This window comes from Mus caroli, unplaced genomic scaffold, assembly GCF_978045245.1.
Source record: "Mus caroli unplaced genomic scaffold, Mus_caroli_1 scaffold_20, whole genome shotgun sequence".
NCBI lineage: Eukaryota > Metazoa > Chordata > Mammalia > Rodentia > Muridae > Mus > Mus caroli.
This window is the reverse complement of record NW_028227275.1, coordinates 23,034,620-23,106,708: the sequence shown is the minus strand read 5'-3', so window position 1 is coordinate 23,106,708 and position 72,089 is coordinate 23,034,620. Positions and strand designations below refer to the sequence as shown.

The following is a 72,089-nucleotide window of genomic DNA, read 5'->3' as shown; positions in this document are numbered from 1 at the left end:
ACACGAACGGTTCAACTGAGAATGGCAGTTCGAGCTGAAAAGAGAGGAATCTAGACGGGGCGGAAGAAAGAATGGGGCCAAGACGATTCTATGTTCAAGGCCCACCTTTTTAATTCCAACATTCAGTTATAAAGGAAGGGGGAGGGAACCCAATTTCCCGCCAAGTAACTCAGGATCCAGTAGCAGGATGAACACGTGTGTGCCTCCAGGTAGCAAAGCTGACAGGGTCCAGCAGTGGGCGTGGCAGAACGAATGAGCAGGAAACTCCACCCTTGAGCAAGCAGGTTCAAGCAGGTGGGGGAAGGGAGACCACACACATACATATACACACCTGTAGCATCTAGAAGTCCATCTCATTTTTTGAGACAGGGTCTCTCAATGAACCTAGAGCAAGACTTTCTGGCCAGCAAGCTCTGGGAACCTGCCTGCTTCTGGCCTGTTTTTCCTTACTCAGCACTAGGGTGGCTGATGTATACCTTCATGCCTAGCTTCTGCATGGATGCTAAGGGTCTGAACCTACATCAACATACTTGTACAGCAAGCACTTTATCCAGTGAGTCGTGTCCCCAGCCCCCCAGTTTGTGTTTAGACAAATCTTTTAGGTGATTCCTGTATGTGTTAAGTCTAAGCCAGGAGCCATGGCCTCAGCCATGGCCTTGTGGTTATTTTCTAGCTTACATAAACAATCCTGAGAGAACATTCGTGGTCATAACAGTAAGAATATTTATGGGAAAGGAGGACACTGTGACCGTTGGTTCTAGGAGCTGAAGATTGCCACCTGACCTTCAGAGAGCCCCCAGGCTCTTCCCCCGTCCCTTGGAGCCTCCTCTTGCTTATGCTTATATTGCCACTCCTGAATAAAGTTTTCAGAGCTTGATCAGTATGGTTGACTTGCTCTCATTCTTCGTGTCTCTTATCCCTCCCATTCTCTCTCTCTCTCTCCTGCCCTGGGTGCCCGCTGATTGTCCCTGCAGGATTGGGGAAATTTAGACAAATCTTTCAGGTGATTCCTGTATGTGTTAAGTCTAAGCCACTGAGCTGGGGATAGCACTTGTAAAAGCAGAAATCCTTGACTTTGAAGTCTCATGATCTTATAGTATCATGGCTAATTATATTGTATTCATATTGAAAATTGGGTAAGTGCATATTTTAGGTGCTTTCTACTTACGTATACATGTGGACTCACACGCATAAAAATATAGCTGCAGGTAGGGAACGTGTGACTTTTCTTAATTTTGGTAATTAAAACAGAACATCATGCTGTAATCTTATGTATAAACACAATAAAAATAGAGTTGTGATGAACGGCAGCAGGTGGTAAAGATACATGGTAAATGACTCCCTGGGGACCCAACAAGGTGACCGTAGGATTCGTGGGAGAGGCAAGACTGTCACCTGGAGAGGAAGAGTCAAAAGGAAGGGGATTACTGGGAGACCAGCTGCAACATACGGGCTTGTGTGTGATCAGGGCTTGGATCACTGCTGCCTATGATATAGAACAAGAAAAAGCCATGGAGAGAAAGAAACAAGCCTTCCTCCCTCCATACCCTGTGCCACTTCTTTCTATAGGAATAAAAGTGTTATAACTCACTTACCTTCATCTTCAAGGTTTACGGTTCAGCACAAACTTGAACCAGCGTGTTGATCTTTTCAGCACATGTGGGATTTGGGTGGGATTGTTTTGTTTTGTTTTGTTTTTCGAGACAGGGTTTCTCTGTGCAGCCCTGGCTGTCCTGGAACTCACTCTGTAGACCAGGCTGACCTCGAACTCAGAAATCTACCTGCCTCTGCCTCTCAAGTTCTGGGATCAAAGGCGTGCGCCACCACGCTCGGCTTGGGTGGGTTTTGTTTGTTTGTTTGTTTGTTTGTCCAAGTCATGCTTTAATATCCTTAAAAGCCAATGCAATACCCACTGGGAATTAGAAGGAATCAGACTTTTTCAAACCTGAGTGGCTTTGACCTCTAGGCTTTCTACAAAGAGTTTAGGATTTAAAGCTGAGAACTCAGAAGCCTAAAGACTCTTTCTTCCCTCTCTCTTCATGGTACCTGGTACAGTTCGTCAGACCTTGGGTTTTCTTTGCTCTTTGTGGTGGACACTAGTCCCACTCAGGACAAAGTTTAAGACATCACACTCAAAACATTCATACTGATGGGAACCTAATCCAGGCTAAGGCACAAGGCCTGAAGTGGCTAATATGAAAACAAACCCAGAACCCAGGTTGTTGGGAGCTATTAAGGCAACACTATTGTCCTGATCTCTGAATTAGGCCTCCCCCCCCCCCAGAAGAAAAGAGGGTCAAGGTCAAAAGCGGGCCACCAGACGCAACGCTCTGAGAACAACCACAGATCGTTCCAGCCCTAAGTCAGCGCCCGATGTCCTGACCTCAAGATGTACCCTGATACCTCCAAGTTCCTGCCTCCCCGTGTAGTCGCCAAAAGAAATTTTCAGCTGCCCCATCCCGCCTGCTGAGAAGTACTTCCTCTTTTTCAGCTGCCCCATCCCTCCTGCTGAAAGGCACTTCCCCTTTTGCTTGTGCATTTAAACCTCAGGCCTGGCTAATACATTTGGGGCTTTGATGCAATTCAGAACGTTCCGTGTAGTTATTCGCACAAGGTCTCTCTCTAACCCCCCCATTTGGTTATTAGGAGAAGGTCCCCTCAAGACCCTCAAATAACTGGACCTGCTGGACGGGTCACCAGGTCTCCTAATGCCCTCATGATATCAGCTCCCTCCCTCCCTCTCCTTGGAATATAACAAACAAAAGTCCAAAACTAAAATATTCTAAATCAGAAGTACCCTGGACTCTGGTCTGATTAAAAATGCTGACAGTGCATCGCAATTCAATAATGGAACAGCATTAGCTAAGCAGGATTCATTTAGAAAGGAGAGAAAAATGAAGAATTTTCATAGTCTTTATGTTGTATTTCCCATCAGCAGGACTTGATAATCGTGGGTGCTTCTCTAACACACCACAGTGGTTCTTCTCTCTGAACTGTATCTGTGTTTTCCCAGTGCTCACTGTACATTCCGTTAGGGATCAAACCTGCTGAAAGAGAACAACCACACCTTATGCATTTCTGAATTCCTCCTGGTTGCCTGGCCTGGTTGTAGCACATTGTTCCTACTGAGGTTTCGACATGGCTTTCAGTTTTCACAAATATTTGCTGTATGGTAACTCACAAAGGAAACCCAAAGCCAGTGTTTTTACAATGGTTACCTTCCAGATTTAAAGGGAGTCAAACAGCAAAAAACAAAGTGTGCCACATCGGTGGGAGAATTACATGAACTAAAGAGAGAACAGCTGAGGGGGTTACAGACTCAGATACACAATTCAGGAATCAAAATCACAAGGATGAGTTGGAAGCGTTGGATCAAGACTTCTGAGGCAAATTAAAATTTCAGACCGTAGCAACCTTGGTGAGATCAAATCAAACATAGAATTACATTTAAGCTAATTTCATGTTTGGAGGCAAATAATAATAACACATCTAAGGGAATGGATTTATTGGCAAGTTTTGAAAGAATAACTGCCTGCTTGCTTTCCTGTCGAAATGGGAGGAGGAGAGGAAATGGTTCCTACACGTTCGTTACAGCTGAAAAATGAAACCAGCTCCTGGGCCAATAACTGACTGAAAAATGAAGGCAAAATTGTGCTAAACACTTGGCAGCAGCTGGAGCAATTAAATAAGCACCTGCTGCCAGCTTCATCTGCTGCCCCCTCCAGCCACTCCCCCCTCCGCCGCCTCCCTGCTTCATTTGGGCTGTTTTCTGGGTTTGGTTTTGTTTTTTTAAATATCTGCAACTCACTGTGCAAACATATAGATCTGATTTTTCTCTGTGTTCCTTCTGTCCCCTTGGCTGTTGTTGACTTAAGACAACCACTGAGCAGGAGGCACGGTGGTAACAGCACCAACATCTTATACTCTTAGCTTTCAGATTTCCACAGGAGAGTGCTAGTGCCCCCTTCTCTGACCAAGTGGTGTCACCCCAGAGAGACCCTGCAAGTAAAGAAAAAGCTTAGACTTCCTGAGGCTGGATTGGTATTGATTTAGTCTAGAACGAAAGCAAGTTGGGCTGCAGACATTCAGGCTTACAAATTGTTACGGAGGAGGCTCTTACAGGCACGTGGTTAGCATGGTAGCCATAGAAGACACATGACCAGGCTGTGTGCGAAGCGCTGAGTTGTGCAAATGTAATGCAGGTGTTCATATTAAAATGTTTATACAAATTCAACCAAAGGGAATAAAATAATAAGTTATTCATCTACCAGAAGTGAACTGACACAGTCCAGAGCCCCAGGCACCATTTCCTCTTGTTGTCCATAAAAGCTAGCTAATGATGCTCTCTTAAGAGGTGTTTGTGAGGTCAATTGAGATGTATATGTGAGCCACTTTGCTCCGTGTTTCCCTTATAAAAAAGATAAGGCTTGAATGTGAATTGCATTTCAAGTGGAAAATCAAGTTCATTATCCTGAGAATTCTGCCTGCTCACCATCCACTAATAGACGCTTCACATTAAATTGCATGTTTTCAATAGGGAAAAATGGAACAGTTCCCATTAACACTTGACAATCAGTGATGCTGGCTGCTTCTCCCACGGAGAAAACAAACCCGAGGAAATGAGACAAATACTCACTTGTCCCTCAATCTTTAAAGTCAAATTAACAATTCTCCGTCCATCCAATTTCTACTCTGTTCCCTTGGGAGGAAATTATTTTAAATCTGCTCTTGAGTTCCTCCCAACATAGCCAGGAACCTGCGAAGAGAACATCTTAGAACACAATCAAAGCTTCTGGCTACAGCCTCAAAGCTCCCTGAGGGCAGGAACGGCTCTGCCTGCCTCCCACGCCCCCGTACTACCTCCCCACCCCCACGCCCCCCACCCTACCCCTGCTGTCTCCTGGCATCTTCCAGAAAGGAAAGCTACCCACACGGTGGAACTCAGTGTGCAACTGCAACAGGGCTCCAGTGGACCACCCCAAGGAGGAAGGAGCCAAGGAAGAAGTTGTTTGAATTTGTGGACTTCATTGGCATGCCCCACACTTGTCTTGCTGTTCAAATCAGGACTCTGACATCTTAATAAGTTGGTGGGGACACTTTATCTTGCTCTTCATAGCTGCATGTCTTGTGAATAAGACCGAGTTCTAGAAGCAGAGTCTAGATTGGTTAACTTAATAATTGTCAGTTAACAGTTCACAGAAGAAACCAAAAAGATGGGTCAGTCCCCAAATCCTGATAGTCTTAAGGGTTTAAAGGCCTCTCTCTCTCCCTTCCTTCCTCTCTCCCTCTTTTCTTCCCTCACCCTCCATCTCACTCTTCTTTCTTCCCATTTCTCTCCCCACTCTCTTCTCCTTCTCCCTTTCCCTTCTCTTAGCCACCCTTGGAAAGCCTGGGCCAAACAGGTGTGAGCTTCAGGTTGCATCATTCAAACACACACACACACCTCCCTCACAAACTAACATAGAGTGGAGCCTCTTTGTCCTCAGAGCATGTCTATGGTGCCTAGGCAGCTAGATTAGCAGATGCAGCATCCAGCCTACCCTATCCTCAGAATCCTGCTTTAATATTCTCCCTCCTATAAAATCAGGGACTCCTGTGCTCAAGTTCAAGGGATTACATTTAAGCAGAACCTTGGAAGTGGAAAGGGAAAGGGAAATGAACGTGGAGGAAAGGGAAACTGACCTAAGACAAGAACAGGAAACCCCAGAGCACAAGCAACCTCCATTTGTCTGGACACGGTCAGGTAGTGTGAACACCCAAGATACAGGAAGGCAGTGCCATTGAAGGTTCTAACATCACCATGGACTGAATGGAGAAAAGAGGGATCAAAATCAAAAGCAGTCTCCATTGTCCAGGGTATGACAAAAAGCCCTAGAGTGTGCTACTATTTATGTCTATTTTTAGCTCAGGGAAAGAAATAGAAGCCACTGTCATGGTTTCAGTGTCCATCAGATCAGTGATGGCCCCAAAGCGGGCCTGGTGGCTTAGAATGGGACACGGAATGGGCAGTGTTTCAAATCCATAAGGCAGAACCTCTGAGGCAAATCTGTACAACGTGGACTGATTCTATGACAGGAACCCACTAAAGACGCATTAGGAGCCCCGGAAAGCATACTGGAGTGGATCTAGGACAATCAGGAGAGTGACAGATCAGGAGAGTGGACCTTCTTAAAGCTCATCTATCTTGGTTAGTAAAGAATATATTCATTTGTCCATCTGACCAAGGAGCATGTGAGTGGCTGATTGGCTTAAGCGGATCCTGTCCCTGGTCTTCAACTGTGTCTAAAAAATGGAACTACCCAGAGGCTAAAAATAAGTTCCTAATGGTCATATCCACAGCAGTGGTTCCCATGTAGAAGGAACAAGGAGTATGAAGGCTGGGGGGTGGGGGTGGGGGTGGGGTAAGAGAGAGTGATGGGCTTAGGAGGCTATTCACAATTCTACATAGCTGGAAATGAAGGATGAGGAAACAAACTCTTCACCTTAGATCTCAAATTACCCTTTGGGGGCTGGGGGGGGGGCTGCTGCTGCTCCTCTGTGGACATTTGTGTGACAAGGAAGGTGCCCCCAGATCTAGAATGTGGTAGGGATTCCTGTGGTTCCAGAACAGCAGATGGCGTTAAACAAGGGAATCAAAGATGTTTGGGAAGAAAGATGTAACAATTAAGGGTACAGCCATGGTGAAGGCAAGCTCAGTAGTATTTTATAATACTTAAGGAACGAACAAGCCAGGAGGCCAGGCTGATGCCTGTGGGGAGATGGGATAGCTAGAGATGTGCATGCTTGGATCATCTGGTCCTCACACTATTGCCATTTTGATCTTTCTGTTGTGATCTGGAAAACTGTGACATCATGTGTTACTTTGCAAATGTCAGACAATGCCCATGATGGGAGAGTGTTCTCATTGGGAATGACAGTTTCTTCTTTAGTTTCAATGCACCTACCTGTAGTCAGGTTCTTAGGTCCATCTCCCCCCAGAATGCATTGCACCAAGACCTTGTCCTATTTCTGCCGCTTGTTTGCGGTGTACTACTGGGTAAGTTACTTTACCTATCTAAAGCTCAGTTTTCCCTTCAGTGTCGGGGCAAGAGTGAGTACTAATGACATAAGTGATATGTTCTCCAAACTCTCTTTCTTTCCCCCCTGGCTATTTCCAATGGACATTTCTTTGGGGGACATTCCAAGCTTCTCTTGCAGCTAAGTTTTGCCCTTAGAATGTGAGTGGAAATGAAAGGTGCCACATTGAAGCCTGGACCTTAAGAAATCTTCTGTGGGGTCCTTGTCATCTACTTTCCTTTCTTTGCAAATTATGACTCCAGGGTCCTAGAGCGGCTGGAATTTCTCAAGCAGCAACTTGAGTTTCTCTTCTTCCTCTCGCTCATACTATAGCATACGAAATCAACTGCTACGATAGAAAGTCACTGAAATTTGGGGACTTGGTTTTTTCAAAGCGCAATTAACCTACCCTGACTAGTAAAACAATTATTACACACACTTTAAATGATAATGTGCATATTAAATGTTTGATAAGCCATGGGTACTATTTATTATGTATTTACCTCACTTGAGGCGCATGGATTTTTGCCATGGCAATTTCTTCCCTTTGATCCCAGGACTACGGTGCCTGAGTGTGCAGTGCTACCTTGTCTTTTAGCACACAGCCTCTCTCCAGACCGTGATGTCCTTGCAAAATTCTGGATAGGGTGCAGAGGGGATGTTTCTATTGACATGATAACAGCTCTGAGGTGAGTCAGAAGCACGAGGTGGTCCAACTGGCAGGGTTCATCACCGCTCCGTCTTTTGCTTTCTACATTTCTGTACGAAGGCTAGGGCTGCGAGTTAAATTAGTTTGGGAGCTGCCTCCATGAGCAGCACAATCTGCTCCTCTGGGGAAAACATTTCATAGAAACCGTTCCTGCCGAATTTTCGTGCAACTTCCAATTTTTAATTAGAAACGGGGGGTGGGGTGGGGTGAGGGACCAGATGGGTGGTGAGAGGAACTTAAGGTAACTAGAGAGCAAGTGCTCATAGTCTGAGGTTAAAATCAATGACTGTGATTGCTGGTGGCATTTAATCAATATGATTAGAGTAGTTTCAGGGTGTGCTTTCTGGAGGACCTCTGTCATCTCCTGCACTGCAAGTTGGCAATGCCTGGAGTTTATCACAGCAACCCTAATGATATGCCACTTTAAATTTTTGTTTTTTGAGATATGGTCTTGCAGTGTAGTCCAGAATGATCTTGAACTCGTGATCCTCCATGTGCCCATCCTCCCAAGTGCTAGGATTATAGACATGATATTTCTTAGCCCTACCAATTCTCCTGCGAGTCATAATATATAGTCAGAGACGAGGAGAATCCATGAAACCAAGTAATCTGTACAAGCTAGTAAACGGCAAAGCAAGACGCATCCACATGGCCAGGCATCACTGTCGTTCTACTGCTCTTGAGTCTGTTACGGTGAAGGTTTCATTCTTTTGGATTAAACGTTTTCGAAGTAACTGATCACTGAAACAAAAATCTTATCCAAATCTTAATATACAACCAGAAATTTTCTGGTATTAGTAATTTAGGAACGCAAGAGGCCAGTCCAAGAAATCAAGTACAGAGGCTAATGAGGTTAAAGTACCAGTCCTCTGTTCAAGGGCAAACAGCCTGGGATGAGCCACTATAGGTGCTTCTAGTGTCCTATGGGTTGCCCCATCATCTGAGAGGAAACCATTTAATAACAGGCCCAGAATAATCATCTCAAGATATAATGAAATGGGGAAAAGGAAGGAAGGAAGAGGAATAACATACAACTTCGTGGGTTGGTGTGATTGTGGAAGGATCTAAGATCTCTAGCTAACAGAGTTCATGGTTCTGACCAGTGATGTTTTAAAACTGTTAATGCAGAAACGGGGAAAATCTGAAGTTCACCAAAAAAATAAATAAATCCCAACCCAAGAGGCCTTGTCTTCCCTTAAAGTGTGTTTAACCTCTAGAAATTTAAGACCTTTGCGTGCTCTTTAAAAGGTCAATGGTCTGGCCTTTATGCAAACACGAATGGGTATGTGCTAGGGATTTATTTTGGTTTATTAGTGTAAGACCGCAAAGGTGGCTCAGAGGAGAGTTAAAGGCGCCTGCCTCATGCAGGAGCTGGAGAACAAACATCATCACAGCAGCTCTCTAAGACCAGTTAACACATAGGCGAGCAGAACCAAAGCCTCAGGCAAGCATCTTTGAACCTTTCAAGTCCACTTCCATCTGTGCTGAACTCAGAGCTGTACGCTGAGGTATGGCCTCTAGCCCTGAGCCTTTGATTACTTGTAAACAACGTAAAGGAAGAGAGATTTACTTTGGTTCCTGGTTTCAGAGTTCTCAGTCCATAGCTCCTGGTTGTGTCATGTCTGGGCCTGTGGGAAGGCAGTGTTCACTCTGAACAGCATGACAGAGCAGGACCATGGGGCTGATTCACAGCTTCACCGAAGGAAAAAGAGCAATCGGAAGGGACAAAAGAGAAGGCCTTCCTTCCTTCCTTCCCTCCTCTTCCTTCTTTCTTTTGTTCTTTCTTTCCACATATATAAAAATATATACACATATTTAAAATTTCATATGCAAGCATATGTATGCTTGTGTCCATTGTGGCTTTCTGGAGAACTAAGAATATTGATTGGAAGAAGCAGAGAGGGGACAAAAATGAGCCACTGAACAGGCTGGAGATGCAGGCTGGAAGACATAGGGGTGTGGGCACTGGCTTATGACTTGACAAAGGCCAGGGCAGGGTCTGGCAAGTTGAAAGAAAACACTCCACTTGTTTTCTCATGTGCTTCTTGCCATTGATAACTCCTGCAAAGGATATCTGTCTTTATTCTACCCAAAGACCCTTGCTAGGAATAGTGTCACTCTCTTCCTTAGGGGGATTTTTAAAAAAGGAGGGGGAGGGATTGCCTTAATGAGAATGACCAGGCCTGGCAAGATTGCTTAGCTGATAACACTTCTCACCACCAAACCTGGTGACCTTAGTTCAATTCCTGGGACCCAGAAGGTAGAAAGAACTGACTCCTCTCACACACACTGTGACATGTGTGCACACATCCACAGACAAGTGAATGAATATATGATATTAAAAAGAAAAGAAATGATCAATTATATCTCCTTGGGTTCAAATCTTATTTCTGCCATTGCTCTATTTGTGGGTGGTTGATTCCACACCTTTCTTTACTGAGAAGATGTGCACATGCTCAGTGCAGACCTCAGAGAGCTGGTATGAGACGTGAGTGATGGAGTGTGGTGCATTCTATGACTCTCAGTGCAGTGCTCAGCGGGAAAGACAGTGAGCAGGGTGCCTTTTTCTTGTCTGCTGTCCTTATTGGTCATTCTTCCCCTTCTTCTCTTGTGTCCTGAAACCCTTCACAACTTCTTTGTGAAGTGAGGAGGAGTGCCCCTGCTCTTTCTGAAGCAAACTGTCTAAGAGGGGAGCTGTCCACTGCTACATCAGCTGATGGATGCTGCAGTGAATAGGCCCAGGAAAGCTACAGTCCCTGGGATGGGACAGCCCCTGGGACGGCCCCTGGGACAGCCCTTGGGATGGCCCCTGGGACACACTAAGACAGTCACAGAGACTTAAGTATAAACTTGCCCAACAAGTTAATCAGACATTTGTGGGGCCATGCTGCCCCCCCCCCAAACTGGCCTAGCCCTTCCCTGTACTTTGTGTCCTCTTACTTAGTAGCTTGTTTCTACATCAGGATCCTGTGAGGCTTAAAGGCAGGAACTCTGCAGGTCTCTTTATATATGAATGTCTAGTGACATGCTGTGTTTCAGAGGGAGGGTGTATAGTTGTTGAAAGAAGTGATGGAGGAATAGTGTGTTCACAGTCTAAAAAAATTAAACAGATTCACTGTTGTATAGGTATAAATTAGATAATGTGATATACCAGTGAACCTTAGATAATGTGCAAGCCAACCACTCACTCAAGGCCTGTGCTATCACTAATGTTAACTAAGAAGAGTAACAAAAGAGCTACTTTCTTTGTGATATTTTAAGTACTTAAGAGTTTTGGCTCTTTCATTAAGATAATCTGTAAATCTGACTCAACTTCAGGAAAGAGGCCTGAGCTATACCTCTCAATTGTTCTGAGACTTACCCTTGTACTGCAAGAATAGTCCCTGGAACTCAGGCCTGGGGATCAGTGGGTACTGTCTTCACTTGATCTTACCCAAAAAGCTGAGAATCAATGGGGGACTGGTCTTGATCTGGGTTATAGACATTCACATTTGTTCTCCAGCTCCCAAGACTTATTTTTTTCTCTTACCCTCTCCTTCCAAGGTCCTTCTGACAGATTTGGGAGGAGGCTATTATATTGGGTGAGGAGACACTGGATAACAGGAGGCAGGCTAGAATAGTCACTGCTCACCATGAGTGTCTGGTATAGATCATTTCTTTATCGCAGCAATCCTGAGGAAGCTCGTATTGTATCCATGCCATCAGTGAAGAAACTGAGGGTGCAAATATCATAAAAACTTAGGGTGCAAAAATCATAAAAATTTGACTGAGTGCCCAACTGTTAAATGGAAAAGCCGAGACCCGAGTCATAACCCTCACACTAGCTCACATTGACTTAAGACCTAAGAAGTCCCTCAGGTGTCCCCAGAGCCTTGAGAGCCAGTAGGTGTCACCCAAGAGCCTCCAGAGCCAGGAGGAGTTCACATAGATAAGAACTGTCCAAGATTTAGTTCATGGGTCCCAGAAAGTAGGAGTCACACAACAAACAATTTCGAAAGAGACAGAAGGCAGAATACAAAATATCTGTTCTTCGGATTATCACTGCGGTTCTCCAGGGTTCTAGTTCCTCATCTGTGCTATCAAGACATTAATTAGTGCCTAGTGTCCAAGGCTGGTGAAATAGCAATCAAGATAACACAAAAGAAGCACTAGGCCTGCAGGAGACCCAGAAATCTGACTTTCTCCATTTTCCTGTCTCCATTGCTCAGAGCAGTGGGGCCCTTGGAGGGCCAGTGAAAGTGTGGCTCAGAAACTGTTAGAGCCCACCCTTTTGCCCTGGACCCAAAGGGCATTAATCCTATGGTCATAGCTGGTTCTCTCATCCCCTTGCTATTTTCTGGGGTCAAATTCTTTGCTTCTTGGGTCACCATTCCTACTGAAACTAGGGGGTTGTGATAGAGGCTGAGAGTCACAGAAGCAATAGAACACACTTAGTTCTTCCAGAATGAAAGCATAAAGCGAAACAAAGGGAAACAGAAGCCTTCCAAAGGGGAAGACAAAAGACAAAAGCCTGACATGCAGCAACACACAGGCCAAGTTTCTGAAGTTTTCACAGTTCAGCTGTGTGGTTTTCCACTTAACTCTACCGTCTTAAACCAAAGCATAAACATGACATTTTAATAAAAGGAAAATTTAAAAGAACAGTTAACGCTCTCCCTTGACCGCTGGGAACTGTCTGTGGACTGACTCTGGTGGGCAACAAACAGAAGGAAGAAGAGTCCATGTGCTTTCTGTCTCACAGTTCAGTGACCCAGCCTTGTTCTGCAGCACCAGCTCTGAGAGCCACGGCTATTCCATAGCACCACCCCAAAATATAGTTTACCTAAATTATTTTTACTCTGCCCATGGTTTAGAATTATCCTGACTTTATTCCTAAGCAACCTTGCTTTGTAGGATAGACTTCTGTCTCGGGGTAGGTAGTTCATGGACAAAGCGTGCAGATCTGATAAAAAAAAATATTCATACATTAACTTAAGGTCATACTTTGTTATCTGAGATCACTTAGCCCTGTTTATTTCCTGCTGCTGTTTACTGTTGTCATTGTTGTTTTGGACAGACTTTTCATGTAGCCTAAGCTGGACTAACTAGGAATTGCTGCGTAGCTCATGCTGGCTACACACCTATAATCTTCCTAATTCCCCCGGGCCAGATTACAGGTGTGGGTCACCTTGTATAGGTTATTATAATTATTGATGCATACAACTTGTATATGTTAAGGGTTTCACTGTGGCATTTCCATACATGCATAGGGCCTCTTCTGTTAAGTTTTGATTTAAACGAATACATTTTTGTTAAAGGAAGTACACGTGTTGACCATTCACAAAGTGAAAACATTTCTAGACCTTGTTTTTTTTTTTTTTTTTTTTTTTTTTTGGTTTTTCGAGACAGGGTTTCTCTGTATAGCCCTGGCTGTCCTGGAGCTCACTTTGTAGACCAGGCTGGCCTCAAACTCAGAAATCCGCCTGCCTCTGCCTCCCAAGTGCTGGGATTAAAAGCGTGCGCCACCATGCCCGGCTCCTTGTTGTTTTTTTTAACACAGTTTCTTTTTTTCCTAGAGAGAGAACTTAGGGAGTCCAAGGATATTAGCTCTGTAAAGATGGGGACAGGGAAGCCTAAGAAAAGGATGTGTTGGCTAAGGGCACAGGGCCATTCCTCCACTCTTATCAGAACTGTCCATTTGATTTGAATGATGTATGGGCAGTGTGCAGGTTCCCCAAGTTAACGGATACATTATTGATCAATGTTCAGAAAACTGCACCAAAAGGTTCGCTATGTTTTCAACCATGCAATCCTCTTCAGTTCCTTCTTGGCCAGAGATCTAAGCACATTTGGGATGGGACAATTCTTTATTGTGTATGAAGGACCCAAGATTTGTATCCTTAGCATTCTCCATCCAACACATACAAATGAAATTTTCTAGCTAGGTTGATGGCAGGACTCCCCACACACATTTCCAAGGACTTCCTAGAAAGGCACGAGTGTTCTGCATTAATATTCACACACAGTTTGGGAATCCTAGAGCCAAAACAAGGAGAATGTCCTTATGTGTCTCCATATCCTCTGCTTCCACAGCCTTCTGTAACACTCCCATTGCTAAATAATGACTCATTCTGTCCTGAGTGTTCCTTGAGCATCCAGGAATATCCATAAATAATGTTCATCTATTCACTAGCTTCAGGTCCACAGCACTAAGCAAAACAAAGCAAAACATTGAAAAAAAAGGTAACTAGAGGTAATGTTTTCAGATCTCTAGAACACTCAAGCAACTCTCCGCTCATTATTTTTCAATGTACAAAAACCTGTTCCACACTGCCCTTGCCTTTTCAATAATTACTTCCTAATTGGGTTGCTGGCAGGGCCAGTTTATAAGGATAGCATCATTAGAGATGACTCAGCCCAAGAATTTCCTTGGAAAACCAGAGCAAATGCATTAAGAGTCAGACCCAAGGTTGCACAGGTCACATGTTTGCATCTGTCACTTCCCGCCCGCACCCCCACCCCGTCGCCTTTCTGCTATGTCTCGGCGACAATCCTCACATATGCCAGAACATCCAAGACCCAGTCCTGTCTCTGCAGCTAAAGCAGTGGACGAGCCCTATATTCACCATCTCATAGAAGGCCTACACTCACCCAGCTTTCGCTGTGTGGACCAGGTGAGGTCACCTTCACTTACCTTTATTCCAGGAAACCACTGTGATGCACAGAGATCTGTGGAGACGAAGAGATTATTACATTCATAGACTCTAAGTTCTTGATGTTTTATTTTAAAGCCAGCTAGAGATCTTATCTTGAGCAAGCTATACCTAACCTTGGTGAACCTCAGCTTTCTAACTTAGAAACTGGAGGCCAATAACCAATGTTATAATGACTAAGTGGGATATTTTATTCTAAAGCATATAAAACAGTTCTTGGAACAATATAAAGCAATGATATAGGTCAATCATCATCACCACCACCATTGCCATCATCATCACATTCTTTATCATCACCATGATCCATCAACAACATTGTTTTACCTTCTCTAGGAAGTAATTGAATCAGGTGTAAAAGCAAGGGTGGTTTGATTTCTGCTGCCAGTGTGAGCTAGGAGTGGCTCTGCCCTTGAAGACCTAAGCAAGAGCCACCATTCATTTTCAACTCAGCTCAAAAAGAAACATGAAATTGTATAGAGTCAGCAATAAAGACCAGTGGCACAATTAAGCAGAATGTGATTTAATTTTTTAAGAGTAAATAAAAGTTCAAGCTCATACCTCTAAGCCAACATTTCTTTTCTACAAAACACTTTTACCTACTTTCCCTGGTTGGTGACCACGCTCTTAAAGGAGCAGAGAAGCAAGTTGTGTGTCCTCCTTCCAGAAGCATTTTCAAGTCATCAGATTTGCTCCCTTTTTTCTCACTTGCCTGAGATGGCCTTGGGATCTCGGTGAACAAAACATACCAGCCTGCAGTTCCCACTTTGCTTTCTTCCTGTCCTTTTGATGGAGACCATGGATGGAGACCATCGCTCTGACCGGAGTGGTCTTCAAGCCCCTGTATTGTTTATAGTTCATTTATGGCTTGATCAGCTTCCTACTGAAGAATAGGTAGAAGATAGGAGTTAAGTATGTCTTCTTTCCTGGACCCCAACGTTTTAGCATCTAGGGCCAGGCTAAGCTGGAGGGACTGACATTCTCTAGCTAATTTCCAGAGATAGCAACTGATTTATCAAGGTGGGTATGCCTTTCTCACACACCAAGCACTGCCCTATCAGGCTCCCAGACTCCAGATCACGCCAGCCAAGAACCATAAACCCAGGAAATAGCTTTAGTTTGCCTCACCTATTCTTCAGAAGAAGCTAGGCTGTTTCTCCTTGTTCTGTTTGCCTCTTGGCCAACCCTCACACTTCCCTAGGTATCAAGCAGGGCCTCCATTTTTGTCCTTCTGTATGGTCCCTTAGAGTCCCTTGGGGGATTCCGTCAAAAGTTCCCATGGGTGGACTTAAAAAAACAAAAAACAAAAAACAACGAAATTATAGTTGGGCATGCTGGTGCACACCTATAAGCCCAGCACTTGGGAGGCAGAGACAAGTTAGATCTCTGTGAGTTCCAGGACAGCCAGGGCTAAACAATGGGACCTGTCTCAAAACAACAACTAAATTACAACCTCTCTGTGACATAGGCATCACGAGCTTTCAGATTTTCTTGTGTGATTCCAAAGTTTAGCCAAGTTCGAGACCCACGTTGAGTTTCCACCGTGCATATTTCTAAGCTTACTGATCTTCGTTGCGCTAAATCTCCCATGTCTTCTTTTGGACACTGGAAACGAAAAAGCTATTTTAACCCCGAAACTCACCCAACCCACACCCATATTCATGCGATTGCACCGTCATGCCATAGAGATGTTGCATTTTGTCACTGAAAAATGATTTTATACAAAGCAGTGAGGAACTTTTGGTGAAGAAGGAGTTAAGAGGATAGCTAGCTCAGATGCATGCTGGGAATTGTAGTTCAACAGCAATGCCTTGAGGTCCTGGTACTGTTGGCCTCCAAAGCAACACACAGTATATCCCATTCCCTATGGGAATGGCAGCAGGGAGGCAGCTAATGCTGTGGATGCCAGTCAGAAGTCCCAGGTTAGAGCCCAGAACCAATCTCACTAGCTAGGTGGCCCTGAGCCAAGCTTCTTCCGCTTGTACTTTTCTGTGACTATAGGGTAAATAGGAATAGCCCTTTCTAGAAGCAGTAGGGGTGGGGATAATAACAGCACCTAGTACATGGGACTGCTGTGAGTTAGTACATGGAATGTGCATTAGGACGTCAGCTGGCATGGAACAGGTATTATATAAGCGTCTGATTTTGTTTTTATTCTTTTCAACCTCCGCTCTGAGCCAAAGCTTTATTCTCTTGGGTCAGAAGAGGTAAAACCCCACCGAGTCTCTCATTGGAGGAGCAAGATCTAGCTGCCCTTTGGGAAAATGATCCATAGCCATTTGTGCAAACCGTCTTCTCACCATTTCTCTATAAAGCAGTGCAGCTGGGTGTGGTGTGATAGTCCAGACCAAAGGAAAGAGTTAGCTAGCAGATCCAGGTGCCATGGTCCACGCCCCTCGGTTTCGCCTGCCCAGTGCCCATTTCTTGGCCTCTAGAAGCATCGTCAAGCTTTCCTTCAGGAACTACCCCTCTCCCATCACACACCTCCGTGGGAATGACAGCTAAAACGCTTGTGATTTCACAGCTAAAGGATGACCGGCACCTGACACCAGCAGCTCAGCCCTCGGTCTCTCTCCTCTGAGGAGATGCATAAGGATCTGCATAAGAATGCCAAGTCCCTAAGCTCTCCCAAGTTCCTTGCTCTTAAAACTCGCATGGCCAGCCCTTTCTTGGATTCTTGAGGCTATCGCCATGGAAACAGGTTCCTGTATGCTTAGGTTGACAGAGGTGGCAACAGAGTCTCTCACTTGCTACCAAAGAGTCCTAAATGATGCTATACTATACTCTTAAATCCCAATAGAGGGCTGGCCCTCGCCTGGAGGCCTTTACCACTTCCTGTGTAATTCTGGTAGAACCAACAGTCACTGGGTATCTCCATCACACACACACACACACATACACACGAGTCCATGCACACCATAATTTATCCTAATATTAATAATGCAAACACGGTATTATTTTGACCTTATCAATGAGACACGGAGAAGCTTAGGCCACAGAGCAAGTAAATTGCAGAAACAATATTCCAGCAAGCCCAACTTCTGCCTTCCACCAGCAAGTGAAGCTTACTGGGTCGTTTCTCTGCTGCTTCACAGATCCTGGGGTGGTCAAAGATCCTTAGCCTGTTCTGATACAGTGTGTTGGGATCTTTGTCTCCTTCCCCCCCACCCCCCTTATTCTTCACCTCATTCTTTCTTTGTTTCAGCTGTAAGTCACTTATAAGAGACACAATTTCTGTCAGCACAATGGACTCATACCCGCACACATATCGAATGGAGTAAAAAGGCTGACAATGGCCACAGTTACCCTGAGGAGAACAATTCATTGCAATTCAGAATCATGTACCCACCAGACTGATTTCCCAGTTACCTGCTTCACCTGACTCTCAGCTTCAAAACCCCTGATCAAAACTCAGAAAGCTGTTTTAAATGACACTGGTTTGCTTGCCGGGGTGTTTGCAAAAGGAGGTGGGGTCAGGCCTGATTCTTTAGGGTTCCTAATGATTTGTTTACCACAGTTAATGTGGGGTTTCCTAGGCCACGCCAGGCTGAAGGGAAAATTGGGCTCGTACCCACAGCACAGGCTGTTCCTCTCTCCTCTGCTTTCAGCCACCCTTCTAGATCGCCAGCACACTCCTGGGACCCACTTCAGCAGCTCTGAGCATGGCCAGTTCCTCCAATGGCTGCCCAGCTGGGGCCACCAAGGTTGAGCTGCTGTTGAAGCAAAGCATCAGTGACTCTGGTGACTCTGAGCCTTGGCCCTGGATAAAGATGTTATTTGCTTCACATCTCTGCATCAGCCCGGCACCTCCTCTGTGTTCATAGTGTCCACATACACCACCGTGGTGTCTCTAACTAGAGAAAACCCTCATCTTGGTACAGGGATCTCAAAACATCTTCAGCTCACATAAACTCAAGAGCAGTGGGTTAAGAAGATCTCTCTCTCTCTCTCTCTCTCTCTCTCTCTCTCTCTCTCTCTCTCTCTCTCTCTCTCAGAAACCTTCTCTTTTTCAAACTCCGGACCATGTCTAGGTCAACCCTAGGTGTGGAAGTTCTCACCAGACTGGTAGGGTTGTTTTGTTTTTTGATTCATTTGGTTCCTTCATGTGATTAAACTCATAATACCATCAGCACTTGACATCTTAAGACAAGTGGCAGCTTCCTAGAGTGACCAGAGACATCAACTGACCTCGTGTTTATGTGAAAACATTGCTTCCCAAGTATTGGGAGCCACACAATCTGAAGTTGTCTTGTTTCAATGATGATGATGATGATGATGATGAATATGAATCTTTCTTAAATATCAGATTCACACCAAGCCTTTAGATTTGTCATCTTCTTTAGTATTCTCAGCAACTCTGTGTGCAATATCCCCTCAACAAGGGAAGAAATAAAACTGTGACTTAAGAAGTTAAGTAGGTCCATGGTCACACTGCTGGCAAGGAACAGAGCCAGCTTTGGATTCTTCTCCATTGTTCCTCTGCGGCTCAGACTAGGCGCGGAGCCTGTTTCAACGGGGCCTTCCAGCTCCCCTGGGTCTCCTGCCAACTCTGCTTTCATCTGCTCTAGGCCCTTCTCCCAAAGGTCACCAGAGTCCACAGGTAGGTTGCCAACTTTATCTAGGGACCTCCGAGTTGTGGAAACTTCTAGCACCGCACCCCCACGTCTTATATCTGTTCTACACTCCCCGGGGGCTTCCCAGGAGAGCAGGGTGGGAAGCTGGGCCAGCAGGATGTCCTCTTGTCTGACCTCAACCCTCTCAAGACTTCCCAAGCCCCTCCTCAGATCCATTTCTAGAGCTTCTTCCCAGAAAGACTGTCAGCATCCTTCACCGCATGGTTTAAACTGTGCCTGATCTTGGTGGGCGTTTTAATTGAGTAAGGAATTCAAGAATGGGGTTTAAATGCCATAGAGAAAGAAAAAGTTACTGTCTCTTCAAAATGCCCATTGTAGTTTGTCCTTAGTGTCCTCCTCCCCACCCCCCACCGCCCCAAGAGGTCCTTTCTCCATTTGAACTGACAAGACAAACTGAGCTGAGCTGCAAGTGGATGGTAGGGATTTAGTTTCTTACTGTCATGCATCCTCTTCCTGGCTTTTCCACACCAAAAAAGAAAAAGAAAAAGAAAGAAAGAGAGAGGGAAGGAGGGAAGAAGGGAGGGAGGGAGGAAGGGAGGGAGGGAGGGAGGGAGGGAGGAAGGCTGCTTGGCTGTCAGGGAGCCCAAAGCCAAGGGCTTGTCAATCTTGATAACTGGTTGTATCTGAGAGGCAGTCCTAGGGAGGGAATATCCTGTTTGACCCCGTCAGTTGTTTGAACCACCTATTTACCATTGTTTTGTGTCATACAGGGTAATGGCTCTGTCAACAGGTGTCTGTGTGGGGGCTCAGTGCCTCAGTTTCCCCATCAAAATGTAATATGCAGGGATTGGATCCAAGATCTAAGGTCCATGAAGACGTTCAAGGCCACTGTATCGTGGTTGACAAAACTTATTAGAAATCAGGGAATTAAGGGAGCGGCAATTTGAATAAATTGACGGTATAAAATCCTCACCGTGTAATCACGTTATTTGCAGAGAGATCCCATCCTGTACTTGCAGAAGGATTCAATTTTTAAAATATTCAACCTGTGGCCACCTTTGAAGTGATACACTACTGGTTAGCTGAGGCTTGCCCACGGGTCTGGGTTTCCGAGAACAGTCTCTTTCATCCACAGTGGTAACACAGTCCATCTTACAGGCAGGACTTCTGTTTGAAACATGCACCAGGAAAGAATTTCTGCTTAAAGCAGCAGCAGCATCCTATGGCTCGGCAGAGCACCCCAGGCTTTGCACGCCCTGTTCCCTCCTCCCTCCTTCACTGTTTCTTCACAGAAGTATGCCCTGACCTCTCCGACCAAGGCAAGTCCCTTTATTATAACACTGGGGGGGGAGGCAATTTGAAGTTTATTAGGTGAATATATGATTACTGCAATGTGAATAGACCATGCATTGTCCAACGAGCTCCTACAGGCACGTTGGATACCCCCACCTTGTACACAGTGAATGCTGGACCTGGTTTGCAGCAGTTTCCACTTCCATGAAGCTTTCAATCCTCTCCAATCAACATTATCACCACCACCATCATCCTCATCCCAGCAGCAATCCAATAAGAGAGTGAACATGACGAACACCGCCCTCCTCTCACAAAGCCAATAGAGTTAAAGGAGCCATTGAGCCCAGAGTCCGTTGTAACACCTTCCTGTAATCCCACAGCTTTGGAGGCTGAGGCAGAAAGAACAAAACCCAAGAGCATCACAGGCTACATAGACAGACAGCAAGGGAGTTCATTGAAGTTGGCGTAGGGTCAGCTACGGGGGGGGGGGGGGGGGCGGCGTTGGGGGGGAGGGGACGGGACGGGAAGGGGGGGGAGAACGGCAAGGCACAGACCTCTGATAAGGGTGGCTTTATTCCATAAAGGCACGGGTACTTGAACAATCCATTTTATACGTTCAATTTTAAAAATCGAGAAAAGGGCCGGGCGGTGGTGGCGCACGCCTTTAATCCCAGCACTTGGGAGGCAGAGGCAGGCAGATTTCTGAGTTAGAGGCCAGCCTGGTCTACAAAGTGAGTTCTAGGACAGCCAGGGCTATACAGAGAAACCCTGTCTCGAAAAACCAAAAAAAAAAAAATCGAGAAAAGGAAGGGTCGTGCCTGACTTACCAGAGTGGCTATGCCACCATGAGGGATGGCCGCCAACAGCTTGGTCAAAGGACATTCTTTTCTACTGTCCTAAGGATATTTTCACTCACTGGGGCTGGACAACCTCACAGCCAAGGCCACGCTATCTTGATTTTGTCCTTAAACAAACTTCCCTTTCCAAGGGAGTGTTTTCTTCTTCCCTATGATATATGCCAATAAGAGCCTGTGATTTTTATTTGGTTCCCACAGTCAAGACGAGACCATCTGTCCTATCGTCTCTATCATCCCTAATGTCCCCACTCTACAGGCAGGATAGCTCCCTTGTCTGTAAAAATCCGCTCTTTGCAGATGACCTGGGATCTCCAAGTGGGGTCTCTAGCTTACTCTAGCACTTCTCCACTTTATGGCAGCCTGCTGGGTGAGCCAGACCCAGTTTCAAAGCCCCAGGAAGCTGGAGTTGGCTGCCTCCTGCTGGCAGGGAGTACGTTCCAGCCTTTTAGAAGGAACTCAGCCAAAGAAGGGAGAGCAAGAAGGGAGGAGACTGGATTATACACAGGGACGGCTTACCATTCTGTCGCCTCCCTCATCGTGGAGGGAGGAGTGGGCTGTGCAAGGTGGTGGGGGAATTATGAAAATCAATAATTTGTAATAGTTGATAAGTGTCAGAGACGTATTCAGTCACACTGTATTCCCCTGAAATTGACAGTCTCCGTGTGTTCATGGGTTTTTCATTCAACGGTGGCATCAACTAGGTGGGCTCTGCCAGGGAAGGCACGGATTTAACAGCAGACAGCTTCATTTAACTTCCTCTTCCCAGCCAAGACTGTCCCCCAAGCTAGTTTTTCTTACTAGGCTGTTTGCTACATGAAGAGAAAATTCCCAGAGGTTCCCGAGATTGCCCACATCCTATGCTAAGATGCTATGCTCCACCGCCCGCCCACCCACCCACTAATAAGACATAATGCCGTCCTATTTTTGGTAACAATTAAAGGGCCTCCCGGTGAAAGCAGAAAGCTGTTTATTTTCTGTTACATCACTTCTCTTGCCTTCGAAGACTGGTCTGGGCTCAGTGTTTTCTGTGAAGTGAGTCGGCTCTCTTCCTCCAGCAGTTGGCTCGCTCCCACCTCGCAGCACCTCACAGGTCTCTTCCCCCAGCAGTGCGCTGCCTGAGCGAGGAACAGCTCACGACTCAGCTGGAGGTCCCTGTTTTGAAAAAAAAAAAAAAATAGCAGATACAGAAGCAGAGAAGGGTGGACTCCTATGTGACCTGTTCTTAGAGCAAGACAATCAGCAGCTGAATTCCAGAAACCCTGTTCATGTGTGGGGATATTCTCTCGACTGCATGGAATCAGAAAGCAGCAGAAGGATGGGAAATGCCTGCATTCCCCTGAAAAGAATTGCCTATTTCCTATGCCTCTTTTCTGTGGTTTTGCTGACTGAGGGGAAGAAACCAGCGAAGCCAAAATGCCCTGCCGTGTGTACTTGTAGCAAAGATAACGCTTTATGCGAGAATGCGAGATCCATTCCACGCACCGTTCCTCCTGATGTTATCTCACTGTAAGGCCCGTAAGCATTTTGATATCTAATTTACAATTTAAAAAAAAATCCAGCTGGTGGATTTGGGGGTTTGTATGTATTCTGAGAGGGGCATGGAGCTCGCGAGACAGATTCCTCTTGCATGCCTGACCATTTGACAGCACTAACATTTTGCTGCATTTAAAATTTGTGATTTTGATAAGCTGCTAGTGACCATGCTTAGCTAGCCCCCACCCTGGACATTATCCCGAGGCACCTGGAGCAGGCTCGTGTGTGTGTGTCTCTCTCTCTTGCTTCCTCTAGGAAGGGACAGAATCGTACTTTATAAAATAGTGGGGGAATATAGCAACTGTTATGGTAAATTGGATTAACATAAGATCTGTTCTCTGTGTGTGTCTCTTTGTGTGTGTGTCTGTTTGTTTTGTGTGTGTGTGTGTTTTGTTTTCTTTCAGATCCTTTGTGAGATCTGGTTTTACTGAAATCTCAGAAGGGAGTTTCTTATTCACACCATCGCTGCAGCTCTTGTGAGAAACATTTATATAATGACTATTTTTAATATGGCATGTATTTGGATAAGCCTTCTAGTAAAACGAGCTTAATATTGTTTCTGTTGAATGTGATGATGCTTCGGAAAGGGGTGAGAACATGGGTAAAGCGGGAGATAGATGGGTTATTTGTAACTTCACATCCACCCTAAAGGTTGATTCTTTAAATTCAATTACCTGTGATGCTGTCTAGTTTAATGGCTGTTTGTGAAGTTGTTGGGACGATGCAACAAGAATACTAATTTTGATGAGCTTACTTTCATTTTTAACTTGGGGAACTTCGGTTATTTTGCGCTGGAGTTCTTGGGTTTGTCAATTCAGAGCCCAGCATCACATATGCACTCAAGATGTTGTCTCGTGGGGATCTGGGGCAGACTATGCCTCTGTCTGATTTACCATGTGGGGAGAAAGAGAAAAACAAAAAAAAACAAAAAACCACCCTTGGTTCTTTCTAGGTAATTTCTTAAAATACGAATTCTCAAGAGGCTGCTTTCTAATCTCCTCTAATTTATAACTAGTCCCCTCACAGTGAGGAAAAGATGATATTAACATAGCAAATACTCCTTGCTCTATGTTTTGAGATGGCCACAAGGGAGCCACATATTCAGTCCATGCCTGAAAAATATTAAAAAATAGCACTGGACTAGGAAATCAGACCTCTTTACAGGGATAATGAAATATGTATAATTTGTTCTGATGAATAATGTTTGGCAACTGGAGCCTAGTTCTTCATGGCTATCACATGAGAGTCAAGGGGTCTCCGGTGCTCCAGCATCAATCATAGGTTAGCAGATAGACACTTCCAAAACAGACACAGTCCACTGTCAATATACTGAATTTGAGATATCTTACTTAACTGTGTGAGTAAGATCCAAGCGTTTAATTTATTTGCTTTCTACATTTATATTTGTTTCCTTGCCATGCTTAGCCATTGTGTTTAGACATGGGCAAGCACTCTGCGTTTGAAGTTGGAGAGTCCTGTGTTCGAATCTCACCCATCTCACTAATCACTGGAATGTTGCCACGTGGTCTGTCTTGTTCAGACCGGCTCTCCCTCTTCTCCCCTCAGCTTCCTTATCTACAAAATGGAAATGATAAGACATCTTTTTGAAGTGTTGTGATCAGAGAGAAATAAAAATTTAAGTATTAAATTTTTTTTTTTTAAAAAAGGGTCTCACATAGTTCACGCTGACTGACCTTGCTAAGAGCTCTGCTGGTCTTCAGCTTCTGATGTTCTCCCCTTTTCCTCCCCACTGCCGAGATCAAAGGTGTGAATCACTACAAGCAGCTTTAGATCAAGTCCAAGATGTGGGCGTATTGGACGTGGCAAAGTCTTACATGTTTTTATAAAGGCTGCAGCTTTAATTTTTCTACATCAAGATAAAAATGCTAAAAGTTACTTAATATATTCTGTGGTCGGTCAGAAATCCTAAAACTGGCTTGACTGTTTGATTGCCGTTACAAACTTGATCAGGTGTTTTGACATTATGTAACAAGGTTCCTTATTGTCCTTTCCTGCCTAAGGCCTTTGGTTGATTGCAATTAAGTACAGAGTTCCTAAGGGTTTATTTATCGGTTTGATTATAGGAAGTGTTAACATGTCAAAAAATGTTTAAACAAGTTTTATAAGTCAGAAAGGGGCAACGTCTATAAGTCTGGGCTCCTTCTACAGACTGTGCTGATCCTGAGAAAACGATCAGTTTTGCTTACACTATTTATTGGTCATATAAATGGCTTGTTTAAAATGCGCTTTTTTAAAAAGAAATGTGCTAAGGCAACTGGGATAGTCCAGTGAATCCTTAACTTTCAAGACCTCTCAGTCCCCCCAGTGCTCTCTCGATCTGACACGAGGTGGACATTGGCTAGACGCTGGAAACCTGGCCTGTACTCTACTTTCTTTCTGTTGGGTAGACTCAGCCATTCTGAGCACAGGTGCCGGGCAATGTCATAGAAATAGTCCCCGGCTGCTGTAGGGCAGTGGGATTTCACGTATTTAGAATCACAGAGGGAAGCCAAGAGCCCGGTTTTAAATAGCCCACACTGAGTGTGTGCCATGCCCCGCTGTCCCATGCTCTGAGTTCCTATGGAACATTCCAGCCCTTATTTCTAAAAGCAGTTCAGGTTTCAGAAGTAACAATGGAGCCAGTAGTTCTGTCCTGTATGTCCTTCATTACCTCATATTGCTGACCTCAGCAGAGTAGATTTGGCCATTCCGATTTTATGCAAAACCATCAAAGTTTGTGCATAAGCTCCAAGACCATGTTTTTAAGGACTTTGTTTCCCATGCAACCTGCCCCCTGTTCTCTGCTTCCTCATATGCTCAGGAAAAAGCCAAATGAAAGCATTTTTCACTAAGTAAGAAAATCAGTGGCTCTGGCATGCTATGACTGCAGACAGAATGTTCTGCAGACAGAAAGAAACCCTACCTGCTACCAACCTGCCATTGGAACAGGAAGTCCCAGGTGTCACTAGCATTTCGTGGTGTTGGCAACAAATTCTAGAGCATGGATCTGTGGATCCACTGTGGATCTGTGAAGAGAACAACTTTTGGATCAATTCTGCTGCGTCTTTGTTGAAGGCAGCTGGCTTCTTTGTTTGGCTAGGACATGAAACGGCTGGTTCCAGTTAGGTGTGGTGGTGCAGCCCTGTAATTGTAGTGTTGCTTGAGAGGGTCTGAGACAGGGGGATCTAGAGTTTGAAGCCAGCCTGGATTCAAAGAAAGAGAAAGAAGGAGGAGTCTAGGATGAGGCATGCCATCCCTGTCACCCACTGTTACAATCTGGTCCTATGGTTCTGGTCCCAGGTGCTTCCTCAAACCTTCTCTAAGCTAAGAGGGATGCTGAGGACTGTGGCTGGCTGTGCAGCAGACTAGACTGGAGAACAAGAGAAACAAAACCCATGCTCTATTAGAGAAGAGAGAAAAATTAAACCGAGCCAATAAAAATCAATCATATCAGCTGTACAAAACATTCCCTTTGTGTAGGAAAAAAAAAAAGAGAGAGAGAAGTTCCCAAGCAAATGTCACTTTTTTCTTCATGTTTTTCACAGGGCCAATCTGAAACATAACGAATGAGCATGGCTATGTATTCCTGCTTGCCCTCTGTGCTGGAGTGGTTCTTTCATTGAACGCAGTTTGGAGAAATGTGTTTTCACACGTTACAGCCCTGTTCCTTCCCAACTACAGACTGGAATCCCCAGTGATACAGACTCAGATTTAAGAGAAAAAAAAAAAACTTGTGGCCACATTGCCACTTGTTTATGACATTTTAATGAATTAAGGCCCTTCGACTCCTAAGACACTCCTATTTGCTGGCAGTGAATCTCAGAAGTAGTTCTAAGTACAACTCTCAAATGGATAACAACAAAAAAATAAATAAATAAATAAAAAAACTGTACAAATTCAATAAGGCCAGAAAAAAAAAATCCACTTTTTTTTTCAATGAGATTTGGCCTTGAGCAAAACATAGAATTTACCTTTGATATAGGGAAAATAGCATTTAGCAAAATGAATGCACAGTTGACACATAAATAGGTAATCAACAAGGAATCAAAACTCAAAACAAATAGAAAAGGAAATAGTTTGCATAAGAAATAAGGCTTATTCTTACCACGGTACTCCATTAGGACCTTCGCCGTCTTATTTGTTCAGAGAAATACCACGGCAGATCTTGTCCTTTAAAACCACACTGGGTTCTCTATTGTAAGCAATAAGAATGAAATGTGACAGTGTTGAACAGCTACTCAAGCTAGACCAGTCAGCTTCAAGGGTGTGAGGACACTTTCTTAACTGGTGATATGTTGATGAATATGTCTTGCTTTATGTCCAGCAGATGCTCTGTGAAGCTACCTGCCCCTCCCCACAAATTCCCTTTTCTCCTAAAATCTATAGGTCTGAATTTTTATTTATTTATTTATTTATTTATTTATTTATTTATGAGACAGTGTCTTACATACTCCAGACTCTTTAATCTAGCAAGGAGAGTCTTGAACTTCTAATACTCCTGTCTTCCAGGCCCAAGTGCTAGGATTAACGGCGTGCACCCCCACACCTGGCCACCAAACCCTGTTATGTGCTTCTGGGGATTAAACCTAAGGGCTTCACGCATACTTTGAAATCGTTCTGCCAACTAAACTACACCGCCAACCCAATTACACAGATTCGTATATCTGTGTGAATTACCTTTGGCTGTGGAGTGCTTTCACTGAAAGTGTGTTTTATTCTTCCACTTATTCGGGCCAGAAACCTGATGGTGTCCTGCCCTTCCTCCCTGACTCATGTTCAGCTGGGAAGTCCTCCTCCTGGATTCTCCAACTTGAGAATTTGACTCTTCCTCTTCACCCAGACCTGCCCCTGCCTGAGGGACTTTCAGGCTTCTGCAGCATGCCTCTGGTCACCCCCCACCTCGCCCCACCCTCCAGCTTTCAGTTAGAACTCTCTGCATTAGTGGTACCTTCTTTGAAATAGTAACTGTCACGGTGCCACCCAAGTGCTTGGAAGCTCTTAATGGTTCCTAGGAAGGGAAAGTCATAGGACCAGAGCTGGTGCTAATAGCACTTGGCTCTTTCCTGTTTATCCTGGCCTGTCAACCACAACACTGACCCTAGCCACTCCCACCATGGACTAGGTGTATCCATGTACACGACGGACATCATGTGAGAAGGAGATGCCTCTGTCTTAGTCTTATATCTCATATTCTAGATGCTGCTAAGACTGTCTGACGTTTGTTCATTACTTGTGCTTTTATCTGGTCCATGTCTGATATGCAGGGTCAGAAGTGAGCCACGGTCTGGGGAAGAGCCTTGGGACTGTAAAGGGCCAAACTTTGCTTATATATTTGTTGATGCTGACCACCATAGCCGCAGACTCCTAGTAAAGCGTTTTGCTATAGCACCTTGGGCAAATTTTCAGCCTTTCACCCCAATTTCACATAAATGAATGGGGTAGTACTGGAAAGTGGTAAGTCACCAGAAAATGACCTACCCACCCCCACCCCCACCCACACACCCATACCACAAATGAAAAGAGATATTCAAAGTTCTCCGAAAAAGATTGCCAGCACTTAAAAGGGACACGGCTAACCCTATCTGACACCCACTTTATCTTTAGCTCCCCTTTCCCACCCTTGCTTCACATTTGGCTTCCTGGGTTCTTAGTTTGACTCTCTTCTGTGAAGGGTAAACAAATCATTTCCTTGCTTTAAAACCAGTGTTTGTTAGGCACCAAGGGAGAAAAAAAGACCAAAAAAACAGATAAGTTTTTGTGTACTACTTATTGTGTAGTTGCAAGCAGTAAGAAAAAAAAAAAGAAAGAAAAGAAAAGAAAGCTAGATATTTTCAGTGCAGTAAATGAGTTTGAAGACCCTACTGTGTAGCAGGTACAATCACTAGCTTCAAGGGGGGACACAAAAGTGACTGGCCTGCTGTCACTTCACCCCAGTAGGGCAGCTCCAGGCAGGTGGTGATTGATGGCAGGTGCATTGAATTTCAATTGTTCCTGAATGCATTGTACTGTATCAGGTGACTCTAATGACCTGTGATCAGAAGGATTAGTGTTCCGGCTGATAGGTGGTGATGGCGATGCCTGCTGGTGGTGAGGTTGTGGGTAACATGGGCAGCAGAATGGTTGCAGGGGCTTTTCTGTATGAGCAGGAAGGTCACCTCTGCCTCCTGGAGAGCTGGCAATGTGGCAAGTGTTAATAGCTTTGTGGTCAGATTCTCTTGAGTCCCCGTTTCCTCTCTGATGCTTATTACTTGTGTGATTTGGGGTAAATTGAGCCAAGCTTTGGCATTTATGCATATGAAGTGGGAAATAAGCAATAGAGCCTAGTGCATTGAGTAGCAGGTGAAAATTCACAGCTGACACTGTTCCTTTAAATGAGTGAACGCTGGACTTATGACAGTGGTTGTTGTTTTTATTATTGAACTTGTCATAGCATTACACTAGTGTCTGCTTGTATGATCTGAGCTTGTCTACAACCCTAGCTTTAAGGTTCTGTGGCCCTTCACACAGGTCTGTATTGGGACCTGCTGAGAAATCTTGCTTTCAGGTATTTTTAAATAGGAAATATGCATTATTTATCCTTAAGAAAATGTTTAACCCTCTCACTTCTTTCTCATGAATAAGTAACCACAACCACAGTTTATAAAACGTCATATTTTACTTAAAATAATTAACCTGGGCCAGTCTTCAGACTAGTGGTCCTATGGTAGTATGCAACTAGGATTTAGACATAAGAGTCTAAAATCTGGTATGAACATAAATGGACTGTGTATGTAACATTGGGCAGAGTGCAAAATGGTGCTGGGCCTCAGATCCTATAAGCATAAAACACCAAAGGAAGAATAGGTTCTGGCTTTGAAACGCAAGTACGTACTAGTTGGGGTGGTGAGATAAATAAAGAAGGCAGTTGGGACAACAGTGATGGGCATCCAGAGAAGATATGACTTACTAAGAGTGACAACTTTGTCTCCTGTTGATTATTGCTGATGGACGAGCATGCGGTCATTGCCCTCTTTGGGGAAGCAGAACTCTGGGAACTTATTTTAAACAGGATAAAAACAAACCAAAGCATTGAGTTGGCATTTGGGGACCTTCACACTAATACTTAAGGTTTCCTCCAATCTTAGAATTCTACTATATTCTGTGGAGTTGGAGAGATGGCTCAGTGGTTAAGGGGACTTGTTCTTGCAGAGGGCCTAGGTTCAGGTCCCAGCTCCCACATGGCTGTTCACCTCTGTCTGTACCTCCAGTTCCAGGGGACCCAACACCTTCACCTGGCCTCTGTGGAAAATGCACACACATGGGGGACCCACATACTCATACACATAAAATAAATACATCTAATAAAAATAAAATTACAAAAATATATTTTAAAAAAATCTATTCCATTCTAATCTATGACAACTTTACTATAAGACAGAAAATCACTTTGTTAAAGAAGCAGATAGAAATTATTATATCAATTCTCATAAGCCAGCAAACTAGATTGGTAATCAAAACAACACACAATATAGATTGGCTCTATAGTTATTGTTAAGAGTACTAATGAATTGCTTTTATGACACCCTGGGTTTGGTCCCCGGCATCTCTATCAACAATAAACCAAAACAAGTAATACAGTTTCTAATCTCCCAAAGAGTGAAATGGTGCCTAACTAGGTCTTCTGTGTGGTGGCTAAAAAGAGACAGTATTTAATAACAATCTCATAGGTCTATGATCCAAAAGGAAATGTTGGATCCACTTACATAGCAAGATGGTGGGTGTTTGCTTATGTAAAGTGCAATTAAAAAGCAATAAACTGGGGCTGGGGAGGTGGCTCAGTCTATAAACTATTGGCCACTCAAGCAGGAGGCCCTTAGTTCAAGGCCCCAATAGAATTTCCAGGCATGGTGGCTCATACCTATGCTAGGAAGGAAGGGACAGGAGGATCTTTGGAACTTGCTGACCAGCTAATCTGTGAGCCCCAGATTCAGTGAGAGACCCAGACTCAAAAATTAAAGGGGAGGGAGCAATGGAGGAAGACACCCAGTATCAACTTCTGTCCTCTATATGCATATACCATACACACACACACACATACACACACACACTTTCATATACACACACACTTTAAAACCATTAAAGGAATCTTAGAGATTTCCTCAAGAAGAGCCATGGATTCATCCCATGCTTCTGCAGCTAACTATCTCTACTCTCCTTTGAGAACCCTTACCGAAGGTTTACAGGACACAGGAGAAAACCAGCCAAGCTTTGGCTAGAGGCGTTGGTTACTATAATAGTGCCTGGTGATGCACACTATAAATATTACAATATTTATATCATTATTGTAACCTTTTGAGGTACACACAATTTTCTCCAGAGGAAGTACTAAACTAAGTACAGAGAGGAAGTACTAAGAACTAAGTACAGAGGAAGTGCTAAGTCCTCAGAGGGCCAGGTAGCGCCCTCAGTGACTGTTGAATAGGCATTAAACTGCTGGAGTGGTGTTGAAGCCTTCACCCCTACTGTTAACCACTCCTGTTTACTTCCTTCTGACGTGAATAATCTTGGTGAGTTTGACTTTGCAGTAGTTTTGTTTCTCAAATCAAATCCCCATCTCCTGGGGTCAACCTCTGCCATTAACAAGGTTATTCAGGGAAAATGTGCCCTGAATCCTGGGTACAATGACTGAAAGGGAGTTTCAAAGGCTCTCTGAAAAAAAGTGAAAACATCGCTGGCAAGGGCTTCCTCGTTACCCTAGGTTTCCGCCCTCATTGGTATGTGTAAGCCCCAGCCTCCTTGCTTGAAAAGAGAGACAGACAAGCTGACAGGGGGGAAAAATAAATAAATAAAACAAAATAGTAAAATAAAAGGGCCTTCTTTTCTTCAGAGTCACGTCATAGCGCGGTATTCTCCAAACCTGTGTCCAGGGAAACGGTCATCCTGCAAGGATAGAGTTGGGTGCTCCAGTGAGGGCAATGATGTGCTCCATCCCTGCATGGCTGCTCACAGGCACCTTGGCATAGAAAAAGACTCTGAAATTAAAGTGGCTTCCTTCTTCCCAACCTCCCCTAGAGTATGGGTTCTATGGAACATCGTTTGGAAACGCCCACACACAAAACTCAGTTATGAGCTTACTTTAATTATACCTCACTTTGTTCTAAAGCAGCGGGCCCCAATCTTCCTAATGCTGCAGCCCTTTAATACAGTTCCTCATAGTGTGGCGACCCCACCCCCACCCCCACCCCCACCCCCAGCCGTAAAATTACTCTCATTGCTACCTCATGGCTGAAACTTTGCTGCCGTTATGAATTATGATGTAAACATGTGTTTTCTGGTGGTCTTAGGTGACCCCTGCGAAAGGGTCATTCGACCTCTCCAGGGGTCATGACCCACAGGCTGAGAACCACTGTTCTAAAGAGACTTGATGACAAGGCATGGTGGACAGGTCATCTCTACTATTCTAAAGGCGAAATGATACCATCTGCTCCATAAAGGCATGACTCAGAATGGTTTTGTCGTGCCTCACCACCAGGCTACCCATCTGGTCAAGCAGCTTGGTATAAGTCTGTCTTTTCCTTAGGGACCTCCATATAGATGCTTCTCTCCCAGGAAGTAGATAACGCCTTGAAGCTCGGTCATCAGGCGAAGGGCTCCAGAGCTTGAATGAACTCTCAGGTTTTTAAGTGAAGTGAGTTCTCTCGTCGTTGTTTACTCTGTGGCTGAGCCAGCATTGCCCTGGAACCTTTCCATGAGACACTCAGTTTGTGTAGATCTCAGTGATTGACAGGTCCGGCGACCAATTAGATTGTGAAACCTGCATGTTTAATTCCCCTTCGAAATTTAAAGGGAGAAAGGACACATAGACCTAAAATGCCTGATTAGTTTCTTCAACCCATTCCTCCTAAACTTAGCTGCCTTTTCCTCTGCATATACCTCTCTCGGACCCTGAAAGGTCTTGGGTCTGAACACAAGGGAATGCTTCCCAGGAAATACTGGTCAGCTGTTCTGGTTTGTGGCAGAGCTGGCAGGACCAAGGGGAGGAAGCTGACTGTGATCATGAGCATTAACCAGTGCCTGTGGGACAATCATGCCAGAGCCCAGAATGCCAGCTCTACCACGTACAAGTTTCAAATGATCTTACCTCCTCTCACCTCAGTTTTCTTCCTGTGTTAAGTGGAAACTATAAGACCCACATTGCAGCCTTTAAGGATGAAAGGGGATGTCAAGCCTTGGAAGATGAGGCAGGGTACAGACCAAGCTTAAGATGCAGTTTAAATCACTCCTTGGTGTTCCGGGGAGTTACCGGATAACTTCAGATGAACACAGAGTGGGAGCTGTTGGCTAGCTGTGTCAGTTTCTAGAAAGAAAGGATTTTGATAATCCCGAGATGACACTGTATTATTAATAAAGGGACAGCCTCACTCCCAGGGAATGCTTACAGATATGAAATCTCTATTCTAATTCTGATCCACCTGTGACAAATAAAGGAAGGAAGGAAGGAAGGAAGGAAGGAAGGAAGGAAGGAAGGAAGGAAGGAAGGAAGGAAGAAGAGAAAAGGGAAGGAAAGGAGAGGAGAGGAGAGGAGAGGAGAGGAGAGGAGAGGAGAGGAGAGGAGAGGAGAGGAGAGGAGAGGAGAGGAAAGGAAAGGAAAGGAAAGGAAAGGAAAGGAAAGGAAAGGAAAGGAAAGGAAAGGAAAGGAAAGGAAAGGAAAGGAAAGGGAAGGAGAGACACCCTAGTCACATTGTTTAACCTCTGCCAGCCTCAGTTTCTTCATCTGTTAAAAGCAGAATTAGATTTCACCTCCCCAGAGCACCTCCCCCTCCGTTATGTAGAACTAAATTAAGGCTCTTTGTACCAAATCCTTACTGAAAAGGTGGCAGACTCCTTAAGGATTAGCTGAATTACATTGACAATAATTCCCAAGGATGAGAGTCAAAAATAACCGTCAAATAATTCGCTCTTCAGCAATGCTTCCTATTTTAGTGCTTCTTCTGTCTTGAGAGCATATTTAAAAATATTCAAATGTAAATTATTCACATGGCACATGCACTCAGAACCTGCGCACTTGGCAGATGTGAATCACCAGCTTATTGTTAATTATTCTTCAGCCAGCCCCTCTTCTCTTGGATAACGAACGTTACTAACAGCCAGAGGGTCTGGAATGGTTAAGCAGGGTTCTATCTAAACATGTTGACAAGTCCCTCCAACTATGCTGCCATATCTTGCAACAGTTGTAACATGTCCAGTTTATTCTCCTTAATGTAGATATAGTACACATATACCCAGACCCATAGGAACCTGGATATAGGCTGTGCATTTTCACACACTGCTGTTGGATGCTGAATGGCCTGGACCAGACTCATCAGTCTTATCTGGCATAAATGACGTCCCCCGACCTCAGGTTCCCACTGCTAGCGTTCTCTTTTGTGTAGATAATTCCTGACAGGAACACTGGAGACTTGCCTACGTTCTTAGGATTCTGGAGGCTCATCCAGGGAGTCCTTTTTGTTATTATAATTCCTGTTTGAACAGAGAGTGAACATCTTCACCTACTTAATAGATTAACATACAATCCTAAGTGGCAGGGATAAGCTTTGAAGCCAGATTCCATATTCCATAGCTCATTGATGCAGTCTCCAGGTGACAGCCGGATGCCACTGCTGGTCCCTTTTCCTCAACCATCCCTGCTCTGTTGCCAGGAGAACCTGCTCTGCTCTAGGTGAAAGAATGGAGGCGTGCCTTTCATGGGCCAGTGACATTCCTGACTGCAGTAAAGATGTCCAGGTGGTACAGAGGGCCTGAGTGAATGTTATTAGGGCCAGGGGTCTTAACACAGAGCCAAGTGAGCAGGGTGACTGAGGGACAGTAAGATTTTCTCAGCAAACATTGCACGCCCCCATATTTTGCCATCTGCAGGCAGGCCTCCATCCCAGCTTGCATCCCTACAATGCCATAAGCCTAGACTCATGTCTTTGGAGTTAAAAGTGGCCCCTTCCTTTAATAAGATAGAAGTGACATGCATTAGTGCACACAGAGGACTTATGGCTAAGACACAATCAAGACCTAAGCTTTGTGATCCTCCTGGGATGTTCCTTTCTTGGCCTTTGGAGGAAGAAACCATTTCTGGGCTCATGTGCCTGACCTGTCATCTCTCTAAATGGACCTTGTCTCTGGCTTGTCCACCTCAGACAGCCTTAGCCTTGAATTCATATAGCCAGACCTTTCTTCTTAGGCCCTCTACCCCCTCATTCACTTCTGTGATGCCAAGCGAGTCCAGGTTCTATTTTAACCCAAGTTCCCTGGTAACCGTGTTGCCTACAGTTTTCCTTTTGAAAGCTGATCATAGCTTTCATCCAACCAAGACCACCCCTCCCCACCTACACACCCCCACACACACACACACACACACACACACACACATCTAATAACCTTATGGCCATGGCACTAAGTGCTTTGTTGATGACGAGCTGTGCCTTGCACCTATAGGCAGCCATACAAAGGCAAGTAGAAGAAAGAATTACAGCATGGGTTGAGTCAGTATATAATATGTCAAGTCATATCGTCTGGCCAAGGTGTATACTGTCAATGACTTATGAAAAATTATTTTAAAAAATGTAGTTTCAAAAATATTCTCTATTGGATGTGGTGCCATATGCCACACATTATATTATAATTATGTGTAATTATAATCACAATATTAAGGAGTCGGGGGCACATGGATCTTTGTGAGTTCTAGGCTACCCAGGGTTATATATAGTAAGACCTTGTCTTGAGAGAGACAAAGAAAAGAAGAAAGAAATGAAGGAAGAAAGAAAGGAAAGAAGAGAAAAAGGAAAGAGAAAGAAAAGGGTTATTCTAAAGAACACTTAAATAAAATATGTAATTTAAAGCTTATTACAAATCAAAATTTGATCGATATTTTACACAGTGGAGGAGCCATTTATATGGTTTTATGTTTATACAGAAAGAATAAAAACATGAGTATTAAACTCAATAAATAGCAGAAGGAAATTAGAAGAAGAAAGGAATAATGAAAAAATAAAATAATGCATTAAGTAGCAGTGGGCATGACAAATAAATGACAAATTTTCACTATTGAAAGGGGGAAAGCTGGTATAAAATGGTAGCCATTTGGAAAGAACAGCACTCACAAGTTAGAAGTCCTTTAATTATTCACCAAAAGTAGAATAATGTCTAGGGAAGAGCCAAGGAAGTGACCTACTTTACATCATGGGGCTAAGTCCCAAGTGAATCAAAGAAATCCTGACTTCATAGGAGATAGAGTGAAAGGCTCAGTGTTGGTGAAGAGATGAGGAAGGAGGTCTTTCCACACTCTGATCAGACCCGTGATTCGCAAAGCTCGCATAAAAGCTAGGCACTTAAAAACATCCAACAATAGAAATATGTAAGTCCGTCCTAGGAAACAGAGGCAGAAAAGATGTTTGTAGCCAAAGGTGGTTGTAGTAGGTAGAAAACAAACAAACAAACAAACCAGAATTCTTACTAGATAGCTACATTATAGTATGCCACAATATGAAACAGTCATTCGCTAAACTATATTATTAAAACATCATCATGAAAGAATGCTCATGATTAAATGAAGAAATGCAAAGTACCCACATCAAGTTGGGTGCTTAGCACACCCGTAATCCTAGCACTTGGGAGGCTGCAATGCTAGGATCACAAGTTCAAAGCCAGTCTGGGTATAAAGTAGATTCTAGGCCAGTGTGAAGTGCAAGGTGAGATGCCCCAACAGACCTCCAAATCCTCAAACAGAAGAGAGAGAGGGAGAGAGAGACAGAGAGAGAGACAGAGAGAGAGACAGAGACAGAGACATAACATTACATAGCTTCTGTCAACTTGACAAACATACACATGCAGATATCATATATGTGACACATATTATGTGTATGCACATCAGTATCTATCTCAGTATGATAACAGTGTTCTCTACTTTGCAAGTTTTTCTATATTTTCCTGAACTCCTATGAGACATTTATATAATATGCAAACTGCACTCAACATTTTTAAATGTTGTACTTTTAAAAAAATACAGATGGATACAACATCTTGATGTAACTTTGAAACTACTTACACCAATCACTTAATCATGTCTTGCACATCTATGCGAGCTGAGCTGTGTGGTGGCTGTTTGTCAGAACACTGAGGGGTGGGGTTATTACATCATACTGAGAAGCCACCCAGTATGAGGAAAGGGGGTTGGACAAAAGGGTCTTGGGACTCGTGATTTTTAGCCAAGCCAAAAGTATTTCTTTGGGCCTTGCTTTCCTGCTGTCAAACAGATAGCAATACTGGACCTACCACTTTCACAACGCTGTTCTAAAGCCCACGTGAGATGCTCTGACAGGGACTAGGAAGTATAGAGTATTTTGAAGGCAACAATTGCCATTTTAAAACGAGCCAGTGCCTGCCTGGAATTGATAGTTGATCTATGCAGTTTTTCTAAATCTTCCTCCTGGTAAGGAAATATACACTCCCTTTGGTTTCTTAAAAAAAAAAAAAAAAAAAACCAAAAACTTCCCCACTCCTCCCTCCCACAGCTTGTTCATGACATATTAAAAAATGCTTATCCCTTGAGGGGACTTAGAGAGGTCAAGGCATATCCCTGATGAACGTCCACCGAAACTAGTGGGAAAAATGCCTAGTTTCTTCCTTCCTCGGGAAGAGAGGAAGTAGCAGAGACTTCAGAGGTCTTATGGGACTTAGGCAGAGGCAAACCATACATGACCTCTACAAACTGGGATATCTCCCGGCAAGTTGGTTTGCTCAGACCTCTGATCTCTGCTCAGGGAAACCAGGCCATCCGGACGACACACTGGTCCCCACAAATGCTACCATGACACGACACTGCTAATGTGACGTTTGTCCCATCTGCCTCATATTATTGCAGGCTCTCATTATGCGTACTTTTGGGGACAGGGAAACCCATAGCCCTTCTATGCCTCATAGCAACCACTGCAAGGATCAGAGGACTCTTGGTGACCATTAGTACAGGGGGTATCTCAACTGACCCAGAAGTTTCTCCCTGTGCACCCTGACTGCGTGCATCCACCCCGGCAGCTTTAAAATAGCTCGGGCCACAATCCAAGTGTAGAATTTAACCAGAATCCTTGAGAGTGGGAAGGAGTTGTCAGTATTTTTAGGCTCCTTGGGTGATTCCAAGTGCATCCGAGATAGAAAAGCACTGGTAGGATCCAACACAGATGCAGGCATCTCCCCACGCGCCTTCAACACTCTCCCCTCTGCGAGGGCTCCGTACGTGGCCAGTCCATACGTGGTCCTCGAACACCCATCTTAATTGTCATTGATCCAAGAGCTCTCCTTTCCTACTCGGCAGGCTTAGTGTTTAAGTTGTCAGTTCCACAAACCGAGGGAGAGTACTATTGCCTACCCAATACTGCCTTACTGAGCCCGGCCATTTGGATCACTGACTGCTATCCAATCTAGGAATTAGCTACACTGAGGGAAAACCAAGTCTTTCTTGCCCTTAAAGTCCACGGAAAGGACCGCAGAGGTTATGCAAAATAAGAGAACCATTCTGCTCTGACACAGGACTGTATGAACATGTGCTAGGGTGGGTGCCATTTCCCTTGATAGACACTGTAGAATACTTGCTACATCGATTTAATCACAAATAATAATATTGAAACAAAATGTATTGCTAAGATGATAAAAATTAAAGATTTGAGATTTCTTTTTCTTGATAGAATGTGACCGATTCATGAGTGTTTTCAAGTTTATATTGAATACTAAAATACTAAAAGCCATCCGGGTATATTTGAAATATTTATGTATCATTTTACAATCCCATGTTCATAGAAACCAATATCAAATTTAGAATCAAAAAGCTATGATAGTCATTATTAGCTCACCCAGGGAAATATTTTTTAGCTTTTATAACAAAAAATTTTAAAGAATTTATTTATTTTAATTTTATGTCTTTGTTGTGTTGGCTGCATGTACGTCTGTATGGGGGTGCCGGAATCCCCAGAACTGGAGTTACAGACCGTTGTGAGCTGCTATGTGGATGCTGGGAATTGAACTGGGATCCTCTGGAAGAACAGCCCTGACTGCTGAACCACCTCTCCAACCCTATAAGAAAAAAAAATTAATTGAGGTGTAATTATTCATAAAGAGAAGGACACCATCACAAGTATAGTACTTCTCAGTGGTGTTGGTTTACAAGTAAGCATCCTTGTGTCCAGCACCCAGGTTAAGGAACCAACCATTATTCCCCCAGAGACAATCTTTGTGTTCACTTTCAGTTAGAACTACCCTCCCAGAAAAGCCACTGTGCCGATGTCTGCCTGCATAGATTTGTTCAGCTGGGTTTTTTTTTTTGTTGTTGTTGTTTGTTTGTTTGTTTTTTCTGTTAGTCATGCAGAATGCACTCTGCCAAGTTCTGACTTCTTTCCTTAGAAAATGTTGCTTTGTAGTTTTAGTTTTAGCCAGAGATTTTAGTCTTTGAAATGTAGTTCAGCAAACATTAAAAAAAAAAAAAAAACCAGGAATTGGGACAGAGTTGGGGATGCAGAACCAAATAAAGACAGGTCCTTGCTTTAAGATTATATTCAATATCCTAACCTAGCCATTGACTAGAATGCAATGTAAAGCAAATGTCTCTTTGTTCAACAAATATTTGTTTAATATTTACAATGGAATGGTTACTAGCACAAGTTCTAGGAGTCAGTACTGAAAAGGCCAACAAAAGTTTTAGAAGCAATCCTATCTTTCATCTCTGTGACATGCAGAGGCAAGGGGGGGGGTATCCACTTTCCAGCCTGTCTTACTTTTGACTTAACATAAGGGATGACAGCTATTTCTTCCGGCAACTTGGGACTATGGGATGCTGAATTCCCAGGTGCGCCACAGGGCCTTTTGCAGACCATTGGAGAAGCTATCTGCCGCCACTGGATTCTACTCTCTCCATCCCTGTTGCTGCCCTTAAGGAGAGAAGCAAAACCCTGAAGCCTGCTCGAGCCTTTGGGTGTCAGCTTACCAAGGAGTAAGGCTGAGCATTACTTTCCAAAACCATAAAATGCTTTCCAAAACCATAAAATGAGAAGAGACAATTACCAGAGTTGTGATGGAAGTCATGAACCCTGGACTTCATTTTAATAAGCGCAAGCTGTAATGTGTGTTTGATTAGTAGCTCTGGGCTCGTCGGGGCCCAGTGAATTACTTGAGTAAAAAGAGCCATGACGTAAGAGGGAAGAGGGATTAGAAGTGAACTCAACACCATTGCAGGATTGATAGCTTGGGAAGGAACAGAAGAGGTCACTTCACTCCATTTGGCTGGCTCCTCCTCTGCCTCCATTCCTTGACGGGGAAGTCTCAAGTCTCTGGAAAAAGATAGCTGATAGGAAAATCCACACACCTGTGTTCCCATCCTTTTGGCTTCGCTTACGGGCTCCTACTCCTCAGCGCATGTTGAACCCTCCCTTGATTCCTGTATCCAATAAATTACTCATTTCAAACTACTTCAGAGAGTAAAAATCTCCAGGCTTAATCTCCTCTGTTAACAGGCTCAGGGGAGAAGTCACTCAGCTAGTTACTAGCAATTATACTTAACCACTACCCTCCCAAAGCAAAAATATCACAAGATTTACTAACAGCATTTCTATATTATTATTAAATTGTCTGGCACACAAACCTATTATTTAGCCAAATGTGTATATATGTGTATATATGTGCTTTAAAGAAATCTGGCAAGTTCTCCAAAGGGTCCAGTGGGGTTTGGTGACAGATTGCCTCATGCCCTTTTCCTTGGGGATTTTGAAGTCAGGTTCCTATGGATTTTGCCCAAGTAAAAGTGTTTATCTTAATTATTTAGTAACAAAATGGCCTCAGATGCGCAAATGTCATTAGTTCCTGTCTTCAGCCTGTCCAGTTCTCAGATTATTGATTTTTTTTTAAGCAGCCAAAAAGTTGGTGTTCGCTGTTTATGACCACTGTCCACTACACCTGCTACGAGCAATTACACAATAAAGGTGGAGGTCCATTTTTTCCTACATTTCCTAGTATTAAACTCCTGGTATTAATCATTAAATATAATTAAAGATCATTATGTTGGCCTGTCAAAATAAATTCCAGAAGTTTCTAGAGCACGTTTTCCCATGAAGATGACTGCCAGCGTCTTCGTTACGGGACCACGAAAATGTTGATTTGGTCACACCTGCGGCCCACCTCCTCTGCTTGTGTCTCTCTCAAAATGCTTCCCAGGACGGATGGCACCTCACCCAAAGAGAGAAGCCTGCAAGCACTCCCTCAGTGAGCACATCAGGAGGAGACATTCAGGAGTGAGAAAAGCTGCCAAGGTCTTCTGTATAAACCACACTGTAGAAAAAACGCAGACTTACCTGTGTCAGCCTCCACCTGGTTCTCTGAGAGACCAATGCAGGGGAGATCGGCGGCTGACAGTGTAACCCTTCTCACTGTGTGCACCTCTCTCTGGGCAGGTTATTTACGTCGAACTCCTTTGATGTGATCAGTGACGATGCTTTTATTGGTCTTCCACATCTAGAATATTTGTAAGTAAGAAAATTCTCCCCGCCAACCTTGATTCAGGATAGGCTCTCTTCAGTGCCTATAGTTGTCTGACCAAATGAGAATGTTGTTACCTCTTGCAGATTCATAGAAAACAACAATATCAAGTCCATTTCAAGACATACTTTCCGGGGACTCAAGTCTTTGATTCACTTGTAAGTATAGGTGATGCTATTATTATTTTGTTTAAGCTTCTTTGTTTGGTTGAATTGGTTGTTTTGTTTTGTTTTGTTTTGTTTTTTGTTTGTTGTTGTTGTTGAGGTTTTTGAGGTTTTTGCAGTACTGAAATCAAACCTAGAGGCTTTGTGCATGTTAGGTGAACGCTCTACCACTGAGCTATGGTCCTAGCCTGTATTTTTGAGCTCACAAATTCAGTTTGGCATCTAAGGTTATGGCACCCATTTTATGAGTACCCATGAAAATGTAAGAGCTCGAATTCTTTCTCTTCATGCACATTTGCCATCTTCCCTGTCATATATCAGCATGAACTCGGGAAATGGATTATGATTACTATTTTTAGCCTAGATGGAATATAATTAGAAAAGCAATCTATGTAGGGAAATAACATAACTGAAATAACTTTTATTATCCTCATCATCTCTCACTTCATAAGTCCCAGAATTATGGGCTGACTAATATCCTTTAATTTGATATTCACTGCTCATTTTCACTATTTAAGTCCTGATTCTATATGCCTTTAAACCTGATGTAGCCATAGGCAGTCTCTATATAGTGCAGGGACAATCTATTTTATAACTGAAATACTCAGTTATCCAATGGGTGGTTAGAGATACAACTGTCATTCTTAACAAGGGACAATTTTGTTTCCCAGGAAATGTGAAGAAATACAAGCTGTGCCCGCTTGTCACAATATGGGACTGTTACCAGCACCTAGTGGGTGGAGGGGAAGAACTGCTCCTAGTTAATCTCTAATGTGGAGGGCAATCTGTGCAGCCAAGGATGACCCCGCCTGAAATGGCACAGTGGGGAAGGGAAACATCTCATCACATGAAACCACATGAATTTCTTCTTCTAGCTTCTGCCACCTCATTAAGACAGGGGGCAGGGAATTATTTTTAAAGGAAATACACATTAAAGATAAAATGTCTACCCATGTTAGCAATGAAGAAACAGTTTGTGATACTAGATACTAAATCTGGAGCCTCATGCATTGGAAGCAAGTGTCCTACCACTGTGTTGTACCCCCAGACCCCCATTTATTAGTGGTAATATTTATTTCGAGACAGCATCTCACTAAGTTGCCCAGGATAGCCTTGAACTTGTTCTATAGACTATACATGTCTTGATTTTATGATCCTCTTCCTTCAAATACCCTAGAAGCTGGGATTACAGACCTGCACAACCAGGTCCAGCTCAGAGACAGAATCTTGAAGGGGAGATATGATTACTGAACTGACTCCTTATAGAACTATAAAAACATCAATTCCATTGCTGAATTGCAGCTTTATTATCTTCATCATTCATTCATTCATTCATTCATTCAATTAATTCAAATCATTCAAAGGCAATTTCTTAAATTTCTGAGTCTATCCGTGCTGCTGATGTAACGAATCCATGTGTCATAGTCACTCTGTCAACCTTGACCTATCTCCCCACTTCCTCAGCCCCGCTCTGCTCTAAGCCATGATGAAACAGAGCAACACTTGCCCTTTGAACCTACTTTCTAGTGTGCCCATGTGGTTACCCTGCTATACCTGCCAGGCCCCACTCTCTCTTGCGTTTGGATTGCAACAAGAGAGAACTGATAGCTAAGCTTATTTTATAAACTACAATTCTGTCTTCTAAGACTTGTATATGGTCATTAAAATATGAACACACTTTACAATGCCCTCCCTGTTAGTGATATAATATGATGTGACCATGGCTGTGTAACAGGATGAACATTATGTAATTTTTGATCATGGAGTCTAGTTTTGCAGAATGTTTATCAGATAAAATAAAATAAAATAAATAAGCACACAAAAGATGAAATGAATATTCATTACCTCATGTGGTGGTTTGAATGAGAATAACCCTCATAGGCTCGTGTATTTGAATACTTGGTCCCTAGTTGGTGGAACTGTTTGGGAAGGATTAGAGGGTGTGGCCTTATTGGAGATAGTGTGTTACTAGGGACAGGCTTTGAAGTTTCAAAAAAGCCCACATTATTTCCAGATAGCTATTTCTTCCTCATGCTGTGGGTCAAGATATAAGCACTCAGCTATACTTTTAAGCTAAGCTTGCCACCATGTTCCAGACCACAATGGTCATGAATTCTAACCTTCTGTAACTGTAAGCCCCGATAAACTCTTTCTGTTATAAGTTACCTTGGTCATGGTTAATCTCTTTGCAGCCATAGAAGAATAACTAGGACAACTTAGTCTGAGACCTCTTTGATGTATATACATATCACCCAACAGGGCCTCTGCCTTATGGTCAGCATCAGCTTGCTACTCAGAGGCTGTGGGATCCATGGTCTCCCTAGGAACTTGAAACACAAGTGTGTTGTGCTCAACTTGCTAGGGTGTTCCAATCTTAAAAAGCATGTGGCTTCTCTCAGACTCCTTGCATAGATAGAATAGGAGAAAAGGTTCTCTCTATCTCACCAGAAAAAGATGGAAGAAGGGAGGAGGGAAGGAAAGAAGAAGGGATAAGGGGAAAGAAGGGGACAAACCAGGAAGGAGGAAAGAAAGGAAAAAAAAAAAAAGATCTGTAGATCACCAGGCTGAAGAATGACTGCTTTGCTTGACTGCAGCTCATTTTGCCCATCAAGTAAAATGGGAATTTAAGTTTAGAGCTTTAGTGGTAGAGAGACTATCAGGACAGGAGACCTCTACAACCTGTAGAGAGTTATCTCTAGAACCTTTCATGGTCAAGGAAAAGTTAAAGTGAATCTTTCAAGAGAAAGACATGCATCTTAAGATTACACAAACCTGCAGTGTAAAGATGGTGTTTGTAATGGGGAGCAGGAGAGAGAGGGGTTATGGCTGATCAGACAAACGGGTCCTATAGGTCTTTGGCATCTTTACTTAATCTATGATACTATTATTTGGATCTATAAAAGTGGCAACACCATATTGGTCATTCTAAGTCATAACTACATAGGATGCAATTTGAGCTTTTCAAGAAGTATGTAGGACTCATAAAAATGAGTGTGATGCAGTCCCACCTTGGAGGACCTCCTTCTGTAACAGGAAGAGCAACTGGGTAGATGGATATTTTCTCACTACGTGGCTTTGTCTTCAGGTTTTTCTCCTTTCTACTTCTGCCGTTCTTGAAGGTATGTTTCCTGCTTCTCTTGCTTTCCTTTAAGGAGATGGAGCTGGCATCCTTTGAAAATCAAATGTCCCTCTGCCTGCTCCACACATTGAGTTCATTACCGACTGCTTATTGCTTATAAGTAAGCCTGGAGTTTCTTCCTTCCTCCCTCCCTCCCTCCCTCCCTCCCTCCCTCCCTCCCTCCCTCCCTCCCTCCTTTCCTTCCTTCCTTCCTTCCTTCCTTCCTTCCTTCCTACTGTCTCTCTCTCTTTCTTTCTCTCTCTCTCTCTCTCTCTTTTTTTTATTTTTAAGGTGTGAGGCTATCAGGGCACTTTCTCCACCTTTGACCAATTCTTTCTGATTGAAAGGCAAAACATTCAAGTAGTGAGGAATTATCAGTGCACTGGCTAGCCTGTGTACACCACAGGAAGCATTTATAAAGGTGTTTCATAGTCTTACCTCATTGTAGTCTCCAGGTGACCTTTTGGGAGGCATAGGCAGTGACAGTTGCTCTCCTGGATGTGTGAAAATGAAAGTGTGAATTATGCCTGAGTGGACACTGCTCACCTTCTCACCAGCAACAAAGCCAGAAGTTACCCAGGTCCTCAGCAAGGCATCCGCCATGTCAGTTAGAGCTCTCTCATCTAGCTGACACAATAATTCTAGTCCATCGTTTGCGGTGTAGAGATGTGAAAGCTGAGCCAGGAAAGGCTTCCCCATACACTAGGCAGATGACAAGTTCAAAAGCCAAAGACAATGTGGAATGGACTAAGATTGCTAGCAGGAATATTCTTCAAGCAACCCAATCTGGCCAAAGACAAACTTCTGAAAAGAAAATAGTGGACAAAGAGGAAAAAGTTGTGCAGCCCATGGTGTCCACATCAGGAAAAGTGACTGGATCAGCTGCTACTTAGAGGACAAAGCAGATTGCTCCCACAGTCTCTACTATAAGAAAGCCAGTCACAAGAGTTGCTAATGGGTTAATGAACATGGTTTTAAGAAACCAATGCAAACAGCTCCTCCAAAAATACAGAGAAGAAAAGCAGCTTTAAAAATTTAGAGAAAAAAAAATCATCAAGACAAAAAAAAAAAAAAAAAAAAAAAAGTGGGCGTGGTGGCACATGCCTTTAATCCCAGCACTCGGGAGGCAGAGGCAGGCAGATTTCTGAGTTTGAGGCCAGCCTGGTCTACAAAGTGAGTTCCAGGACAGTCAGGGCTATACAGAGAAACCCTGTCTCGAAAAACCAAAAAAAAAAAAAAAAAAAAAAAAAAAAAATTTAGAGAACAACAAGAGAAAGCTAAATGCAGAATGAACACCTCCTGCCCCTCTTGGGGTTCTGACATTTATCCCCTCTCCAGAGTCCCCAGAATTCCAAACTATTTGCAGCTAGCAATGATCACACCCCTGCTAATGCAGGAGACAAATCATAATCACCTGCTGTAAAACAGCTTCTTATCCCACATCTAAGATTAAAACAAAAACATGTCGACACAACATAACTAGTTTTTTGTTTTGTTTTGTGTTTCATTTTTTTGTTTTTTTGTTTTTAAGAAACCAAAACTCTCACTTGCCGGGAGCCACCTGGACACAGAATCGGATGCAAGTGTAGATTTAAAGACTGATCGTCTCCGGACATTCTAGCCCACTAACTATTCTGAGAGCTTGCTGATAGCTTCTAAAAAGTCCTAAAAACTTTCTTGCTAATTTTGAGAGTTAAAAGCAGCGGGTTTAGGTGATTAACAGCCTAAGGGGGGGGGGGGGGGGCGGAGATAAGTAATGGAGCCTTTGTTCTATCTCTGCAGGACCTGAGCTGGCTCTAACTTCCAGCCTGCTAGTTGAAGTCACAGGAAGCAAAGAGGGGCACTTTGAAAAGTGATTTTAGTCTTTATTTCTAAGTTCTCCAAAAAGTTTCTACAAAATTTCTCCTCCAAAAAGTTTGCTCTAAAAATTTCTCTCTGCTCTCTTCTTCTAATCTTGCCCTTTCCTCTTTCTCTGATGTCACAATGCCCTTGCTCTCAATGCCTTTACTCCCAATGTTATGCCTTTTCTTCAAAGTTCTTCTTGAGTTCTGTTCTGTCTTCTTCCTTTGTCCTCAGCACTTATACATCTTTCAGAATACATGACCAAATGGTAACAATTTACACATAAATTAAAATAATAAATCAGATAAGAAGTTTACAACAGAGACTGTTTACATGCATAACATTAAGAGTAATTATCTGGGGGCTGGTGAGATGGCTCAGTGGGTAAGAGCACCCGACTGCTCTTCCAAAGGTCCTTAGTTCAAATCCCAGCAACCACATGATTGCTCACAACCATCCGTAACAAGATCTGACTCCCTCTTCTGGTGTGTCTGAAGACAGCTACAGTGTACTTACATGTAATAAATAAATCTTAAAAAAAAAAAAAAAAGAGTAATTATCTGGCTAAACATCCATCATCTGTCACAAACTCAACAGTGTGCTACACCATAACTTTTATGACTAAGTTATTAGTGAAGTTTTATATAGCTAAACCCAGTCAATATTTTTTTTCTTCTGTCCTTGCACTTATAGTAAATCCTTAGTTTCCTTTTTATGACCTTTGGTTAATTGCTTTACATCCTCTTGGAACATGCTTGTGGATACCTGCTTGCTGTCTCAGGAGCAATTAACTCATGCCACTAAGACTGGCAGAGTTCTCATTGCAAAGGGGTTGAAGTTTGTGATCAGAGAGGACTTAAATAGCAGTTCTATTATAAAAGTGCTTAATAATTACTAATATAATTTTGGTAATCCTTATAAGATCATCATTAAGAACTAAGAAATCATCTATTTGTCTATATAGCATCACTTCAAGAAAGTACATTTTTGTTGTTCTGCAGAGATCTGTTCAAAAGGGTGGGCTAACACCTAGTGGCTATTATATATTAATAATAACAACAGGAAAAGCATATTATTAGCAGTAATATTTCCTAAAATGAAACTCTTCTCGGCCTTGCCTAAAGAAGTCATTCCGTCGTTAACTTTAACAGTCCATGGCGGAACCATCTCAGGAAGATCACCTGCTAGTTTTTAGCTTCTCCCTGACGGCTCCTGGAACTCACTTCAGATGATGACAAGAGAGGGATCTTGGGGTCAGCAAGATGCCTCAGTAGATGAAGGTGCTTGCTGCCAAGATGACCTGAGTTGGATCTTAGGACCACGTCGTGAAAGGAGAGAGCTAATTCTTTATAAATTGTCCTCCAACCTTCATGCATATACTGTGCTGTTTACACACACACACACACACATACACATGTGCACCCTCATGCCTGTATACACATACACAAATAAATAAATGTAATGAATATTTGAAAAGAAAACAATGAAAGAGATCTTGAAGACAAGAGCCCACCCTTCTTCCCAAACTTACAGAGGTAGAACTGGATGAACAAACTTGTTCCACTCTGGCCTGATATTACATCAGCTGCAAAGACTGGGTCCATTCCTAAAGAAACAATGAGCTTTTATCCCATTATGTGTTTGTCTTGCTAGGCTTACTTCCCAAAGGGCATTTACAGACAACTTGAAAACCACTCTAGATAACTAAGTAAGATGCTTGCCTTATAGCTGGGCAGTGGTGGCGCACGCCTTTAATCCCAGCCCTTGGGAGGCAGAGGCAGGTTGGTTTCTGAGTTTAAGGCCAGCCTGGTCTACAGAGTGAGTTCCAGGACAGCCAGGGCTATACAGAGAAACCCTACTTCAAAACAAACAAACAAACAACAAAACAAAACAAACAAAGATGCTTGCCTTATGTGCCTGGCATCCTGAGTTCTAATCCCAGGAAAGCACTTTTTTTTTTAAACAGCCAAGCATAATAATAGCATACTCTTGTAATTCAGCCCCTATAAAAGTATTGAGACCCTCTCTGGATTGCTTTATTCTGAGTGTCCTAATATTATATAGGCATACTTTTATAATACTAATTAAACATTGGAAGATTCAGCTCACAGTTTGGGGAGGTTTGAGGCTAGGGCACTGGGAGTGGGTCACTTCTGATGATGGCCTTTTTAATTGGCTGAATTCTAAGGTAGATGCATATGGCATCTTATGGCAAGGGATCGTTTGTGTGTGTGTGCGCGCGCGCATGCGTGTGTGTGTGTGTGTGTGTGTGTGTGTGTGTGTGTGTGTGTCCCAAGACACGGAGTTAGGGAAAAAGCACGCAGCACTGTGAATGCCCATGGCCGGACCGCCACCTCCCCATCCTGTGAGCCTGCTTTCACAAATGCCCTCCTCATTCCCCAGTTTCTCCATAGCAACAGTTCCAAAGCCAATAGGGGTCCTTGAAAGTCCAGCTTCACTTCAGAGTGTGCCTAAAACCCAGCTCTCAGATCAACTGGGATATTGCCCCCATTGAATATCTTGAGGCTTACTGGCCAGGGTCAGGCATTCTGGAAGGCAGACATCCCATCATTCCATCTGCCTCGGTGTTCTCATGGCTTGCCTGAGAAAACCTTTGATTGTAGCAATAGAACCTACTGGAAAATCGCTGCTACGGCCTACAGCAAACTAGCCTGGATCAGACAGCACATTTGTTTCAGTGCCACGGAGCTGTGCTGCTAAGAAAGCAACACCCACAGCCATCTGGGGTGCTCCCACCCCCCTGCAACCATCCTTAACTTGAGCTTGTGTCTCTAGGGGCCTGCAGCTTCACATGCTGGTATTCTAGTTTCATACAAAATTCGAGAAGGCACCAGGGCACTGAGGCACTTGCAGCCCCGAATCCAGGACAGACACATTAGCTTCCCCCTGTGCATGACACACATCATCTTCTCCCTATGGATGCATGCTCACCACCGTGCAGGCGGCCATTCATTTAAATCTCCAAACAAGCTTGAGAGCTAGGTGTTCCCACGTACCTTGCTAGCCTCACTGTCAGTGAAGACGAACTCATTTTTAACAGTTACAGCTAAATTAACTGGAATTTAATAGCCCTCATCACTGGACATTGGAGACTTCTTTTCTCTTAATCACTCATACCAGAGAAGCGCTAATTGACCCCTAGTCTCACTCTGTCTTTTTCCACTGGAGCAACTCTGGCCAAGATCACTAGTGATACTCAGATTAATTGAGTTCCAACTCTTTATTTTTATTTTTTGCTTCTCTTTTCTTTCTTTTCAAGACAAGGGGGCTTATGTGCCCGTAGCTGGGCTTAAATTCACTATGTAGCCAAGAATGACCTTGGACCTTCCCATCTTCCTTCTTTTACCTCCCAAATTAGGGGATTACAGGTATATGTCACCATGTCTGGTTAATGCAGTGCTGGGGCTTGAACTCAGGACTTTGCATATGTTAGTCAAGCATCCTAGTAATTGATCTACACCCTAGGCAAGCTCTCTACTTTCCAAGCTGCACCCCCATCCCTCACCATCAGTTCACAGATTACCAACATCATCATTTTAACTATGAGTAATCTGGAAACAGGAGGGCTAATGACCTGCCCCAGGCTGGTAGCAGGAATTCCCCTTTATCCACTATACCATACTACATTCTCACAAACCTGTCAACACTAAGGCTAAAAGGAAGGCTTCTTTACTGATTTGGAACTCAGGGGTATCCTTGCTTTGAGCTGTTGCAGACATCCTTCCTATCCCCGGCAGTGCTCAGCACCCAGCAGCTATTCCACAACAGACAGACTGTGGACACTTTCCCTCTGATACTTCCTTATACCTGTGCAAACAGTCCTGGCTCCATTGGTCCACAGTCATAGTGACAGTTATGTGTTACTGAAGGGGAAAAGGGTCATGGAGTATTAGTATTTAGCCAACTGATTGTCATTGCCCATAGCTATTCTTTTCTTCCAAATTAAAATAATAATAATAATAATAATAATAATAATAATAATACTTGCTCATTTGAAATCTATACCAACTATTCAGATCTTAAAAGTTAAATATCCTGCTTTGGTTTGAGTAAGATTTGCAATTTTAAGCTCATGAAGGAATTTAATCACCCCAAATCCTATGCTAATAGTATTAAGGGTGGGAAATTAGCCTGGGTTTGGTATTTAACATTTAGTAGCAGTATCTCTAGGAAATGGTTTAATTGAAATCGTGTCTTTGGGGATAAGCCCACATGACTGAATCCTGGAGAAGTATCATCTGTTCTTTCCTATATCTAGATAAGCGAGCTTCCTCTCACCTACTCCCGACTCCCTGCCTCTCTCCCTCCCTCCTTCCCTATTCTTTCTCTTCTTCACTGCTCCTCTCCCTCCTTCTCTCCCTCCCTCCTTCCCTATTCTTTCTCTTCTTCACTGCTCCTCTCCCTCCCTCCCTTCCCCCATGCCCCTCTCCCTCTCTGCCAACCTGCCCCCTCCCCTGCCTGCCCCTTTCCCTCCATCCCTGCCCCTCCTTGCCTCTCTCCCTCTCCCCCTGCCTGCCTCTCTTCCTCCCTCAATGCTCCTCTTCCCCTCCCTCCCTGACTCTCTCTCCCTGCCTGCCTTTCCATGATCTTGATTCATTTGGAGATGTATACTGATGGCACTAACTTTACTCATTTGGAGGTGTATACTGATGGCACTAGCGCATCCTTCAAGCTCTCAAAGCAGAGCAATCGGAGGAGGAGTGGTTAACAGTGAGGAAATGCTTTCCTCAGCCTCTCACTGTCCTGTCTTCTGCCATGTATTAGCCCCACCTAATACTCATGTCTCTGGACTTCCTAGAAAAACCCCTGTCAGAGGCAATGATTCTTAAGCGTGTGGCTTACAGCACTGCTTCCAGAATCATCTGACTCTTGTTAAAGATGAAGCCACAAGCCTTTCACAGGGGAAGGTACGGAGGTGTGGTTCAGTAGCAAGGTTGGGACTTGGAGATCATTCTGACCCAAGAGGAACTGGTTTCATAGAAAACTGCCAGAACTCAAGCCTGCCCCCCATCCCCTGCTCACACCAGTTTGCCCTGCACTCTGGAGCTGATTTGGAGAATCTCCTAATGAATCTGATCAAGGCAGGCTTGGGTCAAGGCAAGGACCTGCTGTTCCTCTGCTCATCCCAGCTGAAAGTCAACTGACACCTTTGAAGGCCCCCTCTGTCCCCAAACCCTTTCTCTTTTACACTCCAAATTTTTCTTACTCTTATTTCTAAGAATTCTTGTGATTTGTATATAAGGTCTGGCTCTGATTTAACCCTTGCTCTTACCAGAGTGTCCCAATGAAGAGACCAAGAAAGAGGGTAATGTGAAATTGTTCTCTATGAAGCTGGCTGGAGGGCAGGCTGCGGGGAGTGGGGAGCTCTGAGAAAATGTAACACAGGCTGGAGAACTTGAGGCTGAGGTAGAATAATCCTAGCAACCCTAGTGGAAGCCTAATCTTAAAGCAAACAGTGCTCTCTCAGGCTCTACAGCTGTCCCAGCTACCTAATAGCCCCCAAGATCTCATTCTCTTCACCCTTTTGGGTAAAAAACTGATATTGAACAAGCTGCAAAGAGCGTTTTCCCCTGGTAGCCCAGGCCTGATGCCCTAGGTGTCTCCACTCTGTGGAGAGTCTCTCTGAAGCCCACAGGTGTCTGTGGTGGATCCAGGAGGCCCTGAGTCCTCTTCTCTGCTGGCTCTATCAGGGCACAGGACTCTCAATCAACAAAGTGTGTAGATCTCTCCATAGAACTTCCTTTGTATATCTACAGACCTATATATACAGACCTCTCTCTCTCTGCCTGGAGACTACACTCTTCAGACTGTTCTCCATATTTATTTTCTCTTAGGCATATTATAATTCATTTTGTAGATCTATGAAATAGTGTGTGTTAATTGTGAACCATTGTTTATTTACATAATCCCTTCTTAACAGAGATACCGGTTGTTTCCAATTCTTCACAGCTACAGACAAAGGCAGATGAAAGATCTTCCCTTGCTTATGCAATGGAATACTAATATTCTCACTTTCTCCTCATTTGGGAATTGTTAAACACTCTTAACTGGCCCTCGGGCAGTTCTCTAACCCACCTCGGCGTTTACAGGTTTGCTGATCCCCCTGAGCCCGTGATACATTTTTTTTTCTCCGCTTACCACATTCAACCTGCACTAGAAGCCTGATCTTTCTCAGAACCCATTCAGCTTTCCATTGAGTTATTCCCAGACTCTGCCAGCTTTGGTTCCTTGGTGAGTCTGCTCACACCCCTCTGCCTGTGTCTGTCCATCTAAGTCGATCAGATGTCTCTGGGGCTTCCCAGAGACCCAGAGAAGCTATCTGAAATCCAGTCCAAGGCTGAGTGGACAGGAAAGCCTTTGGCATGACCCAGTCTTATTTCCTTTTAGTCCAGCTTTCTCAGTCTTACTGTTCATCAGTCCTAGGAAGTGCCATCCTATCTTCTATAACTAACCTTCACATTGTTCATTATTGCTCTATACGTGGACAGCCATGACAGTCCATTCATGTACTCCATTTTCCCAATATTGTTTCTGGACAATAGCACACCTTTACCCTTTCTCTTGCCCCTCCCCCTCCATCTTCTCATTCCCCCCACCTACCATTTTAAAGAGCAATCTCAATACTAAATATTATCCTAGGCTATCTTGTTCTTTCTTTCTTGTTCATTTTTCTTTTTCTAACAATGTTTGAGATGAGATATTGTTGCTTCCACCTATAGAAGTTTCAGTTCATGCTTGTTTTGAGCCTATGGTAGCATAGCATGGTAGGAATGCATGGAGGAATTAAAGTCTTAACAATCAGAAAACATGGAGAAACAGGAAGTGTGCTGGTTATTTTTCTATTGCTGTGATAAACACCACTACCAAAAGCAATGTGGGGAGGAAAGGGTTTATTTGGCTTACATATCCTGAATCATAGTCTCTTGAGGGAAGCCAAAACAGGAATCAGAAGGCAAGAACTGAAGCAGAAGCCAGCCATGCTGCTTATTGGCTTGTTCCACAGCTTTCTTACACATCCAGGACCACCTGCCCAGGGATGGCACTGCCCACAGTGGGCTGAAGCTTTCCACATCCATCATCCATCAAGAAGATGTCCCACAGGCCTGTCTACAAGCCAATAGGATGGAACCATTTTCTCAACTGAGGTTCCCTCCTCTCAGATGACGCTGGCTCGTGTCAAATTAACAAAACTTAACCAGCATAGGTCAGGACCAGAGTCACAGTCTTCTTTCAAGGACACAGCCCAAATGATCTCCCACTAGGCTCCACTTCTTAAAATTTCTACCATTTCCCAATAACACAACAGAGGCTGAGAGCCAAGCCTCTAGCACATGGGCCTGTAGCAGGTGTTCTACATCGGTGTAGCAGGAGTGTTAGAGAAGATGAAGACCAGAAGTCAGCCGGCTACAAAGTGGTGGAGACCTGATTTCCACCCAGCTCAGACTGACTGCAATGCTAGGCCCTTCATCACCAAACCCATTGTTGTGGAGACCTAAACGTTCTAATTATTTACATTCTTTCCCATTCTTACATTCCATGGTTCAGTAAAAAAAAAAAGTTTTGACATCTAGTAGTAATTTCTAAAACCAACAAACAACATAATGAACTTTATAATACTTTCTAAAAAAAATCAGAACTGCTCGAATGTGAAAAATCCCATATTTAAGTAGAGGAAGTAGAAGAGAGATAGAACCTCAAAGAATATCTTAAAAGAAAGTTAAGAGAATTTTTCAAGGACTTTTGAGGCCAACAAGAGGCTCTTCTGTTCTAGACTTAAATGTTATTGTGAGAAATAAATCATACGTGCTGACAAAACCCCAAAACTGTCAGTACCTTGTGCCCTCTCCAGAGCTTGATTGTTCCTGTTCATTTTTCAGTAATGTGTATACATTTCTCTTACCTTGTTGCTATCTGAACTATTTTCTGGTTGGTAGCCATCTTCAGAGTCATTCTAGTCATTTGCAGAGCAGCGACTAGGAAGGGAAAGAAAATGATTCTGTGATGACAGGGTAAGAGTCAGGAGAAGGGGATAATTAAAGAGGATGGATGGACATTAGTGAGAAAGCTTTGTGCCAAGATGGAAAACCAGAAACAAGGGAACTTACTCTGGAAAGAAGAAAGCACACAAAGGCAAAGAGATTGGGAGTTTAGCTGCCCTCTGAAGCAAGGGATCCAACTGGGCAAGGAAGGACTTAGTCTCAGCCAAAAGAGGAAGAGCATTGGAATTGGATATTATCATCCAGTGTAGTCGGTCATCAGTTGGGAAGCATCCTCTAGGTTGGACCTCTGAGTAGGAAGGAGTCTCAGGTTATGAATTCTAAGAGTGACACCCACGCACCATTCTGCTGATGGTTCATTGTTGCTATTGCCTCAAGTCAATATCAAGACGTATCAAGTGTTACATCAATGCTAAGTGGATCTTGAAGCAAAGAGGTCAGAAATTGAAAATTCAACAACAGAAATTTGAGTAGTGTCTTGGGAAAATAAAAGTACTACATAGATCATTGATAAGTTATTTCTCCTTGTGTGAAATGAGCCAATTCAAGCCATATTATACAAAAGCAGGTCTATTGGGAAACCGCTCTCAGGCCAGTTCACTGGTCCCAAGGAACAAGATCAGAGAAGTCACCATGAGGACAGGGAGAAGGAAAAGGGAAAAGGTGACCAGAGAGAGAAGTGGGACCAGTATATAGGAAAGAGTCTCTTGGGGAGGAGAAACCCAGCCTGTTGGCTGGGAAGTAGAGGGTGGGGTGTGCCAGGAAGGGACTGAAGGATGCTGGGAGAATTTGGAGGCCAGGTATGTTAAATAGGAACCTCAGCTGCTTGTCCTGGGTTTGAACCCCAGCAATTTAACAGATTGAAAATGATTTTTAAAAGTAATTTATAAGTAAGCTTTTTCATAAATACATTTATTGAATTTTCCACTACATTTTTTGTATCACCTTTCTTTTTCTTTTTCTTTTTCTTTTCCTAGGAGTCTTGCAAACAACAACCTCCAGACACTCCCAAAAGACATTTTCAAAGGCCTGGATTCCTTAACAAATGTGTAAGAGGACTTAAGAAATCACTGACTGATTAATTGAAAATAATTAATGAGATCTGATATTGATGATTAGTATTTTAAATTGGCTTTAAAATTAGAATGCTTTCACTGACATCACTCTTGAACCTACACAGACTACATTAGACTCTTTTGTGATTTAGCATGGGAAACTCTGAATACACAGTACCCAGGCATTACTCTGACAAAGTGTGTGCCTATCTTTAGGGGTGATCAAAAGGGTCACTGGGGGAGCCTAGAGAGGAGAGATCGCCACAGCTACTTCAAGATCTCTCTCTCTCTCTCTTTTTTCTCATGAAGTCCAGGAAATAGGGCTACAAAGAAAAAACATAAAGGAGTCTGAGAAACTGACAGAGTAAGATGAAAGGTTACGCCCATGGGTTGGTCAGGCTGCAGAAATGGAGCAGGAAGTGGGGGAGGGGAGGGGAGTTTGCCTTTTCTCTCATTAGCCTGAACAACAACTCTAGGCTTAATCCCTAGGAATTTGGCTTAAACCCCGGAAAGGGAATGAACTTAATTACTTTTGACCCCTTTTCAAACAAAAGAGCTTTCAAACTTTGACTTTTAAGCCTCAGAGTGAAAGATCTGTTGCAAGGAATTTGTATATTTTGCTGTAAGCAAAGCAACTTCTATATGCCCAGTCCTCCCAAAAGCAATTTAGTCTCTTTAAATGTCTTCCAGAACATTAGCAGGGCATTTAAATGTCATAGAGTAGAATATAAATAAAGTAGAAAATAGGAACAAATGGGAAGATGTGTGAGAACTTTTTTTTCCCAGCAATTCAGCCTTTATTTTTGAGAATAATTCTGAGAACATTTTTTACTATCATTTACTTTGCGATAGAATATAGAAAGAGGAAATTAAATAAATATAAATGTATTTTGATGGAACCAATAGAGGAATATAACAATACATGTACAGAGAGAGGGGATATATATATCTATATCTATACTTATATCTATATTCATGTTTCCAAAACAGCTTTTTCAAATAACAACAAATTCAAAGTTCAGAATTTCTTTCTAAGCCCAGAATTTAGCTTCAAATTAAGAAGCTAATGAAAACCTTTCTTTGTTCTTCGCAGTCATCCCGGCTCCTCTATCATGCCTGCTTTCCCAATTCCTGAAAAATGATTTATTTCCAAGCAAGTGCCAGAATCAAGAAACCTCCTTGAGAGAGCTGACAGATCAGTTATCTACTCTGGTCTACCATAGCCCAAAAAGGCTGATACTCTTGGGATGAGGTCACTTCTGGGAATGTTTTGAAAGTTAGATGATACCCTGTGACTTACTTGAAATATAGTTCATGGTGGGGCTTCTTTCCCATCCTGTGTCAATGTAACACTTAAAATTTAGCTCAGACTCCCCCAGAGAATCCCAGAATGAGTTTAAGACAAATCAAGAGACATTTTGGAAGTACAAGGATTCATGATAACTTGTCTCTTAGAGGATTTTTCTATTGATTTTTTAAAAAAATGAATATAGACTTTAAGAAATAGCTAGATACTCTTGTGTTTGGAATTATTTATGTGCTGCATAAAGAATGGGCAGCACCAATCTTATGAACTCTGTGTGCCCAGGAAAGAAGTGGAAAACCAACACAGAAGCAGAATAAATGGAGAGCTTGGTGACCCAAGGCCATGAGTGGAAACTTAAACTCTGCCATAGAGCTTATTACAGGCACAGGCTGCTGTAGGAATTATGTCTGCCTTAACTCAGCTATGCTGAAGTCATTTCTTATTAAAGTGGGATTTGTAGACCACAGAACAGGATCAGGATTAACTATGTCTATGAAGAAGAAAAGCCAGTGGCTCACTGGATTTAATTAAATAATCATACAGCAATCACCGCATTCTGTCCTTTAGACCCAATAAGGTAGCTGCTGGACACTCATAGCTATGGGGGATGGTGTGCTGCTAGAACAAATGAGGCACTGCATTTTACGTTTTACATTTATTTATCTATTTAGTAATTTATGTCCAAGAGGCCAAGTCTTGATCTTTGAACAGGCTAAGCATGCATGGCTACACTCAAGATCCTTAATTTTTTTAAGGTTTAGATTGCATTTTTTTCCTCATTTTATTATATTAGAAAATAATTACATTTGGAACAACTTAAGGTATATGAATCTATTTTTGAGCTATAAACTTTATGAACTCTAAACACAGATAATATATTTCTGATGCAAATTTAGCATCACAATTGAGATGTAAGCATAAACTAATCAGAGAATCTAAAGATAATACAGAGAGAGAGAGAGAACAGGATATTGATTAATCAATAGGCTATCTCAATAACATTTATATTGATTACACATCTAGAGGATGACATTTTGAATGTATTAGAATAAATAAAACTTTAAAATTATTAATACCTGTTCGTTTTTACATTTCTTTAGTGCCCCTGTTTAAAAAAAATGCAACTTATGTATATGACTCATGCACTATTTCCATGAACTCTAGCTACTCTTCTAGTCTAAGACACCATTGAATCCAGACAAAAATAGGTTACTAGGATCTGGGTGGCCTTTAGGGGTGCTCTGTGATCACCTTCTGAGCCCAAGCTGAATAGGCAGTCAAGTTCGACACAGATAACGGAGCATGTGCAGGTTAATGCTGGAGTTGAGGTCACACGTGGGTCATGACAGGACCCATGCACTGCAAATGCAGCAGAGGTTTCTGTTTCAGGGACCTAAGAGGGAACGCATTTAATTGTGACTGTAAGTTGAAGTGGCTGGTGGAATGGCTCGGCCATACCAATGCAACTGTGGAAGACATCTACTGTGAAGGCCCACCGGAATATAAGAAACGGAAAATCAATAGCCTCTCCCCCAAGGATTTTGACTGTATCATTACAGGTAATGTATTGAAAACCATTTTACAGCAGAAAATTATTTAAAAGGTTCCTTTTTTGCACGTATAAAAATTGATTTTTTTTTAAATTGGTTAAGAACCATATGAGCGATTTAATGTGTGAAATATTATGAACCTTTAAAACTCTACATGCTTAAAAATTGCAGAATTGTCATTTTATTATTTCTCTGAAATAAATATATGATGTACGGGTTTTTGGGATCTAGCCAAGAAGTGTGAGGTATTAGTATTAGCTTACATTTATTCATCTTCTTTTCCTATTTTTGCAGAATTCGCAAAGTCCCAAGACCTACCTTATCAGTCGCTGTCCATAGACACTTTTTCTTATTTGAATGATGAATATGTAGTCATTGCTCAGCCTTTTACTGGAAAATGCATTTTCCTGGAATGGGACCATGTAGAGAAGACCTTCCGGAATTATGACAACATTACAGGTATGAAAAATAACCTAACAATACTGACTAGAACATTAAACTGCTTTGACCAAGGGCAGCAGAAATGGAGGAGTTTATGAAGAAATGCTTTGACTGGTCTTAGTTGTGCTAACCCCAGACTTTTTACTAAGTGACTTGAGATTGCCTGCTAAACTTTAACTAACCTTTAATTCCTCTCCTTGTAAATAAGAATAGTATCTAACTCACAGTAAGGAAATGTGATCCTATAGTTTAAAAACTTAGCAGAGGGACTGGAGAGATGCCTCAGTGGCTAAGAGCACTGGTTGCTCTTTCAGAGGTCTTGAGTTCAATTCCCAGCAACCACATGGTGACTTGCAACCATCTATACGGAGTTCTGACATCCTCTTCTGGCATGCAGGTGTACATGCAGATAGAGCACTCATATACATAAAACAAATAAATAGTAAAACTAGAAAAGAAGCCAAGCGTTGGTGGCACACGCCTTTAATCCTAGCACTCAGGAGGCAGAGGCAGGTGGATTTCTGAGTTCAAGGCCAGCCTGGTCTACAGAGTGAGTTCCAGGATAGCCAAGGCTACACAGAGAAATCCTGTTTCAAAAAATTTTTTAAAAAAATAAAAATAAATAAAAAGAAAGAAAAGAAAAAAAAGAAAAGAAAAGAAAAGAAAAGAAAAGAAAAGAAAAGAAAAGAAAAGAAAAGAAAAGAAAAGAAAAGAAACTTGGCATAGGGGCTGGTGAGATGGCTCAGTGGGTAAGAGCACCGGACTGCTCTTCTGAAGGTCCGGAGTTCAAATCCCAGCAACCACATGGTGGCTCACAACCATCTGTAACAGGATCTGACTCCCTCTTCTGGAGTGTCTGAAGACAGCTACAGTGTACTTACATATAATAAATAAATAAATCTTTAAAAAAAAAGAAACTTGGCATAGTACTGAGTATATAAAATATACTCTAGAAGGACGATTATTTTTCTTCAGAGTAAAGTGCTAGATCTCAGTGATTAACTCTAATATAGGCTCTGCTACTATTTGGCTAGACAAACCCATCACCTTCACTGTATCCTCAGTGTTCTTAACTCTAAAATAAGAAGATGAAATAAACCGAACCTGGTGGAACTCATGTGAGATCCCATCTCTTGGAAAGCTGAGTAAGACAGATGGGATCAGGAGGCTGAGCTCAGCTACATAATAAGACCCTATTTCAAACAAACGATGAACTGTGCCGTGTGTTTTCCCAAAGCAGAGGGAGTATGGCTAGGGAGATGGCTCTCTGGGTACAGAAGTCACTGCATAAACATGGAGAACTGAGTTTGGATCTCTAGCACCCTTGTAAAAAGTCATAGTGGCAGGCATCTCTCTGTAGGTTTTCAGACAGGTGGAGCCTGAGAGCTCACTAGCTAGCCAGTCTGGCCAACTCAGTGAGCTCCTGGTTGAGTGAGAGACTCTGTCTCGAATCAGTGGAGAAGCATTTGAGAAGGATGCCCAACACTGTCCTCTGACCTTCATATATGCACACACAGATGAGTGCATCCTCAATGCATTTATGTACAAATAACATCACACACACACGGGAGAGGGTGGAAGCTTTTTTAAAAGAATAAAATAAAAGGAAAGTGGAAATAAGTTGTTTGCCGTGTCTAGCCCAAAGAAAGGACACAAACACATTAATGAGAATACATGGTACAAAAATATAGTTACCATTATAACTACATCTGCTTGAATTGAAAGTAAGTGAATTAAATAAGAAAACTATTTTAGATCAACTCTCAAACTCTTGATTTAACATTTTAAGTAAGATGTTAATGCTTTCCTTGAAACAAAAATCTCTCTCTTGGAGATTAATTATAAATCTACCAGAGATTATGAGAAATCCTGCAGTGTGTAAGCCTGTGGTCAATTTTTTTTCTTAAGTTGTTCATAGATTCCATTTGTTCCCATGTGGGAGATCTCTTAAGCTTTGTTCCCATTTCAACAGTTTTTAAAGTTGTAAAATATCAACCAAAACAGTTCTGAAAGCAGCCGTTTTCTAACATCTTGAAACCTGCTCCTAAGAACAGCCCAACCTCCTCATAAAAGGCCACCCTTAGCTGGGCAGGGTGCCACACCTTTGTAATCTCAGAACTCAGGAGGCTGAGGCAAAAAGATTGTGAATTTAAGACCAGCTTGGGATATGTAGTGAGACTCGGCACTTTGAAGACGTAGCACCAAACAAGATACAATTATAAAGTTATAATTATTAATTAGATTGTGCCAGTGGTCATAAGCCCACCCATTATCAGGTATCCTAATAGTTTGTTTGTTTTTTTTTCCCAAGCATGGACATGCTTCTCTTTCTTCCTGGAATCTCCAGTGTGTGGCATCCAGGTTCTAATGCTGTCTGACCTGAGGTCTTTGGATGTGTGCACACAACACTGTTTCAGGATCTTGCTGTGTCATCAAGGCTGGCCTTGAACCCACCACGCTCCTGCTTCAGTCCCAGCATTAGGGTTACATGCATGTGTTACTATGCTCAGCTTGCTCTGGATGACACTGTAGACTAGAACTTGAAAGGAACGAGTCGTCTGCTTGCGGATTTTCAGAAGGCTTGCTTTAGGTGATAGTTTAGTCTGTTCCCGGTACTGTAATGAAATGCCTCAGGCTGGGTTATTTATAAACATCAGAAATGTATTTCTCACAGATCCGGGAGCTGGGAAGTGCAACAGATTCAATGTCTTGTGAGAATTTGCTTTCTACTTCAAAGATAGGGCAACAGCAAGGACTAAAACATTAAAACAACTCTCTCAAGCCCTTTTATGAGGACTCCATTGTCATGATTTAATCACTTCCCTGAGGTCTCAGGTCTTCATATTGTTGTTCCACTGAGGATTACATTTCAAAACAAGTTTGGAGATACGCACATATTCAAACCATGCGGATCACAAATAAAATGTGATATGGTCACTAGTCTCTCCACCATGGACCGGTGTCACTGCCTGCCTGTGACATTATTTCTTGCAGAATACATATGTAGCCAAGGAATTCTTCTCAACACAAGCTCACCAAGCAGTCACGATCACTCGGTCAGTCAATATGGGACCCTGAGATGAAATCTGATGGATTCCCTAATACACTCTAACCCTTACTGTGTAGAAAAGAAAACTGACCCCATAGATGTTGTCATCCTCTGTAAGTTATACAGTAACTTTAGTTCTGAAAGAAGTCGCAAGTAGGGGCAGGAGAGATAGTTTAGTTGGTGACATGTTTGTTATTTCAGTATTATAATCTGAGTCTGATCCCCAGAACCCATAAAAAAAAAAAAACCTGGGTGTGGTAATATCCACCTGTAATCCCAGCATTGATGAGGCAGAGACAGAAGAATGTCTGTGACTATGAGCCAGTCAACTTATCCTAATCAAGGAGTTTGATATCCAAGTCAGAGACCTTACTTCCAAAACCAAGATGGAAGCCGGGCGGTGGTGGCTCACGCCTTTAATCCCAGCACTTGGGAGGCAGAGGCAGGCGGATTTCTGAGTTCGAGGCCAGCCTGGTCTACAAAGTGAGTTCCAGGACAGCCAGGGCTAGACAGAGAAACCCTATCTCGAAAAAAAAAAAAAAAAAGACAAACCAAAACCAAGATGGCAGCACCCAAGAAATGACATCTGAGCTTTACCTCTGAGCTCCATGTGCTCAAATGTATCTGTGCACAAATGCACCTGTGTGCACATGCACATGCAAGAACACAGTGCTCACACACATGTACACACATGTACATGGAGGGGGGGACACACACAAGTCTCAATTTCTTTTTTCAATTAGTAAAAAGATTTCTTGTGGGACTCCTTCCCTCAAAGCCCTTAAAGCTAAAGTCAAAAAAATCTGGGGTGGATTTGCTCTGTAGATCTTTGGATTTCCAAATGTTAAACTCCTTCTAGGAGTTAACACTATATTCATAAATGTCATACTCTTAGCTAACAGTCACCATTAAGGTTATTGGAATAATGTAATATTTTGATAAAGCCTATGTTCAGAAATGGCAGTTAATTACAGTGGGAGAAATTAAATCAGCTATGTCAAGGAAAACAAGATTTTCTGCAAGGAGTGAGAGGAAAGCGTTCTGGTCATTTACGTACATCCTAACTGTCAAGAGCAGGTTGGACGTAACATGACAATGTCATTGTTCGTAACAAGGCCCCATGGGTGTAAAGGTCCAGAACCTGAGGGCACTGCTGCTTTTTGGCCTTGGACATTGGTCCTGCCTAATAAACCCAGGGAATCTCTCATTCTAGGCTGATTTCTCTGGAAGTTTCCAACTCCAGCCTGTGCATTTACATCAGTGGTTCTCAGCCTTCCCAATGCTGTGATCCTTGAATACAGTTCCTCATGTTGTGTGACACCACCCCCGACATAAAATTTTCTTTGCTACTTCATAACTACAATTTTGCTACTGCTATGAATCATAATTCAAATATCTGTGTTTTCTGGTGGTCTTAGGTGACCCCCTGTGAAAGGTTGGTTTGGCCTCCCTTTCATAATCCATAGGTTGCGAACCATGGGTTTACATGTTCCACAGAGTGTGGCTACACATTTAACATCTCATTTGTTTTTTTCCCTCAGGCACGTCCACTGTGGTGTGCAAGCCCATAGTTATTGACACTCAGCTCTATGTCATTGTGGCCCAGCTGTTTGGTGGCTCTCATATCTATAAGCGAGATGGCTTCGCAAACAAATTCATAAAAATCCAAGATATTGAAGTCCTCAAAATTCGAAAACCCAATGACATCGAAACATTCAAGATCGAAGACAACTGGTACTTTGTCGTCGCTGATAGTTCCAAAGCTGGGTTTACTACCATTTACAAATGGAACGGAAACGGATTCTACTCCCACCAATCCTTACATGCCTGGTACAGGGATACTGATGTGGAATACCTTGAAATAGCCAGACCACCCTTGGCCCTCAGAACACCTCATTTAATCCTGTCCAGCAGTTCTCAGCGCCCTGTTATTTACCAGTGGAGCAAAGCAACACAGCTATTCACTAACCAAACCGACATTCCCAACATGGAGGACGTATACGCGGTGAAGCACTTCTCTGTGAAAGGTGACGTGTACATCTGCTTGACCAGATTCATTGGCGACTCTAAAGTCATGAAGTGGGGCGGCTCCTCCTTCCAGGACATCCAGAGGATGCCATCTCGAGGATCCATGGTGTTCCAACCTCTTCAGATAAATAATTACCAATATGCAATTCTCGGAAGCGATTACTCCTTTACTCAAGTGTATAACTGGGATGCAGAGAAAGCCAAATTTGTGAAGTTCCAGGAGCTAAATGTTCAGGCGCCCAGATCATTCACACACGTGTCCATTAATAAGCGTAATTTTCTCTTTGCTTCCAGTTTTAAGGGAAACACGCAGATTTACAAACATGTCATAGTTGACTTAAGCGCATGAGACACCAAACTCCACAGCTGCCATCGGAAACTTTCTACCGTGCGTGACCCGGATGAACTCAATGCATGATGACTCTTCTTATCACAGTTGCAGATGAATATCTTTCAACATTGAGACTGCTAAAGCCAATACTACCAGTATCACCATCCTTAACGGTCCGGTCCAGTGGTGTGGGAAGTTACCTTTTATAAGACAAAAGTTTCCTTATGTAACTGTTCTTTGCAGTGACGATGTGTAAATAAGCGTTGAATGGCATCTGTTACTCCGAAAAGAAATATTCATATGTACTTTTCCATTTATTTATTCACATGTTCAGAAACAACTGCCAAATAAAATGTTTACATTTTCTTTCGTATCCCAAAGGTAATTAATTATTTACAAGAGCTGTTTGATTCCTGTTGATTGTATGTTGAGGAGATAGTTTTATACACTAGGATTATATTTGGATCAAGGATTTATTGTATGAATATCGAGTAAAGATAACAAATGAAAATAATGTCCCATAATTTATAAGCACCTTTATCCGGGTTCTGTCCATGGGTTTTGAATACTCAGACGTCACGACGTTTAGGGACACTTAAAGGTGAAAGGGTAACACCCTTCAATGAGAGGGAGTTTGCCTGTTATGATAATGCTAACCTGTACTGAGAAGGAAGACCAATCCTGTTCTATCGGATAGCCTGGGCTAAGTACCACTCAGCCATTTTATAGAAGAAATTTCAGATTTAGGATTGAAAAGCTCCTGATCTGGGACCTTCTGAATATCTAACTCTAGAGTCGCCTGACAGCTAGTAGATTGTAACTTATGGAGAGCACTTGCCTCCAAACATGCTGGTTCTGGAGGCCTCTCTATCTGGCAGAGGACATTTTGCTTCTAGACACTGGATTTGCTATGACTGACCTGCCACACAGTGCCTGTGAGGCTCATGTTTGATTTTCTAGATTCCTGCTTGTGGATCACTTGAGTCATTAGTAGCTAGCACAATGCCTGTTATGTACATGTAGGCTCTCAAACATTGCTTTTCAAAGGCTGAGGATATAGTTTCATGGAAAAGTACTCATGTGGCATGTGTAAAACCTCGAGTTCAACCCCCAGCATAAAACAGAAGAGTTTTGGGGGGGAACGAGTGACTCCTTCTCTTATAATAAACTCCACGGGTCCCTCTGACCTATCGAGTACTTACTGGTTACTTGTTCAGAATATGGTGTGGTTGTGGGTAACTAATACAGGAGGAGTGTGCAATGCTTTCCCTCTGTAGTCTTGAAAAAGATTGGCAGCAGGCTAAATATACAAAAACATCTATAGATTAAGCAATGAGTACAAAGAATGACCTGAAAATTCTAGATTTTTAGTATCATGGGAACAATCAGAGCAACTTTGGGGAAGCTATGCTCTTTGTTTGACTTAAAGGGAAGTCATAAAAGAAAGTGTGTAGGGAAGACATTGTGGGCACAAACTGGTTGTGTGTGCTGCCTTTATGGAGAGCTTTTGAGCTTGCTATGTTCCCACTGGATGGAGGTAGGCAGACAGCAGTACCCTTTGCCCAGGATAAGTCTGGTAGCCTGAAGCATCAGGGGTCTCCATAATAATCACCCAGTCTCCAAAGAAGCAACACCCTAGGTCACCACGCACAAAGACAGAATTTCATTACTCTTCTAGAAAAGATAGTAGATTAGGCTTCAGAGTGATAAGGAAGAGGACAGCTTAACTCCTGATCATTCGCTGGCCTTGGAATGCCTTTTCCTTTGTTCTAATAAGCAACATCATCGTATGCTGCTGGAGGACGCCTGCACTGTACAGTCGGAGTTGAAATCTAGCTCTGCCATGCACAGGCTTTGTAACAGGCAAGATCTTAACCAACCTGAGCCCACTTCTTCATTTGTAAAGATGGATAACAAAACCTACTTCTGAGAAGAGGGATAAATGAGAAAACCCGTGAACAGCAGATGGTATTTTTCCAAATCCAGCCCCTACCACACCTTGAACCCCCATGCCTGTGAGACCCTGTCCCAAATTCACTAAGAGGTAGCATCGAACTCACCTGAATGGTTGGTGACTTGCTGTTAATACGTTGAATTTGGTGAAAATGATAGTTTGGCTTCCACGCTAAGTCATAAAAACCATGAACTCTTTCCTGCCTTGCAAATTGGAACACTTGCCTGCAGAGCCCAGAACATCTGCATAAGAAGTCTTACTAACCAGAGGCCATTGTTCTTTGTTGAAAACCAATCCCCTCGGAGCGACCACCTCCTGGTGCTCTGGTCAACAGGCCCAGCTGGTGTTGCAGCCAACAGCCATCATCAACCACCAGTCCTGTGAAGCCTACATCTCCAGACTGTGTGGTCAAGTTCCTACCAGACATCAGACCTTCCCACCTAAGGGGCAGCCATTAAAGAGCAGCAAGCCATCCACAATATCCCTGCCCAAATTTGTGACCCGGACTCTATGAGAATAATAAAGTGGTTGTTTTAAATGGATCTGTTTGGGGTGATTTGTTACACATCCGTAGTCATCAGAAGGTAAATGGAGCACAGGAGCAGAATGGCCTGTGTGAGCACTCTCCACACAATAGCTACCTGGTAGGCCCACCCCACCCCTACCCCCAGCACATTACCCACTTTTGGATCATACTATACCTTTTAAAGGATAACTACTTTTACTCAACGCCATTTCGGTGTTCTTACCATGTATCGAGCACTATTCTCGAGTGCAGAGAATTGTGCATCCACAGCCTGCTGACCATGCGGTGTTAGTAATTTTCCTTAAAGCCTGAAACATGCTGCTGGGTGATGAGCTGCTTGAATTCAGACTGTCATCCAGGCCTGTCTACCTTCTGTCATCAGGTGTTATCTTTCAGTTTTTCACTCTCCAGCTTATATGCGGGATGGTCAACAGGACGAGAAAAGAGTGGGGAGGAAGAGAAAATCATTTAAGACCCAACTGAGGTTCAACTCTAGCCCCTTCTGGCCACAGATGACTGGGTCTGGGTGCACCCCAAGTCAGTTATCTCCCTTGAATATTTGGAGCTAGGACCACAGAGGCTAGGACTTTTAACACAGGCACCAGATTGGCAAGGTGATAAATTGGGGTTTCTAGAAGCAGAGAGGTTTGCTGAGGAAGTGAGGAGCATCGTAGGATAGGAGAGGATGTTGGGTAAAGATAGATGCCTGGTCTCAGCCTCATCCCAGTGGGGACTCGTCCCATGGGGACTCAAGAGTGTGAATTAAGTCACTAGCCCAAGAGTGAAGAGTATCACTTTTGGGCAACTTTAGAAGAGGTTTCAGTCCACTAACGATCGTTCTCTAGAGAACACTACACATAAACTGTTACTGGTCATTGATCCCAGTTACTGTGGAGTGAGTATGTGAACTGGGAATGGGAGTCTGGGTGGGGTACCAGGAGCCTATACCACCATGATAGTGATCAAGGGGCTGAAGCCATCTCTGAACGGTTGTCATGACCCATGTATGTACCAGGATCCCGGTTGAAATAGAAAAGAAGCAGAAGTGAGATGCTACACAGTGTGTGGGAAAGAGCAGAGAAAAGGGAGAAGGAGGAGGGGTAGAGGGAGGGGAGGACACAAAGGAAAGAAAGTCAAGCAGGGAGGGACTGTGTCAGACACATGATGAGGTGTGGCATGCCAGGGTGGGCGCCCTGATAACCACACTGTGTAAAACGGTTGCTGGAGCATTTGTTGGGGAATATTCTCAAAGTCAACATCTTGGAAGGAGGGAATGGGAGCAGGATTAGGCGGAGGGACACAACGATGCTAACAAAAGCCTCTGACAGCTCCATCACGAGCTCTGGAGCCGAAATGTCTCTTTTCAGTTGTCCCAAGTTGGAGCAAGAGAGCTCACTTTTATAGATATGTCATTTCTCCTCAGATATGGAAGAAAGCTGTTCCTGGAAGGAAGCATGGGCTCTGGCATGGGCTCAGGCGAGGCTGTTGCTTAGCCAAAGCCATCTGCAAAGATACCAACCATCAGAGTTCATCTTCTCACTGAACTCCTTGACAAAAAGCCCTGTATTCCTGAATGGGCATCTTTGGCAGTTCATTGTGTCCACCTCAGAGGGGAGAGAGAGGGAGAAGGAAGAGAAAGGAGGAGGAGGAGGAGGAAAGCAGCTGCCTAGTCCATGTTGTTTTCTGCCCCACATCTCAAGAGATCTGGTTGTGCTTTCTGCCCAATTATTTGAGATACTTCTGCAACCATCCAGTTCCCATCACTACACACACACACACACACACACACACACACACACACGCAAGCACACTTGCATACACCCACACCTTGCATGCACACATACACTTTTTGAGAGATTTCTACATTTTTGTAAACTATCAACTGGTGTGGGCCACATGGTGACTACTGCTGCTTGACAAAGTTCCAGCATATCAAGATTGTGAACCATGGGCTGGAGAGATGGCTCAGTGGTTAAGAGCACCAACTGCTCTTCTGAAGGTCCTGAGTTCAAATCCCAGCAACCACATGGTGGCTCACAACCATCTGTAACAAAAATCTGATACCCTCTTCTGGTGCATCTGAAGACAGCTACAATGTACTTAGATATAATAATAAATAAATCTTAAAAAAATAAGACTGTGAACCAGAATTCTCCAGCATCCTTTTACCTTCATCTTGGACTTTTACTGTGTGTTATGGTAGTCTCCTTATGGTTTTTTTCCCCCTTTTGGGGAATTTTATATGAGCTTTAGTAGATAGAGTGCATAAATGTATACAATGGCAATCTCTCTAAACAATTCTTTGGAGAACAGTCTCTGCACCATGGAACCACACACAACATGATAAACTCTGCCTACTCCGCCCATTGTGCCCCTCAGCACCAAGAGCAGAGACGTTAACAATTTATCAACTGAAAGATGGCTTCAGGAACTCTTAGGCACGTACACCTACTCCTAAAGATGAAAACACACAATTGAGAAAAACCATCAAGACCCAGAGTCTGAGGCCTTAGCAGTTGAGGGCACAAGTTCAGTTTCTGAGTATAGGATAGTGTCCACAACTGATTCCCCAGGTGTGTGACTTACAGGATGAATGGTATCCCTATGAGGAGCAGATTCTGTTAAGAAGTTAGACTGGCTATGATCCCCCTCTACCATGTACAGGAGCATCCACTGAAGGAGTTGGTACGGCGTAATGAAAGAAGAGTAAGATACCAGGAGCTTCCCTCTGGGGAGAGAATGAGGAGAACAGGCCCATACTGTAAGACTAAGGCACCTAGAAAGGCAAGTAGGGGAGCTGGAGAGATGGCTCAGTGGTTAAGAACACCGACTGCTCTTCCGAAGGTCCTGAGTTCAAATCCCAGCGACCACATGGTGGCTCACAGCCATCCGTAATGAGATCTGATGCCCTCTTCTGGTGCATCTGAAGAAGCTACAGTGTTCTTAGATGTAATAATAATAATTAATATATCTTTAAAAAAAATAAAAAGGCAAGTAGGAACCAGCTCAATGCTTAGTGTGCTCCAGGGTGCAAACACTGCCCCTTGAGGAATGAAAATGTTCTTCTGGGTTTGTTTCTCAGAACTCAGTGTCTGGGACCTCCTGACTACAAAAGCTGGGAGCCTACAGGAGGAAAGGGGCACCTGGGTGGGGTTGCTGAATCTTAGCAAACAATAAAGACTTAGATGCTTGCTGAACTTACTGCTTTTGCTTCAAAGAAAAAGACTGTAATAAAGTTGATTATCTCTCTCATTCTCGATGTTGAAAAATCGCTCTAAAACAGGTTTAAAACAATCTGTGAGAAGATCATCCATCTCTCGGAATCATTAAGTCTGCTTTCAGCATTGCCTGTGATTCAGCTGCTATGCAAACATAAGAGTATAAAAAGGTGTTGTCTTTCTTCAATAAACCAGCTCTCCTGATCCACCCTCAGACTGTGTGAGTCTTCTTTCCTCACCAACTCCACACCTCTCTGGGACCTGAACTCTACTAGAGCTGGACTCTGGCACCCAACCAAGGATACGCAGGTGAGATTTGCTCCGCTGGAAATATGAGGGAAGTACTAGATAATTCAATATTCCTCTGCCATTCAAATGACATCACTTCTCTCACTTTGACATCTCTTGTCAAATTAATTTAAAAATTACCTTTCCCACCAGAATGGGACTTCTCAGTGTTTAAAACAGAATTTCAGTGCATCAGAATTTCTATGATGCATTTTGGACCTGCAGATTTCTAATTATGTTGCAAATCAGCAAATTTTACAATTACAATTAATCTAAATTGCCAGGGTAGTGATCATACCCTTATAGCTGTGGCACTGCCTCAGATTTTGTTACTTCACCTCAAACTGATTCTAAACGGTTGCCTGGCATTGGTCCTACAAGCCCATCTATAGAACACCGTACTAGCAAATCGCAGCGCAGCTCACTCGGCTTTGCTAGGATCATAACACGCCAACCCCACTGGTTATAGTGAAGGCATTTTAGTAGGCTTGGTGCCTGCGACATTCAGCCTTTTAAAGATGCCATGTTTTGAAGTTCAAAATGACCCTTGTCCTCCTACCCCAACGTTCTCCATGTTGCCCACATTTGTAGTTCCTTTAACAATTTTCCCATTCCCCATCACCTAGGCACTACGTCATTCTGTGCTCAGGTCACTTGCCCCACCGATAACACTCTTCTCCTGACTTTTCTACATTTTGGAATCTTCATTCATACCTAACCCATTACATGTGGTGGCTCCCTCTTCTGGCTTTGCCAGCCCATGGGTTTCACCGGGAGCAAGGGTCACAATTCAGCCTGCCTTGCCGGTGGTTAGTTGTTAATCTAGCCATCTTTGCATAGTCCTAGCCAACTTCGCATCCTTGAGGGTCAGGATTGCATCCTACCTGCCACTTTTTTTTTTTTTATCATCTCATTCTACCTGAAGCCTAAGCTCCAAAAACAGTGCTTGCTACCTAGTAGAGGGCAGAAATGAAATAGCTGAAGTCCCCCTGCTTTGACAGTCCTGTTTGCATGTCTATGGAGCAGCCTCCTACCTTCCAGTTCGTTCTCATCCCGCAGAGAATCCTGCCTGTGGATTGTCCACGAGTCAAGAGCAAAGGGCAGGAAAGGCAATGGCAGTGCTTTCAAAATATCTAAATCCTTTGGCATAGTCATCCCAGAGAACAAGGTAGACCCACAGCCAGCTGCTCAGAGGCGCCCAGGGTGCTTCCTCTCTAACCAAGGATCTGAAAGTCTTAGCAAAACTGGGCCTCAGACACTGGGACCCTGTCTTCTTCATTCCCTTGGCCCTGTATAGCCATATATACTTGACAGCTACAAATAAAATACCCGTAGCATAGGATGCGTCCTTTAGTATTTGAAATATAACAGGTGGTGCTTACTGGGTACTGACTCTGAGCCAGCTACTGTACTAAGTGCTTTTTCTGCATCGTCGTCTCTTCCTCTGTGATTCTAAGATTATGGCATTGTTTCACAGATGGAAAAGCATTTAAGAAGGCTAGATAATTTGTTCATGGTCATTTAGTTAGTTAAGAAACAAAGAAAGATCCGATCCGCTTGGATGGTATCTGCCACTGGTAACATTCCAGGAACTGCCCAGGGACTAAATCCTAAATTAAAAATTCAGAACTCAGCTGGGCAGTGGTGGTGCCTGCCTTTAATCCCAGCACTTGGGAGGCAGAGGCAGTCGAATTTCTGAGTTCGAGGCCAGCCTGATCTACAAAGTGAGTTCCAGGACAGCCAGGGCTACACAGAGAAACCCCGTCTCGAAAAACAAAACAAAACAAACAAACAAACAAAATCAGAACTCTGTAATCTGCCAGACACACAAACACACTCTTAGGGCCTGAAATGTTCCTAGTAGCACACTGGTAAGTTTCACACTTATGAATACAACAAGTTAAATTTTATTGAGGATATTTACTAAACACCTACTATATGCAGCTC

General features: G+C 43.2%; 1 protein-coding gene across 2 annotated transcripts; it reads left to right on the top strand.

Moving 5' to 3' along the window:
• The first annotated feature begins 22,222 nt into the window (after positions 1–22,222).
• Positions 22,223–66,641, top strand: Lgi1 (leucine rich glioma inactivated 1). Of its 2 annotated transcripts, XM_021151974.2 has the most exons (8): positions 22,223–22,684; positions 23,116–23,187; positions 41,170–41,241; positions 41,341–41,412; positions 55,374–55,445; positions 58,147–58,316; positions 58,602–58,766; positions 63,339–66,641. In XM_021151974.2, exons 1-8 carry the CDS (start codon positions 22,470–22,472, stop codon positions 64,172–64,174), a joined length of 1,674 nt encoding a protein of 557 aa, XP_021007633.1. In that variant the 5' UTR covers positions 22,223–22,469; the 3' UTR covers positions 64,175–66,641. The 2 variants fall into 2 exon arrangements, with proteins under 2 accessions (XP_021007633.1, XP_021007634.1); XM_021151975.2 differs by lacking the exons at positions 41,170–41,241; positions 41,341–41,412 and having other exon boundaries at positions 22,377–22,684.
• Positions 66,642–72,089: the final 5,448 nt, after the last annotated feature.

Excerpts from the sequence above, each read along its gene's own strand:
- Lgi1 (XM_021151974.2), top strand. The coding sequence starts at position 22,470 with ATGGAATCAGAAAGCAGCAGAAGGATGGGAAATGCCTGCATTCCCCTG. Across the intron at positions 23,188-41,169 it reads ACACCATCGCTGCAGCTCTT|GTTATTTACGTCGAACTCCT; the intron begins GTGAGAAACATT and ends CTCTCTGGGCAG. Across the intron at positions 58,317-58,601 it reads TTTTGACTGTATCATTACAG|AATTCGCAAAGTCCCAAGAC; the intron begins GTAATGTATTGA and ends CTATTTTTGCAG.